The sequence below is a fragment of the Carcharodon carcharias genome, chromosome 2 (assembly GCF_017639515.1).
Source record: "Carcharodon carcharias isolate sCarCar2 chromosome 2, sCarCar2.pri, whole genome shotgun sequence".
NCBI classification, from domain to species: domain Eukaryota; kingdom Metazoa; phylum Chordata; class Chondrichthyes; order Lamniformes; family Lamnidae; genus Carcharodon; species Carcharodon carcharias.
This window is the reverse complement of record NC_054468.1, coordinates 121,385,087-121,446,067: the sequence shown is the minus strand read 5'-3', so window position 1 is coordinate 121,446,067 and position 60,981 is coordinate 121,385,087. Positions and strand designations below refer to the sequence as shown.

Genomic DNA, 60,981 nt, shown 5'->3' with positions numbered 1-60,981 from the left:
CAACAGCAGGAGAAAGAACAGCAGCAGCCACCAGCAGCAGCAGCACCAGCACTGGCAGCAAAAGTAGCAGCAGCAAAAGCACCAGCAGCAGCAACAGCAGCAGCAACAGCAGCAGCAGTACCAACAGCAGCAGCAGCTGCAGCAGCTAGCAGCAGCAGTACCAACTTCACCAGCACCATCAACAACAGGAACAGCAGCAGTAGCAGCAACAGCAGCATCAGCAATAGCAGCAGCAACAGCAACAGCAGTACCAGCAGCAATAACAGCAGCAGCAGCAACTACAGCATCACCAGCAGCAGCAACAGCAGCAACACCAGCAGGAACAGCAAGAGCAGCACCAGCAGCAGCACCACCACCCGTTGCAGCAACAGGATCAGTAGCAGCACCAGCAGCAGCACCACCACTAGTAGCAGCAAAAGGATCAGTTGCAGCAATATCTACAGCAACAGCAGGAGCAACAGCAGCTTAAGCACCGGCAGCAACACCAACACCGGCAGCAACAGTAGCAGCATCCAAAGCACCAGCAACTGCAACAGCAGCAGCAACAGCAGCAGCAGTGCCAACAGCAGCAGCAGCTGCAGCAGCTAGCAGCAGCAGCACCAACAGCAGCAGCACCAACAACAACAGGAACAGCAGCATTTGCAGCAACAGCAGCATCAGCAATAGCAGCAGCAACAGCAACAGCAGTACCAGCAGCAATAAAAGCAGCAGCAGCAACTATAGCATCACCAGCAGCAGCAACAGCAGCAATGGCAGCAGCAGCAACAGCAGGAGTACCAGCAACAGCAGCAGCAATACCAGCAACAGGAAGAGCAGCGCCATCAACAGCGGCAACAGCAGCAGGAACAGCAGCTGCAGTAACAGCTAGAGCAGCACCAGCAAAAGCAGCAGCCACAGCAGCAGCAACAACACCAGCAGCAGCAGTACCAACACAAGCAACAACAGCAAAAGCACCAGCAGGAACACCAGCATCACCAGCTGCAACAGGAACAGCAACAGCACCAGCAGCAGTATCAGTTGCAGCAACAGCAGCAGCAACAGCAGCAGCAGGAGCACCAACACCAGCAGCAACAGCAGCAGCAGCAGGCAAAGAAACAGCAACAGCAACAGCAGCAACAGCAGCAGCCATATCAGATGAAGCAACAGCAGCAGCAACAATATCAGCAGCAGCAGAACCAGCAGCAACATGAGCAGCACTAGAACCAGCAACAGCAGAGGCAACAGCATGAGCAGCAGCGCCAGTACCAGCAACAGCAGCAACTACATCTGCAGCAACAGGAGCAACACCAGCAGCAACAGCAAGAGCAGCACCAGCAGCAGCTCCACGACCAGTAGCAGCAACAGTAACAGCAACAGCACCAGCAGCAGTATCAGTTGCAGCAACAGCAGCAGCACAAGCATCAGCAGCACCAGCAGCAGCAGCAGCACCACTAGTAGCGTCAATAGCATCAGTAGCAGCAAAAGCTGCAGCAACAGCAGCAGCAACAGCAGCAGCAGGAGCACCAACACCAGCAGCAACATCAGCAGCAGCAGCCAAAGCACCAGCAACAGCAACAGCAGCAACAGCAGCAGCCATATCAGTTGCAGCAAAAGCAGCAGCACCAGTATCAGCAGCACCAGAACCAGCAGCAACATTTGCAGCACTAGCACCAGCAACAGCAGAGGCTACAGCATGAGCAGCAGCACCAGTACCAGCAACAGCAGCAACTGCTTCTGCAGCAACAGGAGCAAAACCAGCAGCAACAGCAAGAGCAGCTCAAGCAGCAGCTCCACGAACAGTAGCAGCAACAGTATCAGTAGCAGCAATAGCTACAGCAACAGCAGGAGCTACAAAAGCAGCTGCACCAGCAGCAGCCACCAGCAACAGCAGCACCAGCACTGGCAACAACAGCAGCAGCAGTACCAACAGCAGCAGCAGCTGCAGCAGCTAGCAGCAGCAGCACCAACAGCAGCAGCACCAACAACAGGAACAGCAGCAGTAGCAGCAACAGCAGCATCAGCAATAGCAGCAGCAAGAGCCACAGCGGTACCAGCATCAATAACAGCAGCAGCAGAAACTATAGCATCACCAGCAGCAGCAACAGCAGCAATGGCAGCAGCAGCAGCAGCAACAGCAGCAGTACCAGCAACAGCAGCAGCAACACCAGCAACAGGAAGAGCAGCACCATCAACAGCGGCAACAGCAGCAGGACCACCAGCTGCAGTAACAGCTAGAGCAGCAGCAGCAAAAGCAGCAGCCACAGCAGCACCAACACCGCCAGCAGCAGCAGAACCAACACCAGCTACAACAGCAACAGCACCAGCAGGAACACCAGCATCAACAGCTGCAACAGCAACAGCAACAGCACCAGCAGCAGTATCAGTTGCAGCAACAGCAGCAGCACCATCATCAGCAGAACCAGCAGCAGCAGCACCACCAGTAGCAGCAATTGCATCAATAGCAGCAATAGCTGCAGCAACAGCAGCAGCAACAGCAGCAGCAGGAGCACCAACACCAGCAACAACAGCAGCAGCAGCAGGCAAAGCAACAGCAACAGCAACAGCAGCAACAGCAAAAGCCATATCAGATGCAGCAACAGCAGCAGCAACAGTATCAGCAGCAGCAGAACCAGCAGCAACATCAGCAGCACTAGAACCAGCAACAGCAGAGGCAACAGCATGAGCTGGAGCGCCAGTACCAGCAACAGCAGCAACTACATCTGCAGCAACAGAAGCAACACCAGCAGCAACAGCAAGAGCAGCACCAGCAGCAGCTCCACGACCAGTAGCAGCAACAGTATCAGTAGCAGCAATACCTACAGCAACAGCAGGAGCAACAACAGCAGCTTCACCATCAGCAGCCACGAGCAGCAGCAGCACCAGCACTGGCAACAACAGCAGCAGTACCAACATCAGCAGCAGCTGCAGCAACGACCAGCAGCAGCACCAACAGCAGCAGCGCTGACAGCAACAGGAGCAGCAGCAGTAGCAGCAACAGAAGCAAAAACATGAGCTGCAACAGCAGCAACACCAGCAGCAACAGCAAGAGCAGCACCAGCAGCAGCACCACCACCAGTAGCAGCAGCAGGATCAGTAGCAGCAATAGCTACAGCAACAGCAGGAGCAATAGCAGCCAAAGCACCAGCAGCAGCACAAACACCGGCAGCAACAAGAGCAGCAGCCTAAGAACCAGCAACAGCAACAGCAGCAGCAACAGCAGCAGCAGTACCAACAGCACCTTTAGCTACAGCAGCTAGCAGCAGCAGGAGCAACAGCAGCAGCACGAATAACAATAGGGACAGCAGCAGTAGCAGCAACAGCAGCATCAGCAATAGCAGCAGCAACAGCAACAGCAGTAGCAGCAGCAATAACAGCAGCAGCAGCAACTACAGCATCACCAGCAGCAGCAACAGCAGCAACACCAGCAGCAACAGCAAGAGCAGCACCAGCAGCAGCACCACCACCAGTAGCAGCAACAGGATCAGTAGCAGCAATAGCTACAGCAACAGCAGGAGCAACAGCAGCCAAAGCACCAGCAGCAGCACCAACACCAGCAGCAACAGTAGCAGCAGCCAAAGCACAAGCAACAGCAACAGCAGCAGCAACAGCAGCAGCAGTACCAACAGCAGCAGCAGCTGCAGCAGCTAGCAGCAGCAGTACCAACAGCAGCAGCACCAACAACAACAGGAACAGCAGCAGTAGCAGCAACAGCAGCATCAGCAATAGCAGCAGCAACAGCAACAGCAGTACCAGCAGCAATAACAGCAGCAGCAGCAACTATAGCATCACCAGCAGCAGCAACAGCAGCAATGGCAGCAGCAACTGCAGCAGTACCAGCAACAGCAGCAGCAACACCAGCAACAGGAAGAGCAGCGCCATCAACAGCGGCAAAAGCAGCAGGAACAGCAGCAGCAGTAACAGCTAGAGCAGCACCAGCAAAAGCAGCAGCCACAGCAGCACCAACACCACCAGCTGCAGCAGTACCAACACCAGCAACAACAGCAACAGCACCAGCAGGAACACCAGCATCACCAGCTGCAACAGCAACAGGAACAGCACCAGCAGCAGTATCAGTTTCAGCAACAGCAGCAGCACCAGCATCAGCAGCACCAGCAGCAGCAGCACCACCTTTATCAGCAATAGCATCAGTAGCAGCAATAGCTGCAGCAACAGCAGCAGCAACAGCAGCAGCAGGAGCACCAACACCAGCGGCAACAGCAGCAGCAGCAGGCAAAGCACCAGCTACAGCAACAACAGCAGCAGCAGCAGCCGTATCTGTTGCAGCAACAGCAGCAGCACCAGTATCAGCAGCACCAGAACCAGCAGCAACATCAGCAGTACTAGCACCAGCAACAGCAGCAGCAACAGCATAAGCAGCAGCACCAGTACCAGCAACAGCAGCAACTACATCTGCAGCAACAGGAGCAACACCAGCAGCAACAGCAAGAGCAGCACCAGCAGCAGCACCACGACCAGTAGCAGCCAAAGGATCAGTAGCAACAATAGCTACAGCAACAGCAGGAGCAACAACAGCATCTGCACCAGCAGCAGCCACCAGCAGCAGCAGCACCAGCACTGGCAGCAACAGTAGCAGCAGCCAAAGCACCAGCAGCAGCAACAGCAGCAGCACAAACAACAGCAGGAACAGCAGCAGTAGCAGCAACAGCAGCATCAGCAATTTCAGCAGCAACAGCAACGGCATTACCAGCAGCAATAACAGCAGCAGCAGAAACAACAGCATCACCAGCAGCAGCAACAGCAGTAACACCAGCAGCAACAGCAAGAGCAGCACCAGCAGCAGCGCCACCACCAGTAGCAGCAACAGGATCAGTAGCAGCACCAGCAGCAGCACCACCACCAGTAGCAGCAACAGGATCAGTAGCAGCAATAGCTACAGCAACAGCAGAAGCAACAGCAGCCAAAGCACCTGCAGCAGCACCAACACCGGCAGCAACAGTAGCAGCAGCCAAAGCACCAGCAACAGCAACAGCAGCAGCAACAGCAGCAGCAGTACCAACAGCAGCAGCAGCTGGCAGCAGCAGCACCAAAAGCAGCAGCACGAACAACAATAGGGACAGCAGCAGTAGCAGCAACAGCAGCCTCAGCAATTGCAGCAGCAACAGCAACAGCAGTACCAGAAGCAATAACAGCAGCAGCAGCAACTACAGCATCACCAGCAGCAGCAACAGAAGCAATGGCAGCTGCAGAAGCAGCAACAGCAGCAGTACCAGCAACAGCAGCAGCAACACCTGCCAAAGGAAGAGCAGCGCCATCAACAGCGGCAACAGCAGCAGCAACCACAGCAGCAGTACCAACAGCAACAGCAGCTACAGCAGCTAGCAGCAGCAGCACCTACTGCAGCAGCACGAATAACAATAGGGACAGCAGCAGTAGCAGCAACAGCAGCATCAGCAATAGCATCAGCAACAGCAACAGCATCACCAGCAGCAACAGCAGCAAGACCAGCAGCAACAGCAAGAGCAGCACCAGCAGCAGCACCACCACCAGTAGCAGCAACAGGATCAGTAGCAGCAATAGCTACAGCAACAGCAGGATCAACAGCAGCCAAAGCACTAGCAGCAGCACCAACACCGGCAGCAACAGTCGCAGCAGCCAAAGCACCAGCAACAGCAACAGAAGCAGCAACAGCAGCAGCAGTGCCATCAGCAGCAGCATCTGCAGCAGCTGGCAGCAGCAGTACCAAAAGCAGCAGCACAAACAACAATAGGGACAGCAGCAGTAGCAGCAACAGCAGCAACAGCAATGGCAGCAGCAACAGCAACAGCAGTAGCAGCAGCAATAACAGCAGCAGCAGCAACTACAGCATCACCAGCAGCAGCAACAGCAGCAACACCAGCAGCAGCAGCAGTACCAGCAACAGCAGCAGCAACAGCAACAGCACCAGCAGGAACACCAGCATCACCAGCTGCAACAGCAACAGCAACAGCACCAGCAGCAGTATCAGTTGCAGCAACAGCAGCAGCACCAGTATCAGTAGAACCAGCAGCAGCAGCACCACCAGTAGCAGCAATAGCATCAGTAGCAGCAATAGCTGCAGCAACAGCAGCAGCAACAGCAGCAGCAGGAGTAGCAACACCAGCAGCAACAGCAGCTGCAACAGGCAAAGCACCAGCAACAGCAACAACAGCAGCAGCAGCCGTATCAGTTGCAGCAACAGCAGCAGCACCAGTATCAGCAGCACCAGAACCAGCAGCAACATCAGCAGCACTAGCACCAGCAACAGCCGCAGCAACAGCATAAGCAGCAGCACCAGTACCAGCAACAGCAGCAACTACATCTGCAGCAACAGGAGCAACAACAGCAGCAACGGCAAGAGCAGCACCAGCAGCACCACCACCAGTAGCAGCAACAGGATGAGTAGCAACAATAGCTATAGCAACAGCAGGAGCAACAACAACAGCTGCACCAGCAGCAGCCACCAGCAGCAGCAGCACCAGCACTGGCAGCAACAGTAGCAGCAGCCAAAGCACCAGCAGCAGCAACAGCAGCAGCAACAGCAGCAGCAGTACCAACAGCAGCAGCAGCTGCAGCAGCTAGCAGCAGCACCACCAACAGCCGCAGCACCAACAACAACAGGAACAGCAGCAGTAGCAGCAACAGCAGCATCAGCAATAGCAGCAGCAACAGTAACAGCAGTACCAGCAGCAATAACAGCAGCAGCAACAACTACAGCATCACCAGCAGCAGCAACAACAGCAACACCAGCAGCAACAGCAAGTGTAGCACCAGCAGCAGCACCACCACCAGTTGCAGCAACAGGATCAGTAGCAGCACCAGCAGCAGCACCACCACCGGTAGCAGTAAGAGAATCAGTAGGATCAAGAGCTAAAGCAACAGCATCAGCAACAGCAGCCAAAGCACCAGCAGCAGCACCAGCACCGGCAGCAACAGTAGCAGCAGGTAAAGCAACAGCAATAGCAGCAGCAACAGCAGCAGCAGTACCAACAGCAGCAGCAGCTGCAGCAGCTGGCAGCAGCAGCACCAAAAGCAGCAGCACGAACAACAATAGGGACAGCAGCAGTAGCAGCAACAGCAGCATCAGCAATAGCAGCAGCAACAGCAACAGCAGTACCAGCAGCAATAACAGCAGCAGCAGCAGCAACAGCAGCAGTACCAGCAACAGCAGCAGCAACACCAGCACAGTAAGAGCAGCGCCATCAATAGCGGCACCAGCACCAGCCACCAGCAGCAGCAGCACCAGCACTGGCAACAACAACAGCAGCAGTACGAACAGCAGCAGCAGCTGCAGCAACGACCAGCAGCAGCACCAAAAGCAGCAGCGCCAACAGCAACAGGAACAGAACCAGTAGCAGCAACAGCAGCAACAACATGAGCTGCTACAGCAGCAACACCAGCAGCAACAGCAAGAGCAGCACCAGCAGCAGCACCACCACAAGTAGCAGCAACAGGATCAGTAGCAGCAATAGCTACAGCAACAGCAGGAGCAACAGCAGCCAAAGCACCAGCAGCAGTACCAACACCGGCAGCAACAGTTGCAGCAGCCAAAGAACCAGCAGCAGCAACAGCAGCAGCAACAGCAGCAGCAGTACCAACAGCAACAGCAGCTACAGCAGCTAGCAGCAGCAGCACCAACAGCAGCAGCACGAATAACATTAGGGACAGCAGCAGTAGCAGCAACAGCAGCATCAGCAATAGCAGCAGCAACAGCAAGAGCAGCACCAGCAGCAGCACCACCACCAGTAGCAGCAGCAGGATCAGTAGCAGCAATAGCTACAGCAACAGCAGGAGCAACAGCAACCAAAGCACCAGCAGCAGCACAAACACCGGCAGCAACAAGAGCAGCAGCCAAAGAACCAGCAACAGCAACAGCAGCAGCAACAGCAGCAGCAGTACCAACAGCACCATTAGCTACAGCAGCCAGCAGCAGCAGGAGCAACAGCAGCAGCACGAATAACAATAGGGACAGCAGCAGTAGCAGCAACAGCAGCATCAGCAATAGCAGCAGCAACAGCAACAGCAGTAGCAGCAGCAATAACAGCAGCAGCAGCAACTACAGCATCACCAGCAGCAGCAACAGCAGCAACACCAGCAGCAACAGCAAGAGCAGCACCAGCAGCAGCACCACCACCAGTAGCAGCAACAGGATCAGTAGCAGCAATAGCTACAGCAACAGCAGGAGCAACAGCAGCCAAAGCACCAGCAGCAGCACCAACACCGGCAGCAACAGTAGCAGCAGCCAAAGCACAAGCAACAGCAACAGCAGCAGCAACAGCAGCAGCAGTACCAACAGCAGCAGCAGCTGCAGCAGCTAGCAGCAGCAGTACCAACAGCAGCAGCACCAACAACAACAGGAACAGCAGCAGTAGCAGCAACAGCAGCATCAGCAATAGCAGCAGCAACAGCAACAGCAGTACCAGCAGCAATAACAGCAGCAGCAGCAACTATAGCATCACCAGCTGCAGCAACAGCAGCAATGGCAGCAGCAACTGCAGCAGTACCAGCAACAGAAGCAGCAACACCAGCAACAGGAAGAGCAGCGCCATCAACAGCGGCAAAAGCAGCAGGAACAGCAGCAGCAGTAACAGCTAGAGCAGCACCAGCAAAAGCAGCAGCCACAGCAGCACCAACACCACCAGCTGCAGCAGTACCAACACCAGCAACAACAGCAACAGCACCAGCAGGAACACCAGCATCACCAGCTGCAACAGCAACAGGAACAGCACCAGCAGCAGTATCAGTTTCAGCAACAGCAGCAGCACCAGCATCAGCAGCACCAGCAGCAGCAGCACCACCTTTATCAGCAATAGCATCAGTAGCAGCAATAGCTGCAGCAACAGCAGCAGCAACAGCAGCAGCAGGAGCACCAACACCAGCGGCAACAGCAGCAGCAGCAGGCAAAGCACCAGCTACAGCAACAACAGCAGCAGCAGCCGCCGTATCTGTTGCAGCAACAGCAGCAGCACCAGTATCAGCAGCACCAGAACCAGCAGCAACATCAGCAGTACTAGCACCAGCAACAGCAGCAGCAACAGCATAAGCAGCAGCACCAGTACCAGCAACAGCAGCAACTACATCTGCAGCAACAGGAGCAACACCAGCAGCAACAGCAAGAGCAGCACCAGCAGCAGCACCACGACCAGTAGCAGCCACAGGATCAGTAGCAACAATAGCTACAGCAACAGCAGGAGCAACAACAGCATCTGCACCAGCAGCAGCCACCAGCAGCAGCAGCACCAGCACTGGCAGCAACAGTAGCAGCAGCCAAAGCACCAGCAGCAGCAACAGCAGCAGCACAAACAACAGCAGGAACAGCAGCAGTAGCAGCAACAGCAGCATCAGCAATTTCAGCAGCAACAGCAACGGCATTACCAGCAGCAATAACAGCAGCAGCAGAAACAACAGCATCACCAGCAGCAGCAACAGCAGTAACACCAGCAGCAACAGCAAGAGCAGCACCAGCAGCAGCGCCACCACCAGTAGCAGCAACAGGATCAGTAGCAGCACCAGCAGCAGCACCACCACCAGTAGCAGCAACAGGATCAGTAGCAGCAATAGCTACAGCAACAGCAGAAGCAACAGCAGCCAAAGCACCTGCAGCAGCACCAACACCGGCAGCAACAGTAGCAGCAGCCAAAGCACCAGCAACAGCAACAGCAGCAGCAACAGCAGCAGCAGTACCAACAGCAGCAGCAGCTGGCAGCAGCAGCACCAAAAGCAGCAGCACGAACAACAATAGGGACAGCAGCAGTAGCAGCAACAGCAGCCTCAGCAATAGCAGCAGCAACAGCAACAGCAGTACCAGAAGCAATAACAGCAGCAGCAGCAACTACAGCATCACCAGCAGCAGCAACAGAAGCAATGGCAGCTGCAGAAGCAGCAACAGCAGCAGTACCAGCAACAGCAGCAGCAACACCTGCCAAAGGAAGAGCAGCGCCATCAACAGCGGCAACAGCAGCAGCAACCGCAGCAGCAGTACCAACAGCAACAGCAGCTACAGCAGCTAGCAGCAGCAGCACCTACTGCAGCAGCAGGAATAACAATAAGGACAGCAGCAGTAGCAGCAACAGCAGCATCAGCAATAGCATCAGCAACAGCAACAGCATCACCAGCAGCAACAGCAGCAAGACCAGCAGCAACAGCAAGAGCAGCAACAGCAGCAGCACCACCACCAGTAGCAGCAACAGGATCAGTAGCAGCAATAGCTACAGCAACAGCAGGATCAACAGCATCCAAAGCACTAGCAGCAGCAACAACACCGGCAGCAACAGTCGCAGCAGCCAAAGCACCAGCAACAGCAACAGAAGCAGCAACAGCAGCAGCAGTGCCATCAGCAGCAGCATCTGCAGCAGCTGGCAGCAGCAGTACCAAAAGCAGGAGCACAAACAACAATAGGGACAGCAGCAGTAGCAGCAACAGCAGCAACAGCAATGGCAGCAGCAACAGCAACAGCAGTAGCAGCAGCAATAACAGCAGCAGCAGCAACTACAGCATCACCAGCAGCAGCAACAGCAGCAACACCAGCAGCAGCAGCAGTACCAGCAACAGCAGCAGCAACAGCAACAGCACCAGCAGGAACACCAGCATCACCAGCTGCAACAGCAACAGCAACAGCACCAGCAGCAGTATCAGTTGCAGCAACAGCAGCAGCACCAGTATCAGTAGAACCAGCAGCAGCAGCACCACCAGTAGCAGCAATAGCATCAGTAGCAGCAATAGCTGCAGCAACAGCAGCAGCAACAGCAGCAGCAGGAGTAGCAACACCAGCAGCAACAGCAGCTGCAACAGGCAAAGCACCAGCAACAGCAACAACAGCAGCAGCAGCCGCCGTATCAGTTGCAGCAACAGCAGCAGCACCAGTATCAGCAGCACCAGAACCAGCAGCAACATCAGCAGCACTAGCACCAGCAACAGCCGCAGCAACAGCATAAGCAGCAGCACCAGTACCAGCAACAGCAGCAACTACATCTGCAGCAACAGGAGCAACAACAGCAGCAACGGCAAGAGCAGCACCAGCAGCAGCACCACCACCAGTAGCAGCAACAGGATGAGTAGCAACAATAGCTATAGCAACAGCAGGAGCAACAACAACAGCTGCACCAGCAGCAGCCACCAGCAGCAGCAGCACCAGCACTGGCAGCAACAGTAGCAGCAGCCAAAGCACCAGCAGCAGCAACAGCAGCAGCAACAGCAGCAGCAGTACCAACAGCAGCAGCAGCTGCAGCAGCTAGCAGCAGCACCACCAACAGCCGCAGCACCAACAACAACAGGAACAGCAGCAGTAGCAGCAACAGCAGCATCAGCAATAGCAGCAGCAACAGTAACAGCAGTACCAGCAGCAATAACAGCAGCAGCAACAACTACAGCATCACCAGCAGCAGCAACAACAGCAACACCAGCAGCAACAGCAAGTGTAGCACCAGCAGCAGCACCACCACCAGTTGCAGCAACAGGATCAGTAGCAGCACCAGCAGCAGCACCACCACCGGTAGCAGTAAGAGAATCAGTAGGATCAAGAGCTAAAGCAACAGCATCAGCAACAGCAGCCAAAGCACCAGCAGCAGCACCAGCACCGGCAGCAACAGTAGCAGCAGGTAAAGCAACAGCAATAGCAGCAGCAACAGCAGCAGCAGTACCAACAGCAGCAGCAGCTGCAGCAGCTGGCAGCAGCAGCACCAAAAGCAGCAGCACGAACAACAATAGGGACAGCAGCAGTAGCAGCAACAGCAGCATCAGCAATAGCAGCAGCAACAGCAACAGCAGTACCAGCAGCAATAACAGCAGCAGCAGCAGCAACAGCAGCAGTACCAGCAACAGCAGCAGCAACACCAGCACAGGAAGAGCAGCGCCATCAATAGCGGCACCAGCACCAGCCACCAGCAGCAGCAGCACCAGCACTGGCAACAACAGCAGCAGCAGTACGAACAGCAGCAGCAGCTGCAGCAACGACCAGCAGCAGCACCAAAAGCAGCAGCGCCAACAGCAACAGGAACAGAACCAGTAGCAGCAACAGCAGCAACAACATGAGCTGCTACAGCAGCAACACCAGCAGCAACAGCAAGAGCAGCACCAGCAGCAGCACCACCACAAGTAGCAGCAACAGGATCAGTAGCAGCAATAGCTACAGCAACAGCAGGAGCAACAGCAGCCAAAGCACCAGCAGCAGTACCAACACCGGCAGCAACAGTTGCAGCAGCCAAAGAACCAGCAGCAGCAACAGCAGCAGCAACAGCAGCAGCAGTACCAACAGCACCATTAGCTACAGCAGCCAGCAGCAGCAGGAGAACAGCAGCAGCACGAATAACAATAGGGACAGCAGCAGTAGCAGCAACAGCACCATCAGCAATAGCAGCAGCAACAGCAACAGCAGTAGCAGCAGCAATAACAGCAGCAGCAGCAACTACAGCATCACCAGCAGCAGCAACAGCAGCAACACCAGCAGCATCAGCAAGAGCAGCACCAGCAGCAGCACCACCACCAGTAGCAGCAACAGGATCAGTAGCAGCAATAGCTACAGCAACAGCAGGAGCAACAGCAGCCAAAGCACCAGCAGCAGCACCAACACCGGCAGCAACAGTAGCAGCAGCCAAAGCACAAGCAACAGCAACAGCAGCAGCAACAGCAGCAGCAGTACCAACAGCAGCAGCAGCTGCAGCAGCTAGCAGCAGCAGCACCAACAGCAGCAGCACCAACAACAACAGGAACAGCAGCAGTAGCAGCAACAGCAGCATCAGCAATAGCAGCAGCAACAGCAACAGCAGTACCAGCAGCAATAACAGCAGCAGCAGCAACTATAGCATCACCAGCTGCAGCAACAGCAGCAATGGCAGCAGCAACTGCAGCAGTACCAGCAACAGCAGCAGCAACACCAGCAACAGGAAGAGCAGCGCCATCAACAGCGGCAAAAGGAGCAGGAACAGCAGCAGCAGTAACAGCTAGAGCAGCACCAGCCAAAGCAGCAGCCACAGCAGCACCAACACCACCAGCTGCAGCAGTACCAACACCAGCAACAACAGTAACAGCACCAGCAGGAACACCAGCATCACCAGCTGCAACAGCAACAGGAACAGGACCAGCAGCATATCAGTTTCAGCAACATCAGCAGCACCAGCATCAGCAGCACCACCAGCAGCAGCACCACCTTTATCAGCAATAGCATCAGTAGCAGCAATAGCTGTAGCAACACCAGCAGCAACAGCAGCAGCAGCAGGCAAAGCACCAGCTACAGCAACAACAGCAGCAGCAGCAGCCGTATCTGTTGCAGCAACAGCAGCAGCACCAGTATCAGCAGCACCAGAACCAGCAGCAACATCAGCAGCACTAGCACTAGCAACAGCAGCAGCAACAGCATAAGCAGCAGCACCAGTACCAGCAACAGCAGCAACTACATCAGCAGCAACAGGAGCAACACCAGCAGCAACAGCAAGAGCAGCACCAGCAGCAGCACCACGACCAGTAGCAGCCACAGGATCAGTAGCAACAATAGCTACAGCAACAGCAGGAGCAACAACAGCATCTGCACCAGCAGCAGCCACCAGCAGCAGCAGCACCAGCACTGGCAGCAACAGTAGCAGCAGCCAAAGCACCAGCAGCAGCAACAGCAGCAGCACAAACAACAGCAGGAACAGCAGCAGTAGCAGCAACAGCAGCATCAGCAATTTCAGCAGCAACAGCAACGGCATTACCAGCAGCAATAACAGCAGCAGCAGAAACAACAGCATCACCAGCAGCAGCAACAGCAGTAACACCAGCAGCAACAGCAAGAGCAGCACCAGCAGCAGCGCCACCACCAGTAGCAGCAACAGGATCAGTAGCAGCACCAGCAGCAGCACCACCACCAGTAGCAGCAACAGGATCAGTAGCAGCAATAGCTACAGGAACAGCAGAAGCAACAGCAGCCAAAGCACCTGCAGCAGCACCAACACCGGCAGCAACAGTAGCAGCAGCCAAAGCACCAGCAACAGCAACAGCAGCAGCAACAGCAGCAGCAGTACCAACAGCAGCAGCAGCTGGCAGCAGCAGCACCAAAAGCAGCAGCACGAACAACAATAGGGACAGCAGCAGTAGCAGCAACAGCAGCCTCAGCAATAGCAGCAGCAACAGCAACAGCAGTACCAGCAGCAATAACAGAAGCAATGGCAGCTGCAGAAGCAGCAACAGCAGCAGTACCAGCAACAGCAGCAGCAACACCTGCCAAAGGAAGAGCAGCGCCATCACCAGCGGCAACAGCAGCAGCCACCGCAGCAGCAGTACCAACAGCAACAGCAGCTACAGCAGCTAGCAGCAGCAGCACCTACAGCAGCAGCACGAATAACAATAGGGACTGCAGCAGTAGCAGCAACAGCAGCATCAGCAATAGCAGCAGCAACAGCAACAGCATCACCAGCAGCAACAGCAGCAAGACCAGCAGCAACAGCAAGAGCAGCACCAGCAGCAGCACCACCACCAGTAGCAGCAACAGGATCAGTAGCAGCAATAGATACAGCAACAGCAGGATCAACAGCAGCCAAAGCACTAGCAGCAGCACCAACACCGGCAGCAACAGTCGCAGCAGCCAAAGCACCAGCAACAGCAACAGAAGCAGCAACAGCAGCAGCAGTGCCATCAGCAGCAGCATCTGCAGCAGCTGGCAGCAGCAGTACCAAAAGCAGCAGCACAAACAACAATAGGGACAGCAGCAGTAGCAGCAACAGCAGCAACAGCAATGGCAGCAGCAACAGCAACAGCAGTAGCAGCAGCAATAACAGCAGCAGCAGCAACTACAGCATCACCAGCAGCAGCAACAGCAGCAACACCAGCAGCAGCAGCAGCACCAGCAACAGCAGCAGCAACAGCAACAGCACCAGCAGGAACACCAGCATCACCAGCTGCAACAGCAACAGCAACAGCACCAGCAGCAGTATCAGTTGCAGCAACAGCAGCAGCACCAGTATCAGTAGAACCAGCAGCAGCAGCACCACCAGTAGCAGCAATAGCATCAGTAGCAGCAATAGCTGCAGCAACAGCAGCAGCAACAGCAGCAGCAGGAGTAGCAACACCAGCAGCAACAGCAGCTGCAACAGGCAAAGCACCAGCAACAGCAACAACAGCAGCAGCAGCAGCCGTATCAGTTGCAGCAACAGCAGCAGCACCAGTATCAGCAGCACCAGAACCAGCAGCAACATCAGCAGCACTAGCACCAGCAACAGCCGCAGCAACAGCATAAGCAGCAGCACCAGTACCAGCAACAGCAGCAACTACATCTGCAGCAACAGGAGCAACAACAGCAGCAACGGCAAGAGCAGCACCAGCAGCAGCACCACCACCAGTAGCAGCAACAGGATGAGTAGCAACAATAGCTATAGCAACAGCAGGAGCAACAACAACAGCTGCACCAGCAGCAGCCACCAGCAGCAGCAGCACCAGCACTGGCAGCAACAGTAGCAGCAGCCAAAGCACCAGCAGTAGCAACAGCAGCAGCAGCAGCAGCAGCAGTACCAACAGCAGCAGCAGCTGCAGCAGCTAGCAGCAGCACCACCAACAGCCGCAGCACCAACAACAACAGGAACAGCAGCAGTAGCAGCAACAGCAGCATCAGCAATAGCAGCAGCAACAGTAACAGCAGTACCAGCAGCAATAACAGCAGCAGCAACAACTACAGCATCACCAGCAGCAGCAACAACAGCAACACCAGCAGCAACAGCAAGTGTAGCACCAGCAGCAGCACCACCACCAGTTGCAGCAACAGGATCAGTAGCAGCACCAGCAGCAGCACCACCACCGGTAGCAGTAAGAGAATCAGTAAGATCAAGAGCTACAGCAACAGCATCAGCAACAGCAGCCAAAGCACCAGCAGCAGCACCAGCACCGGCAGCAACAGTAGCAGCAGGTAAAGCAACAGCAATAGCAGCAGCAACAGCAGCAGCAGTACCAACAGCAGCAGCAGCTGCAGCAGCTGGCAGCAGCAGCACTAAAAGCAGCAGCACGAACAACAATAGGGACAGCAGCAGTAGCAGCAACAGCAGCATCAGCAATAGCAGCAGCAACAGCAACAGCAGTACCAGCAGCAATAACAGCAGCAGCAGCAACAGCTGCAACACCAGCAGCAGCAGCAGCAACAGCAGCAGTACCAGCAACAGCAGCAGCAACACCAGCACAGGAAGAGCAGCACCATCAATAGCGGCACCAGCACCAGCCACCAGCAGCAGCAGCACCAGCACTGGCAACAACAGCAGCAGCACCAAAAGCAGCAGCGCCAACAGCAACAGGAACAGAACCAGTAGCAGCAACAGCAGCAACAACATGAGCTGCTACAGCAGCAACACCAGCAGCAACAGCAAGAGCAGAACAAGCAGCAGCACCACCACAAGTAGCAGCAACAGGATCAGTAGCAGCAATAGCTACAGCAACAGCAGGAGCAACAGCAGCCAAAGAACCAGCAGCAGCAACAGCAGCAGCAACAGCAGCAGCAGTACCAACAGCAACAGCAGCTACAGCAGCTAGCAGCAGCAGCACCAACAGCAGCAGCACGAATAACATTAGGGACAGCAGCAGTAGCAGCAACAGCAGCATCAGCAATAGCAGCAGCAACAGCAAGAGCAGCACCAGCAGCAGCACCACCACCAGTAGCAGCAACAGGATCAGTAGCAGCAATAGCTACAGCAACAGTAGGATCAACAGCAGCCAAAGCACTAGCAGCAGCACCAACACCGGCAGCAACAGTAGCAGCAGACAAAGCACCAGCAACAGCAACAGCAGCAGCAACAGCAGCAGCAGTGCCAACAGCAGCAGCATCTGCAGCAGCTGGCAGCAGCAGTACCAAAAGCAGAAGCACAAACAACAATAGGGACAGCAGCAGTAGCAGAAACAGCAGCATCAGCAATAGCAGCAGCAACAGCAACAGCAGTAGCAGCAGCAATAACAGCAGCAGCAGCAATTACAGCATCACCAGCAGCAGCAACAGCAGCAACACCAGCAGCAGCAGCAGCAGTACCAGCAACAGCAGCAGCAACAGCAACAGCACAAGCAGGAACACCAGCATCACCAGCTGCAGCAGCAACAGCAACAGCAGCAGCAGCAGTATCAGTTGCAGCAACAGTAGCAGCACCAGCATCAGTAGAACCAGCAGCAGCAGCACCACTAGTAGCAGCAATAGCATCAGTAGCAGCAATAGCTGCAGCAACAGCAGCAGCAACAGCAGCAGCAGGAGCACCAACACCAGCAGCAACAGCAGCAGCAGCAGGCAAAGCACCAGCAACAGCAACAACAGCAGCAGCAGCAGCCGTATCAGTTGCAGCAACAGCAGCAGCACCAGTATCAGCAGCACCAGAACCAGCAGCAACATCAGCAGCACTAGCACCAGCAACAGCATAAGCAGCAGCACCAGTACCAGCAACAGCAGCAACTACATCTGCAGCAACAGGAGCAACAACAAGAGCAACGGCAAGAGTAGCACCAGCAGCAGCACCACCACCAGTAGCAGCAACAGGATGAGTAGCAACAATAGCTATAGCAACAGCAGGAGCAACAACAGCAGCTGCAGCAGCAGCAGCCACCAGCAGCAGCAGCACCAGCACTGGCAGCAACAGTAGCAGCAGCCAAAGCACCAGCAGCAGCAACAGCAGCAGCAACAGCAGCAGCAGTACCAACAGCAGCAGCAGCTGCAGCAGCTAGCAGCAGCACCACCAACAGCCGCAGCACCAACAACAACAGGATCAGCAGCAGTAGTAGTAACAGCAGCATCAGCATTAACAGCAGCAACAGCAACAGCAGTACCAGCAGCAATAACAGCAGCAGCAACAACTACAGCAGAACCAGCAGCAGCACCAACACCAGTTGCAGCAACAGGATCATTAGCAGCACCAGCAGCAGCACCAACACCGGCAGCAACAGTAGCAGCAGGCAAAGCAGCAGCAACAGCAGCAGCAACAGCAGCAGCAGTACCAACAGCAGCAGCAGCTGCAGCAGATGGTAGCAGCAGCACCAAAAGCAGCAGCACGAACAACAATAGGGACAGCAGCAGTAGCAGCAACAGCAGCATCAGCAATAGCAGCAGCAACAGCAACAGCAGTACCAGCAGCAATAACAGCAGCAGCAGCAACTACAGCATCACCAGCAGCAGCAACAACTGCAAAACCAGCAGCAGCAGCAGCAACAGCAGCAGTAACAGCAACAGAAGCAGCAACACCAGCAACAGGAAGAGCAGCGCCATCAATAGCGGCACCAGCACCAGCCACCAGCAGCAGCAGCACCAGCACTGGCAACAACAGCAGCAGCAGTACCAAAAGCAGCAGCAGCTGCAGCAACGACCAGCAGCAGCACCAAAAGCAGCAGCGCCAACAGCAACAGGAACAGCAGCAGTAGCAGCAACAGCAGCAACAACATGAGCTGCTACAGCAGCAACACCAGCAGCAACAGCAGGAGCAACACCACCAGCAGCAGCAGTACCAGCAACAGCAGCAGCAACAGCATCAGTAGAACCAGCAGCAGCAGCACCACCAGTAGCAGCAATAGCATCAGTAGCAGCAATAGCTGCAGCAACAGCAGCAGCAACAGCAGCAGCAGGAGCAGCAACACCAGCTGCAACAGCAGCAGCAGCAGGCAAAGCATGAGCAACAGCAACAGCAGCAGCCATATCAGATGCAGCAACAGCAGCAGCAGCAGTATCAGCAGCAGCAGAACCAGCAGCAACATCAGCAGCACTGGAAGCAGCAACAGCAGAGGCAACAGCATGAGCAGCAGCGCCAGTACCAGCAACAGCAGCAACAGCAGCAGCACCAACAACAACAGGAACAGCAGCAGTAGCAGCAACAGCAGCATCAGCAACACCAGCAGCATCAGCAAGAGCACCACCAGCAGCAGCTCCACGACCAGTAGCAGCAACAGTATCAGTAGCAGCAATACCTACAGCAACAGCAGGAGCAACAACAGCAGCTTCACCAGCAGCAGCCACCAGCAGCAGCAGCACCAGCACCAGCACTGGCAACAACAGCAGCAGCAGTACCAACGGCAGCAGCAGCTGCAGCAACGACCAGCAGCAGCACCAAAAGCAGCAGCGCCGACAGCAACAGGAACAGCAGCAGTAGCAGCAACAGAAGCAAAAACATGAGCTGCAACAGCAGCAACAGCATCAGCAACAGTATGAGCAGCACCAGCAGCAGCACCACCACCAGTAGCAGCAACAGGATCAGTAGCAGCAATAGCTACAGCAACAGCAGGATCAACAGCAGCCAAAGCACCAGCAGCAGCACAAACACCGGCAGCAACAAGAGCAGCAGCCAAAGAACCAGCAACAGCAACAGCAGCAGCAACAGCAGCAGCAGTACCAACAGCACCAGTAGCTAATGCAGCAATAACAGCAGCAGCAGCAACTACAGCATCACCAGCAGCAGCAACAGCAGCAACACCAGCAGCAACAGCAAGAGCAGCACCAGCAGCAGCACCACCACCAGTAGCAGCAACAGGATCAGTAGCAGCAATAGCTACAGCAACAGCAGTAGCAACAGCAGCCAAATCACCGGCAGCAGCCCCAACACCGGCAGCAACAGTAGCAGCAGCCAAAGCACAAGCAACAGCAACAGCAGCAGCAACAGCAGCAGCAGTACCAACAGCAGCAGCAGCTGCAGCCGCTAGCAGCAGCAGCACCAACAGCAGCAGCACCAACAACAACAGGAACAGCAGCAGTAGCAGCAACAGCAGCATCAGCAATAGCAGCAGCAACATCCACAGCAGTACCAGCAGCAATAACAGCAGCAGCGGCAACTATAGCATCACCAGCAGCAGCAACAGCAGCAATGGCAGCAGCGACACCAGCAACAGGAACAGCAGCGCCATCAACAGCGGCAACAGCAGCAGCAACAGCAGCAGCAGTAACAGCTAGAGCAGCTCCAGCAAAAGCAGCAGCCACAGCAGCAGCAACAACACCAGCAGCAGCAGTACCAACACCAGCAACAACAGCAACAGCACCAGCAGGAACACCAGCATCACCAGCTGCAACAGCAACAGCAACAGCACCAGCAGCAGTATCAGTTGCAGCAACAGCAGCAGCACCAGCATCAGCAGCACCAGCAGCAGCAGCACCACCAGTAGCAGCAATAGCATCAGTAGCAGCAATAGCTGCAGCAACAGCAGCAGCAACAGCAGCAGCAGGAGCACCAACACCAGCAGCAACAGCAGCAACAGCAGCAGCAGCAGGCAAAGCACCAGCAACAGCAACAGCAGCAACAGCAACAGCAGTACCAGCAGCAATAGCACCAGCAGCAGCAACTAAAGCGTCACCAGCAGCAGCAACAGCAGCAAGACCAGCAGCAACAGCAAGAGCAGCACCAGCAGCAGCACCACCACCAGTAGCAGCAACAGGATCAGTAGCAGCAATAGCTACAGCAACAGCAGGAGCAACAGCAGCCAAAGCACCAGCAGCAGCACAAATACTGGCAGCAACAAGAGCAGCAGACAAAGAACCTGCAACAGCAACAGCTGCAGCAACAGCAGCAGCAGTAACAACAGCACCAGTAGCTACAGCAGCTAGCAGCAGCAGCACCAACAGCAGCAGCACGAACAACAATAGGGACAGCAGCAGTAGCAGCAATAGCAGCATCAGCAATAGCAGCAGCAACAGCAACAGCAGTACCAGCAGCAATAACAGCAGCAGCAGCAACTACAGCATCACCAGCAGCAGCAACAGCAGCAATGGCAGCAGCAGCAGCAGCAGCAACAGCAGCAGCAGGAGCACCAACACCAGCAGCAACAGCAGCAGCAGCAGGCAAAGCACCAGCAACAGCAACAACAGCAGCAGCAGCAGCCGTATCAGTTGCAGCAACAGCAGCAGCACCAGTATCAGCAGCACCAGAACCAGCAGCAACATCAGCAGCACTAGCACCAGCAACAGCATAAGCAGCAGCACCAGTACCAGCAACAGCAGCAACTACATCTGCAGCAACAGGAGCAACAACAAGAGCAACGGCAAGAGTAGCACCAGCAGCAGCACCACCACCAGTAGCAGCAACAGGATGAGTAGCAACAATAGCTATAGCAACAGCAGGAGCAACAACAGCAGCTGCAGCAGCAGCAGCCACCAGCAGCAGCAGCACCAGCACTGGCAGCAACAGTAGCAGCAGCCAAAGCACCAGCAGCAGCAACAGCAGCAGCAACAGCAGCAGCAGTACCAACAGCAGCAGCAGCTGCAGCAGCTAGCAGCAGCACCACCAACAGCCGCAGCACCAACAACAACAGGATCAGCAGCAGTAGTAGTAACAGCAGCATCAGCATTAACAGCAGCAACAGCAACAGCAGTACCAGCAGCAATAACAGCAGCAGCAACAACTACAGCAGAACCAGCAGCAGCACCAACACCAGTTGCAGCAACAGGATCATTAGCAGCACCAGCAGCAGCACCAACACCGGCAGCAACAGTAGCAGCAGGCAAAGCAACAGCAACAGCAGCAGCAACAGCAGCAGCAGTACCAACAGCAGCAGCAGCTGCAGCAGATGGTAGCAGCAGCACCAAAAGCAGCAGCACGAACAACAATAGGGACAGCAGCAGTAGCAGCAACAGCAGCATCAGCAATAGCAGCAGCAACAGCAACAGCAGTACCAGCAGCAATAACAGCAGCAGCAGCAACTACAGCATCACCAGCAGCAGCAACAACTGCAAAACCAGCAGCAGCAGCAGCAACAGCAGCAGTAACAGCAACAGAAGCAGCAACACCAGCAACAGGAAGAGCAGCGCCATCAATAGCGGCACCAGCACCAGCCACCAGCAGCAGCAGCACCAGCACTGGCAACAACAGCAGCAGCAGTACCAAAAGCAGCAGCAGCTGCAGCAACGACCAGCAGCAGCACCAAAAGCAGCAGCGCCAACAGCAACAGGAACAGCAGCAGTAGCAGCAACAGCAGCAACAACATGAGCTGCTACAGCAGCAACACCAGCAGCAACAGCAGGAGCAACACCACCAGCAGCAGCAGTACCAGCAACAGCAGCAGCAACAGCAACAGCACCGGCAGGAACACCAGCATCACCAGCTGCAACAGCAACAGCAACAGCACCAGCAGCAGTATCAGTTGCAGCAACAGCAGCAGCACCAGCATCAGTAGAACCAGCAGCAGCAGCACCACCAGTAGCAGCAATAGCATCAGTAGCAGCAATAGCTGCAGCAACAGCAGCAGCAACAGCAGCAGCAGGAGCAGCAACACCAGCTGCAACAGCAGCAGCAGCAGGCAAAGCATGAGCAACAGCAACAGCAGCAGCCATATCAGATGCAGCAACAGCAGCAGCAGCAGTATCAGCAGCAGCAGAACCAGCAGCAACATCAGCAGCACTGGAAGCAGCAACAGCAGAGGCAACAGCATGAGCAGCAGCGCCAGTACCAGCAACAGCAGCAACAGCAGCAGCACCAACAACAACAGGAACAGCAGCAGTAGCAGCAACAGCAGCATCAGCAACACCAGCAGCAACAGCAAGAGCACCACCAGCAGCAGCTCCACGACCAGTAGCAGCAACAGTATCAGTAGCAGCAATACCTACAGCAACAGCAGGAGCAACAACAGCAGCTTCACCAGCAGCAGCCACCAGCAGCAGCAGCACCAGCACCAGCACTGGCAACAACAGCAGCAGCAGTACCAACGGCAGCAGCAGCTGCAGCAACGACCAGCAGCAGCACCAAAAGCAGCAGCGCCGACAGCAACAGGAACAGCAGCAGTAACAGCAACAGAAGCAAAAACATGAGCTGCAACAGCAGCAACAGCATCAGCAACAGTATGAGCAGCACCAGCAGCAGCACCACCACCAGTAGCAGCAACAGGATCAGTAGCAGCAATAGCTACAGCAACAGCAGGATCAACAGCAGCCAAAGCACCAGCAGCAGCACAAACACCGGCAGCAACAAGAGCAGCAGCCAAAGAACCAGCAACAGCAACAGCAGCAGCAACAGCAGCAGCAGTACCAACAGCACCAGTAGCTAATGCAGCAATACCAGCAGCAGCAGCAACTACAGCATCACCAGCAGCAGCAACAGCAGCAACACCAGCAGCAACAGCAAGAGCAGCACCAGCAGCAGCACCACCACCAGTAGCAGCAACAGGATCAGTAGCAGCAATAGCTACAGCAACAGCAGTAGCAACAGCAGCCAAATCACCGGCAGCAGCCCCAACACCGGCAGCAACAGTAGCAGCAGCCAAAGCACAAGCAACAGCAACAGCAGCAGCAACAGCAGCAGCAGTACCAACAGCAGCAGCAGCTGCAGCCGCTAGCAGCAGCAGCACCAACAGCAGCAGCACCAACAACAACAGGAACAGCAGCAGTAGCAGCAACAGCAGCATCAGCAATAGCAGCAGCAACATCCACAGCAGTACCAGCAGCAATAACAGCAGCAGCGGCAACTATAGCATCACCAGCAGCAGCAACAGCAGCAATGGCAGCAGCGACACCAGCAACAGGAACAGCAGCGCCATCAACAGCGGCAACAGCAGCAGCAACAGCAGCAGCAGTAACAGCTAGAGCAGCTCCAGCAAAAGCAGCAGCCACAGCAGCAGCAACAACACCAGCAGCAGCAGTACCAACACCAGCAACAACAGCAACAGCACCAGCAGGAACACCAGCATCACCAGCTGCAACAGCAACAGCAACAGCACCAGCAGCAGTATCAGTTGCAGCAACAGCAGCAGCACCAGCATCAGCAGCACCAGCAGCAGCAGCACCACCAGTAGCAGCAATAGCATCAGTAGCAGCAATAGCTGCAGCAACAGCAGCAGCAACAGCAGCAGCAGGAGCACCAACACCAGCAGCAACAGCAGCAACAGCAGCAGCAGCAGGCAAAGCACCAGCAACAGCAACAGCAGCAACAGCAACAGCAGTACCAGCAGCAATAGCACCAGCAGCAGCAACTAAAGCTTCACCAGCAGCAGCAACAGCAGCAAGACCAGCAGCAACAGCAAGAGCAGCACCAGCAGCAGCACCACCACCAGTAGCAGCAACAGGATCAGTAGCAGCAATAGCTACAGCAACAGCAGGAGCAACAGCAGCCAAAGCACCAGCAGCAGCACAAATACTGGCAGCAACAAGAGCAGCAGACAAAGAACCTGCAACAGCAACAGCTGCAGCAACAGCAGCAGCAGTAACAACAGCACCAGTAGCTACAGCAGCTAGCAGCAGCAGCACCAACAGCAGCAGCACGAACAACAATAGGGACAGCAGCAGTAGCAGCAATAGCAGCATCAGCAATAGCAGCAGCAACAGCAACAGCAGTACCAGCAGCAATAACAGCAGCAGCAGCAACTACAGCATCACCAGCAGCAGCAACAGCAGCAATGGCAGCAGCAGCAGTACCAGCAACTGCAGCAGCAACACCAGCAACAGGAACAGCAGCGCCATCAACAGCGGCAACAGCAGCAGCAACAGCAGCAGCAGTAACAGCCAGAGCAGCACCAGCAAAAGCAGCAGCCACAACAGCACCAACACCACCAGCAGCAGCAGTACCAACACCAGCAACAACAGCAACAGCACCAGCAGGAACACCAGCATCACCAGCTGCAACAGCAACAGGAACAGCACCAGCAGCAGTATTATTTTCAGCAACAGCAGCAGTACCAGCATCAGCAGCACCAGCAGCAGCAGCACCACCTTTATCAGCAATAGCTTCAGTAGCAGCAATAGCTGCAGCAACAGCAGCAGCAACAGCAGCAGCAGGAGCACCAACACCAGCAGCAACAGCAGCAGCAGCAGCCAAAGCACCAGCTACAGCAACAACAGCAGCAGCAGCAGCTGTATCTGTTGCAGCAACAGCAGCAGCACCAGTATCAGCAGCACCAGAACCAGCAGCAACATCAGCAGCACTAGCGCCAGCAACAGCAGCAGCAACAGCATAAGCAGCAGCACCAGTACCAGCAACAGCAGCTGCACCAGCAGCAGCCACCAGCAGTAGCGGCACCAGCACTGGCAGCAACAGTAGCAGCAGACAAAGCACCAGCAGCAGCAACAGCAGCAGCACCAACAATAGCAGGAACAGCAGCAGTAGCAGCAACAGCAGCATCAGCAATTTCAGCAGCAACAGCAACAGCATTACCAGCAGCAATAACAGCAGCAGCAGAAGCAACAGCATCACCTGCAGCAGCAACAGCAGCAACACCAGCAGCATCAGCAAGAGCAGCACCAGCAGCTGCGCCACCACCAGCAGCAGCAACAGGATCAGTAGCGGCACCAGCAGCAGCACCACCACCAGTAGCAGCAACAGGATCAGTAGCAGCAATAGCTACAGCAACAGCAGAAGCAACAGCAGCCAAAGCACCTGCAGCAGCACCAACACCGGCAGCAACAGTAGCAGCAGCCAAAGCACCAGCAACAGCAACAGCAGCAGCAACAGCAGCAGCAGTACCAACAGCAGAAGCAGCTGCAGCAGCTGGCAGCAGCAGCACCAAAAGCAGCAGCACGAACAACAATAGGGACAGCAGCATTAGCAGCAACAGAAGCCTCAGCAATAGCAGCAGCAACAGCAACAGCAGTACCAGCAGCAATAACAGCAGCAGCAGCAACTACAGCATCACCAGCAGCAGCAACAGCAGCAATGACAGCGGCAGAAGCAGCAACAGCAGCAGTACCAGCAACAGCAGCAGCATCACAAGCAACAGGAAGAGCAGCGCCATCAACAGCGGCAACAGCAGCAGCAACAGCAGCAGCAGTACCAACAGCAACAGCAGCTACAGCTGCTAGCAGCAGCAGGAATAACAATAGGGACAGCAGCAGTAGCAGCAACAGCAGCATCAGCAATAGCAGCAGCAACAGCTACAGCAGTACCAGCAGCAATAACAGCAGCAGCAGCAACTACAGCATCACCAGCAGCAGCAACAGCAGCAATGGCAGCAGCAGCAGCAGCAACAGCAGCAGTACCAGCAACAGCAGCATCAACACCAGCAACAGGAAGAGCAGCACCATCAACAGCGGCAACAGCAGCAGGAACAGCAGCAGCAGTAACAGCTAGAGCAGCACCAGCAAAAGCAGCAGCCACAGCAGCACCAACACCTCCAGCAGCAGCAGTACCAACACCAGCAACAACAGCAACTGGACCAGCAGGAACACCAGCATCACCAGCTGCAACAGCAACAGCAGCAGCAGCATTATCAGTTGCAGCAGCAGCAGCAGCACCAGCATCTGCAGCACCAGCAGCAGCAGCACCACCAGTAGCAGCAATAGCATCAGTAGCAGCAATAGCTGCAGCAACAGCAGCAGCAACAGTAACAGCAGGCAAGGCACCAGCAACAGCAACAGCAGCAGCAACAGCAGCAGCAGTACCAACATCAGCAGCAGCTGCAGCAGCTGGCAGCAGCAGCACCAAAAGCAGCAGCACGAACAACAATAGGGACAGCAGCAGTAGCAGCAACAGCAGCATCAGCAATAGCAGCAGCAACAGCAACAGCAGTAGCAGCAGCAATAACAGCAGCAGCAGCAACTACAGCATCACCAGCAGCAGCAACAGCAGCAATGGCAGCAGCAGCACCAGCAACAGCAGCAACAGAAAGAGCAGCGCCATCAACAGCGTCAACCGCAGCAGCAACAGCAGCAGCAGTAACAGCCAGTGCAGCACCAGCAAAAGCAGCAGCCACAGCAGCACCAACACCACCAGCAGCAGCAGTATCAAGACCAGTAGCAGCAACAGGATCAGTAGCAACAATAGCTACAGCAACAGCAGGAGAACCAACAGCAGCTGCACCAGCAGCAGCCACCAGCAGCAGCACCACCACCAGTAGCAGCAAAAGGATCAGTAGCAGCAATAGCTACAGCAACAGCAGGAGCAACAGCAGCAGCTGCACCAGCAGCAGCACCAACACCGGCAGCAACAGTAGCAGCAGCCAAAGCACCAGCAACAGAAACACCAGCAGCAACAGCAGCAGCAGTACCAAGAGCACCAGCAGCTACAGCAGCTAGCAGCAGCAGCACCAACAGCAGCAGCACGAAAAACAATAGGGACGGCAGCAGTAGCAGCAACAGCAGCATCAGCAATAGCAGCAGCAACAGCAACAGCAGTACCAACAGCAATAACAGCAGCAGCAGCAACTACAGCATCACCAGCAGCAGCAACAGCAGCAACACCAGCAGCAACAGCAAGAGCAGCACCAGTAGCAGCACCACCACCAGTAGCAGCAACAGGATCAGTAGCAGCAATAGCTACAGCAACAGCAGGAGCAACAGCAGCCAAAGCACCAGCAGCAGCACCAACACCAGCAGCAAATGTAGCAGCAGCCAAAGCACCAGCAACAGCAACAGCAGCAGCAACAGCAGCAGCAGTACCAACAGCAGCAGCAGCTGAAGCAGCTGGCAGCAGCAGCACAAAAAGCAGCAGCACGAACAACAATAGGGACAGCATCAGTAGCAGCAACAGCAGCATCAGCAATAGCAGCAGCAACAGCAACAGCAGGACCAGCAGCAATAACAGCAGCAGCAGCAACTACAGCATCACCAGCAGCAGCAACAGCAGCAATAGCAGCAGCAGCAGCAACAGCAGCAACAGGAAGAGCAGCGCCATCAACAGTGGCAACAGCAGCAGCAACAGCAGCAGCACTAACAGCCAGAGCAGCACCAGCAAAAGCAGCAGCCACAGCAGCACCAACACCACCAGCAGCAGCAGTACCAAGACTTGTAGCAGAACACAGGATCAATAGCAACAATAGCTACAGCAACAGCAGGAGAAACAACAGCAGCTGCACCAGCAGCAGCCAACAGCAGCAGCAGCACCAGCACTGGCAGCAACAGTAGCAGCAGCCAAAGCACCAGCAGCAGCAACAGCAGCAGCAGTACCAACAGCAGCAGTAGCTGCAGCCGCTAGAGCAGCAGTACCAAAAGCACCAGCACCAACAACAACAGGAACAGCAGCAGTAGCAGCAACAGCAGCATCAGCAATAGCAGGAGCAACAGCAACAGCAGTACCAGCAGCAATAACAGCAGCAGCAGCAACTACAGCATCTCCAGCAGCAGCAACAGCAGCAACACCAGCAGCAATAGCAAGAGCAGCACCAGCAGCAGCACCACCACCAGTAGCAGCAACTGGATCAGTTGCAGCGATAGCTACAGCAACAGCAGCCAAAGCACCAGCAGCAACACCAACACCGGCAGCAACAGTAGCAGCAGCCAAAGCACCAGCAACAGCAACAGCAGCAGCAACAGCAGCAGCAGTACCAACAGCAGCAGCAGCTGCAGCAGCTGGCAGCAGCAGCACCAACAGCAGCAGCACCAACAAAAACAGGAACAGCAGCATTAGCAGCAACAGCAGCAAAAGCAATAGCAGCATCAACAGCAACAGCAACAGCAGTACCAGCAGCAATAACAGCAGCGGCCGCAACTACAGCATCACCAGTAGCAGCAACAGCAGCAATGGCAGCAGCAGCAGCAGCAACAGCAGCAGTCCCAGCAACAGCAGCAGCAACACCAGCACCAGGGAGAGCAGCGCCATCAACAGCGGAACAGCAGCAGCAACAGCAGCAGCAGTAACAGCTAGAGCAGCACCAGCAAAAGCTTCAGCCAAAGCAGCACCAACACCTCCAGCAGCAGCAGTACGAACAACAGCAACAACAGCAACAGCACCAGCAACAGCACCAGCAGCAGTATCAGTTGCAGCAACAGCAGCAGCAGCACCACCAGTAGCAGCAATAGCATCAGTAGCAGCAATATAAGCAGCAACAGCAGCAGCAACAGCAGCAGCAAGAGCACCAACACCAGCAGCAACAGTAGCAGCAGCAGGCAAAGCACCAGCAACAGCAACAACAGCAGCCATATCAGTTGCAGCAACAGCAACAGCAACAGTATCATCAGCACCAGAACCAGCAGCGACATCAGCAGCACGAGCACCAGCAACAGCAGAGGCAACAGCATGAGCAGCAGTACCAGTACCAGCAACAGCAGCAACTACATCTGAAGCAACAGGAGCAACACCAACAGCAACAGCAAGAGAAGCACCAGCAGCAGCTCCACGACCAGTAGCAGCAACAGTATCAGTAGCAGCAATACCTACAGCAACAGCAGGAGCAACAACAGCAGCTTCACCAGCAGCAGCCACCAGCAGCAGCAGCACCAGCACTGGCAACAACAGCAGCAGCAGTACCAACAGCAGCAGCAGCTGTAGCAACGACCAGCAGCAGCACCAAAAGCAGCAGCGCTGACAGCAACAGGAACAGCAGCAGTAGCAGCAACAGCAGCAACAACATGAGCTGCAACAGCAGCAACACCAGCAGCAACAGCAAGAGCAGCAGCAGCAGCAGCACCACCACCAGTAGCAGCAACAGGATCAGTAGCAGCAATAGCTATAGCAACAGCAGGATCAACAGCAGCCAAAGCACCAGCAGCAGCACAAACACCGGCAGCAACAAGAGCAGCAGCCAAAAAACCAGCAAAAGCAACAGCAGCAGCCACAGCAGCAGCAGTACCAACAGCACCAGTAGCTACAGCATCTAGCAGCAGCAGCACCAACAGCAACAGCACGAACAACAATAGGGACAGCAGCAGTAGCAGCAACAGCAGCATCAGCAATAGCAGCAGCAACAGCAACAGCAGTACCAGCAGCAATAACAGCAGCAGCAGCAACTACAGCATCACCAGCAGCAGCCAAAGCAGCAACACCAGCAGCAACAGCAAGAGCAGCACCAGCAGCAGCACCACCACCAGTAGCAGCAACAGGATCAGTAGCAGCAATAGCTACAGCAACAGCAGGAGCAACAGCAGCCAAAGCACCAGCAGCAGCACCAATACCGGCAGGAACAGTAGCAGCAACAGTATCAGCAGCCAAAGCACCAGCAACAGCAACAGCAGCAGCAACAGCAGCAGCAGTACCAACAGCAGCAGCAGCTGCAGCAGCTGGAAGCAGCAGCACCAAAAGCAGCAGCACGAACAACAATAGGGACAGCAGCAGTAGCAGCAACAGCAGCATCAGCAATAGCAGCAGCAACAGCAACAGGAGTACCAGCAGCAATAACAGCAGCAGCAGCAACTACAACATCAGCAGCACCAGCAACAGCAGCAATGGCAGCAGCAGCAGTAGCAACAGCAGCAACAGGAAGAGCAGCGCCATCAACAGCGGCAACAGCAGCAGCAACAGCAGCAGCAGTAACAGCCAGAGCAGCACCAGCAAAAGCAGCAGCCACAGCAGCAGCAACACCACCAGCAGCAGCATTACCAACACCAGCAACAACAGCAACAGCACCAGCAGGAACACCAGCATCACCAGCTGCAACAGCAACAGCAACAGCACCAGCAGCAGTATCATTTGCAGCAACAGCAGCAGCACCAGCATCAGCAGCACCAGCAGCAGCAGCACCACCAGTAGCAGCAATAGCATCAGTAGCAGCAATAGCTGCAGCAACAGCAGCAGCAACAGCAGCAGCAGGAGCACCAACACCAGTAGCAACAGCAGCAATAGCAGCAGGCAAAGCACCAGCTACAGCAACAACAGCAGCAGCAGCAGCTGTATCAGTTGCAGCAACAGAAGCAGCACCAGTATCAGCAGCACCAGAACCAGCAGCAACATCAGCAGCACTAGCACCAGCAACAGCAGCAGCAACAGCATAAGCAGCAGCACCAGTACCAGCAACAGCAGCAACTACATCTGCAGCAACAGGAGCAACACCAGCAGCAACAGCAAGAACAGCACCAGCAGCAGCACCACGACCAGTAGCAGCAACAGGATCAGTAGCAACAATAGCTACAGCAACAACAGGAGCAACAACAGCAGCTGCACCAGCAGCAGCCACCAGCAGCAGCAGCACCAGCACTGTCAGCAACAGTAGCAGCAGCCAAAGCACCAGCAGCAGCAACAGCAGAAGCAGTACCAACAGCAGCAGCAGTTGCAGCAACTAGAAGCAGCAGCACCAACAGCAGTAGCACCAACAACAACAGGAGCAGCAGCATCAGCAATAGCAGCAGCATCAGCAACAGCAGTACCAGCAGCAATAACAGCAGCAGCAGCAACTACAGCATCACCAGCAGCAGCACCACCTCCAGTAGCAGCAACAGGATCAGTAGCAGCACCAGCAGCAGCACCACCACCAGCAGCAGCAACATGATCAGTAGCAGCAATAGCTACAGCAGCAGCAGGAGCAACAGCAGCCAAAGCACCAGCAGCAGCACCAATACCGGCAGCAAAAGTAGCAGCAGGCAAAGCACCAGCAACAGCAACAGCAGCAGCAACAGCAGCAGCAGTACCAACAGCAGCAGCAGCTGCAGCAGCTGGCAGCAGCAGCACCAAAAGCAGCAGCACGAACAACAATAGGGTCAGCAGCAGTAGCAGCAACAGAAGCATCAGCAATAGCAGCAGCAACAGCAACAGCAGTACCAGCAGCAATAACAGCAGCAGCAGCAACTACATGATCACCAGCAGCAGCAACAGCAGCAATGGCAGCAGCAGCAGTAGCAACAGCAGCAGCAACATCAGCAGCAGTACCAACAGCAGCAGCAGCTGCAGCAGCTGGCAGTAGCAGCACCAAAAGCAGGAGGTCGAACAACAATAGGGACAGCAGAAGTAGCAGCAACAGCAGCATCAGTAATAGCAGCAGCAACAGCAACAGCAGTACCAGCAGCAATAACAGCAGCAGCAGCAACTACAGCAATCCAGCAGCAGCAACATCAGCAATGGCAGCAGCAGGAGCAGCAACAGCAGCAGTACCAGCAACAGCAGCAGCAACACCAGCAACAGGAAGTGCAGCGCCATCAATAGCGGCACCAGCACCAGCCACCAGCAGCAGCAGCACCAGCACTGGCAACAACAGCAGCAGCAGTACCAACAGCAGCAGCAGCTGCAGCAACGACCAGCAGCAGCACCAAAAATGCAGCGCCAACAGCAACAGGAACAGCAGCAGTAGCAGCAACAGCAGCAACAACATGGGCTGCTACAGCAGCAACACCAGCAGCAACAGGAAGAGCAGCACCAGCAGCAGCACCACCACAGGTAGCAGCAACAGGATCAGTAGCTGCAATAGCTACAGCAACAGCAGGAGCAACAGCAGCCAAAGCACCAGCAGCAGCACCAACACCGGCAGCAACAGTAGCAGCAGGCAAAGAACCAGCAGCAGCAGCAGCAGCAGCAACAGTGACAGCAGTACCAACTGCAACAGCAGCTACAGCAGCCAGCAGCAGCAGCACCAACAGCAGCAGCACGAATAACATTAGGGACAGCAGCAGTAGCAGCAACAGCAGCATCAGCAATAGCAGCAGCAACAGCAAGAGCAGCACCAGCAGCAGCACCACCACCAGTAGCAGCAACAGGATCAGTAGCAGCAATAGCTACAGCAACAGCAGGATCAACAGCAGCCAAAGCACTAGCAGCAGCACCAACACCGGCAGCAACAGTAGCCCCAGCCAAAGCACCAGCAACAGCAACAGCAGCAGCAACAGCAGCAGCAGTGCCAACAGCAGCAGCATCTGCAGCAGCTGGCAGCAGCAGTGCCAAAAGCAGCAGCACAAACAACAATAGGGCCAGCAGCAGTAGCAGAAACAGCAGCATCAGCAATAGCAGCAGCAACAGCAACAGCAGTACCAGCAGCAATAACAGCAGCAGCAGCAACCACAGCATCACCAGCAGCAGCAACAGCAGCAACACCAGCAGCAGCAGTACCAGCAACAGCAGCAGCAACAGCAACAGCACCAGCAGGAACACCAGCATCAACAGCTGCAACAGCAACAGCAACAGCACCAGCAGCAGTATCAGTTGCAGCAACAGCAGCAGCACCAGCATCAGTAGAACCAGCAGCAGCAGCACCACTAGTAGCAGCAATAGCATCAGTAGCAGCAATAGCAGCAGTAACAGCAGCAGCAACAGCAGCAGCAGGAGCACCAACACCAGCAGCAACAGCAGCAGCAGCAGGCAAAGCACCAGCAACAGCAACAACAGCAGCAGCAGCAGCCGTATCAGTTGCAGCAACAGCAGCAGCACCAGTATCAGCAGCACCAGAAGCAGCAGCAACATCAGCAGCACTAGCACCAGCAACAGCCGCAGCAACAGCATAAGCAGCAGCACCAGTACCAGCAACAGCAGCAACTACATCTGCAGCAACTGGAGCAACAACAGCAGCAACGGCAAGAGCAGCACCGGCAGCAATAACAGCAGCAGCTGCAACTACAGCATCACCAGCAGCAGCAACAGCAGCAAGACCAGCAGCAACAGCAACAGAAGCACCAGCAGCAGCACCACCACCAGTAGCAGCAACAGGATCATTAGCAGCAATAGCTACTGCAACAGCAGGATCAACAGAAGCCAAAGCACCAGCAGCAGCACCAACACCGGCAGCAACAGTAGCAGAAGCCAAAGCACCAGCAACAGCAACAGCAGCAGCAACAGCAGCAGCAGTGCCAACTGCAGCAGCATCTGCAGCAGCTGGCAGCAGCAGTACCAAAAGCAGCAGCACGAACAACAATAGGGACAGCAGCAGTAGCAGCAACAGCAGCATCAGCAATAGCAGCAGCAACAGCAACAGCAGTACCAGCAGCAATAAGAGCAGCAGCAGCAACTACAGCATCACCAGCAGCAGCAACTACAGCAACACCAGCAGCAGCAGCAGTACCAGCAACAGCAGCAGCAACACCAGCAACAGGAAGGGCAGCGCCATCAACAGTGGCAACAGCAGCAGCAACAGCAGAGCAGTAACAGCCAGAGCAGCACCAGCAAAAGCAGCAGCCACAGCAGCACCAACACCACCAGCAGCAGCAGTAGCAACAAGAGCAACAACAGCAACAGCACCAGCAGCAGTATCAGTTGCAGCAACAGCAGCAGCACCAGCATCAGCAGCACCAGCTGCAGCAGCACCACCAGTAGCAGCAATAGCATCAGTAGCAGCAATAGCTGCAGCAACAGCAGCAGCAGGAGCACCAACACCAGCAACAACAGCAGCAGCAGCAGCCGTATCAGTTGCAGCAACAGCAGCAGCACCAGTATCAGCAGCACCAGAACCAGCAGCAACATCAGCAGCACTAGCACCAGCAACGGCAGCAGCAACAGCATAAGCAGCAGCACTTGTACCAGCAACAGCAGCAACTATATCTGCAGCAACAGGAGCAACACCAGCAGCAAGAGCAAGAGCAACACCAGCAGCAGCACCACCACCAGTAGCAGCAACAGGATCAGTAGCAACAATAGCTACAGCAACAGCAGGTGTAACAACAGCAGCTGCACCAGCAGCAGCCACCAGCAGCAGCAGCACCAGCACTGGCAGCAACAGTAGCAGCAGCCAAAGCACCAGCAGCAGCAACAGCAGCAGCAACAGCAGCAGCAGTACCAACAGCACCAGCAGCTGCAGCAGCTGGCAGCAGCAGCACCAACAGCAGCAGCACCAACAACAACAGGAACAGCAGCAGTAGCAGCAACAGCAGCATCAGCAATAGCAGCAGCAACAGCAACAGCAGTACCAGCAGCAATAACAGCAGCAGCAGCAACTACAGCATCACCAGCAGCAGCAACAGCAGCAATGGCAGCAGCAGCAGCAGCAACAGCAGCAGTACCAGCAACAGCAGCAGCAACACCAGCAACAGGAAGAGCAGCACCATCAACAGTGGCAACAGCAGCAGCAACAGCAGCAGCAGTAACAGCCAGAGCAGCACCAGCAAAAGCAGCAGCCACAGCAGCACCAACACCACCAGCAGCAGCAGTACCAACACCAGCAACAGCAGCAACAGCACCAGCAGGAACACCAGCATCACCAGCTGCAACAGCAAATGCAAAAGCACCAGCAGCAGTATCAGTTGCAGCAACAGCAGCAGCACCAGCATCGGCAGCACCAGCAGCAGCAGCACCACCAGTAGCAGCAATAGCATCAGTAGCAGCATTAGCTGCAGCAACAGCAGCAGCAAAAGCAGCAGCAGGAGCACCAACACCAGCAGCAACAGCAGCAGCAGCAGCCAAAGCACCAGCAACAGCAGCAGCAGCAGCAGCAGTAACAGCCAGAGCAGCACCAGCAAAAGCAGCAGCCACAACAGCACCAACACCACCAGCAGCAGCAGTACCAACACCAGCATCACCAGCTGCAACAGCAACAGGAACAGCACCAGCAGCAGTATTAGTTTCAGCAACAGCAGCAGTACCAGCATCAGCAGCACCAGCAGCAGCAGCACCACCTTTATCAGCAATAGCTTCAGTGGCAGCAATAGCTGCAGCAACAGCAGCAGCAACAGCAGCAGCAGGAGCACCAACACCAGCAGCAACAGCAGCAGCAGCAGCCAAAGCACCAGCTACAGCAACAACAGCAGCAGCAGCAGCTGTATCTGTTGCAGCAACATCAGCAGCACCAGTATCAGCAGCACCAGAACCAGCAGCAACATCAGCAGCACTAGCACCTGCAACAGCAGAGGCAACAGCATGAGCAGCAGCACCAGTACCAGCAACAGCAGCAACTACATCTGCAGCAACAGGAGCAACACCAGCAGCAACAACAAGAGCAGTACCAGCAGCAGCACCACGATCAGTAGCAGCAACAGGATCAGTAGCAGCAATAGCTACAGCAACAGCAGGAGTAACAACAGCAGCTGCACCAGCAGCAGCCACCAGCACTGGACGCAACAGCAGCAGCGTACCAAGAGCAGCAGCAGCTGCAGCAACGACCAGCAGCAGCACCAAAGGCAGCAGCACCAACAGCAACAGGAACAGCAGCAGGAGCAGCAACAGCAGCAACAACATGAGCTGCAACAGCAGCAAAACGAACAGCAAGAGCAAGAGCAGCACCAGCAGCAGCACCACCACCAGTAGCAGCAACAGGAGCAGTATCAGCAATAGCTAGAGCAACAGCAGGAGCAACAGCAGCCAAAGCACCAGCAGCAGCACCAACACCCGCAGCAAATGTAGCAGCAGAGAAAGCACCAGCAACAGCAACAGCAGCAGCAACAGCAGCAGCAGTACCAACAGCAGCAGCAGCTGCAGCAGCTGGCAGCAGCGGCACCAAAAGCAGCAGCACGAACAACAATAGGGACAGCAGCAGTAGCAGCAACAGCAGCATCAGCAATAGCATCAGCAACAGCAACAGCAGTACCAGCAGCAATAACAGCAGCAGCAGCAACTACAGCATCACCAGCAGCAGCAACATCAGCAATGGCATCAGCAACAGCAGCAACAGGAAGTGCAGCACCATCAACAGCGGCAACAGCAGCAGCAACAGCAGCATCAGTAACAGCCAGAGCTGCACCAGCAAAAGCAGCAGCCACAGCAGCACCAACACCACCAGCAGCAGCAGTAACAACACCAGCAACAACAGCACCAGCAGGAACACCAGCATCACCTGCTGCAACAGCAACAGCAACAGCACCAGCAGCAGTATCAGTTGCAGCAACAGCAGCAGCAACAGCATCAGCAGAACCAGCAGCAGCAACACCTCCAGTAGCAGCAATAGCATCAGTAGCAGCAATAGCTGCAGCAACAGCAGCAACAACAGCAGCAGCAGGAGCACCAACACCAGCAGCAACAGCAGCAGCAGCAGCAGCCAAAGCACCAGCAACAGCGACAGCAGCAGCAGCATCAGCCATATCATTTGCAGCAACAGCAGCAGCACCAGTATCAGCAGCACCAGAACCAGCAGCAACATCAGCAGCACTAGCACCAGCAACAGCAGAGGCAACAGCATGAGCAGCAGCACCAGTACCAGCAACAGCAGCAACCACATCTGCAGCAACAGGAGCAACAACAGCAGCAACAAAAAGAGCAGTACCAGCAGCAGCACCACGACCAGTAGCAGCAACAGGATCAGTAGCAGCAATAGCTACAGCAACAGCAGGTGTAACAACAGCAGCTGCACCAGCAGCAGCCACCAGCACTGGACGCAACTGCAGCAGCAGTACCAACAGCAGCAGCAGCTGCAGCAGCTGGCAGCAGCAGCACCAAAAGCAGCAGCACGAACAACAATAGGGACAGCCGCAGTAGCAGCAACAGCAGCCTCAGCAATAGCAGCAGCAACAGCAACAGCAGTACCAGCAGCAATAACAGCAGCAGCAGCAACTACAGCATCACCAGCAGCAGCAAGAGCAGCAATGGCAGCACCAGCAGCAGCAACAGCAGCAACAGGAAGAGCAGTGCCATCAACAGCGGCAACAGCAGCAGCAACAGCAGCAGCAACAGCAGCAGCAGTAAGAGCCAGAGCAGCACCAGCAAAAGCAGCAGCATCAGCAGCACCAACACCACCAGCAGCAGCAGTACCAAGACCAGTCGCAGCAACAGGATCAGTAGCAACAATAGCTACAGCAACAGCAGGAGAAACAACAGCAGCTGCACCAGCAGCAGCCACCAGCAGCAGCAGCACCAGCACTGGCAGCAAAAGTAGCAGCACCAACAACACCAGCAGCAGCAGAACCAACACCAGCTACAACAGCAACAGCACCAGCAGGAACACCAGCATCACCAGCTGCAACAGCAACAGCAACAGCACCAGCAGCAGTATCAGTTTCAGCAACAGCAGCAGCAACAGCAGCAGCAGGAGCACCAACACCAGCAGCAACAGCAGCAGCAGCAGGCAAAGCACCAGCAACAGCAGCAACAGTAACAGCCATATCAGATGCAGCAACAGCAGCAGCAACAGTATCAGCAGCACCAGAACCAGCAGCAACATCAGCAGCACTAGAACCAGCAACAGCTAGGCAACAGCATGAGCATCAGCGCCAGTACCAGCAACAGCAGCAACTACATCTGCAGCAACAGGAGCAACACCAGCAGCAACAGCTAGAGCAGCACCAGCAGCAGCTCCACGACCAGTAGCAGAAACAGTATCAGTAGCAGCAATACCTACAGCAACAGCAGGAGCAACAACAGCAGCTTCACCAGCAGCAGCCACCAGCAGCAGCAGCACCAGCACTGGCAACAACAGCAGCAGCAGTACCAACAGCAGCAGCAGCTGCAGCAACGACCAGCAGCAGCACCAAAAGCAGCAGCGCCGTCAGCAACAGGAACAGCAGCAGTAGCAGCAACAGCAGCAAAAACATGAGCTGCAACAGCAGCAACAGCAGCATCAACAGCAAGAGCAGCACCAGCAGCAGCACCACCACCAGTAGCAGCAACAGGATCAGTAGCAGCAATAGCTACAGCAACAGCAGGAGCAACAGCAGCCAAAGCACGAGCTATAGCAACAGCAGGAGCAACAACAGCAGCTGCACCAGCAGCAGCCATCAGCAGCAGCAGCACCAGCACTGGCAGCAACAGTAGCAGCAGCCAAAGCACCAGCAGCAGCAACAGCAGCAGCAACAGCAGCAGCAGTACCAACAGCAGCAGCAGCTGCAGCAGCTAGCAGCAGCACCACCAACAGCCGCAGCTCCAACAACAACAGGAAGAGCAGCAGTAGCAGCAACAGCAGCATCAGCAAAAGCAGCAGCAACAGCAACAGAAGTACCAGCAGCAATAACAGCAGCAGCAACAACTACAGCATCACCAGCAGCAGCAACAACAGCAACACCAGCAGCAACAGCAAGTGTAGCACCAGCAGCAGCACCACCACCAGTTGCAGCAACAGGATCAGTAGCAGCACCAGCAGCAGCACCACCACCGGTAGCAGTAAGAGAATCAGTAGGATCAAGAGCTACAGCAACAGCATCAGCAACAGCAGCCAAAGCTGCAGCAGCAGCACCAGCACCGGCAGCAACAGTAGCAGCAGGCAAAGAAACAGCAACAGCATCAGCAACAGCAGCAGCAGTACCAACAGCAGCAGCTGCAGCAGCTGGCAGCAGCAGCACCAAAAGCAGCAGCACGAACAATAGGGACAGCAGCAGTAGCAGCAACAGCAGCATCAGCAATAGCAGCAGCAACAGCAACAGCAGTACCAGCAGCAATAACAGCAGCAGCAGCAACTACAGCATCACCATCGGCAGCAACAGCTGCAACACCAGCAGCAGCAGCAGCAACAGCAGCAGTACCAGCAACAGCAGCAGCAACACCAGCAGCAGCAGCAGTACCAGCAACAGCAGCAGCAACACCAGCAACAGAAAGGGCAGCGCCATCAACAGTGGCAACAGCAGCAGCAACAGCAGAGCAGTAACAGCCAGAGCAGCACCAGCAAAAGCAGCAGCCACAGCAGCACCAACACCACCAGCAGCAGCAGTACCAACACGAGCAACAACAGCAACAGCACCAGCACCAATATCAGTTGCAGCAACAGCAGCAGCACCAGCAACAGCAGCACCAGCAGCAGCAGCACCACCAGTAGCAGCAATAGCATCAGTAGCAGCAATAGCTGCAGCAACAGCAGCAGCAACAGCAGCAGCAGGAGCACCAACAACAGCAACAACAGCAGCAGCAGCAGCCGTATCAGTTGCAGCAACAGCAGCAGCACCAGTACCAGCAGCACCAGAACCAGCAGCAACATCAGCAGCACTAGCACCAGCAACAGCCGCAGCAACAGCATAAGCAGCAGCACCAGTACCAGCAACAGCAGCAACTACATCTGCAGCACCAGGAGCAACAGCAGCAGCAACGGCAAGAGCAGCACCAGCAGCAGCACCACCACCAGTAGCAGCAACAGGATGACTAGCAACAATAGCTATAGCAACAGCAGGAGCAACAACAGCAGCTGCACCAGCAGCAGCCACCAGCAGCAGCAACAGCAGCAGCAGTACCAACAGCAGCAGCAGCTGCAGCAGCTAGCAGCAGCACCACCAACAGCCGCAGCACCAACAACAACAGGAACAGCAGCAGTAGTAGCAACAGCAGCATCAGCAATAACAGCAGCAACAGCAACAGCAGTACCAGCAGCAATAACAGCAGCAGCAACAACTACAGCATCACCAGCAGCAGCAACAACAGCAACTGCAGCAGCAACAGCAAGAGCAGAACCAGCAGCAGCACCACCACCAGTTGCAGCAACAGGATCATTAGCAGCACCAGCAGCGGCACCACCACCGGTAGCAGCAACAGAATCAGTAGGATCAAGAGCTACAGTAACAGCATCAGCAACAGTAGCCAAAGCACCAGCAGCAGCACCAACACCGGCAGCAACAGTAGCAGCAGGCAAAGCAACAGCAACAGCAGCAGCAACAGCAGCAGCAGTACCAACAGCAGCAGCAGCTGCAGCAGATGGTAGCAGCAGCACCAAAAGCAGCAGCACGAACAACAATAGGGACAGCAGCAGTAGCAGCAACAGCAGCATCAGCAATAGCAGCAGCAACAGCAACAGCCGTACCAGCAGCAATAACAGCAGCAGCAGCAACTACAGCATCACCAGCAGCAGCAACAGCTGCAACACCAGCAGCAGCAGCAGCAACAGCAGCAGTAACAGCAACAGACGCAGCAACACCAGCAACAGGAAGAGCAGCGCCATCAATAGCGGCACCAGCACCAGCCACCAGCAGCAGCAGCACCAGCACTGGCAACAACAGCAGCAGCAGTACCAACAGCAGCAGCAGCTGCAGCAACGACCTGCAGCAGCACCAAAAGCAGCAGCGCCAACACCAACAGGAGCAGCAGCAGTAGCAGCAACAGCAGCATCACCAGCAGCAGCAACAACAGCAACACCAGCAGCAACAGCAAGAGCAGCACCAGCAGCAGCACCACCACCAGTTGCAGCAACAGGAACAGTAGCAGCACCAGCAGCAGCACCACCACCGGTAGCAGCAAAAGAATCAGTAGCATCAAGAGCTACAGCAACAGCATCAGCAACAGCAGCCAAAGCACCAGCAGCAGCACCAACACCGGCAGCAACAGAAGCAGCAGGCAAAGCAACCAAAAGCAGCAGCGCCAACAGCAACAGGAACAGCAGCAGTAGCAGCAACAGCAGCAACAACATGAGCTGCTACAGCAGCAACACCAGCAGCAACTGCAAGAGCAGCACCAGCAGCAGCACCACCACAAGTAGCAGCAACAGGATCAGTAGCTGCAATAGCTACAGCAACAGCAGGAGCAACAGCAGCCAAAGCACCAGCAGCAGCACCAACACTGGCAGCAACAGTAGCAGCAGCCAAAGAACCAGCAGCAGCAACAGCAGCAGCAACAGCAGCAGCAGTACCAACAGCAACAGCAGCTACAGCAGCTAGCATCAGCAGCAACAACAGCAGAAGCACGAATAACATTAGGGACAGCAGCAGTAGCAGCAACAGCAGCATCAGCAATAGCAGCAGCAACAGCAACAGCAGTACCAGCAGCAATAAAAGCAGCAGCAGCAACTACAGCATCACCAGCAGCAGCAACAGCAGCAAGACCAGCAGCAACAGCAAGAGCAGCACCAGCAGCAGCACCACCACCAGTAGCAGCAACAGGATCAGTAGCAGCAATAGCTACTGCAACAGCAGGATCAACAGAAGCCAAAGCACCAGCAGCAGCACCAACACCAGCAGCAACAGTAGCAGAAGCCAAAGCACCAGCAACAGCAACAGCAGCAGCAACAGCAGCAGCAGTGCCAACAGCAGCAGCATCTGCAGCAGCCGGCAGCAGCATTACCAAAAGCAGCAGCACGAACAACAATAGGGACAGCAGCAGTAGCAGCAACAGCAGCATCAGCAATATCAGCAGCAACAGCAACAGCAGTACCAGCAGCAATAACAGCAGCAGCAGCAACTACAGCATCACCAGCAGCAACAGCAGCAACACCAGCAGCAGCAGCAGTACCAGCAACAGCAGCAGCAACACCAGCAACAGGAAGGGCAGCGCCATCAACAGTGGCCACAGCAGCAGCAACAGCAGAGCAGTAACAGCCAGAGCAGCACCAGCAAAAGCAGCAGCCACAGCAGCACCAACACCACCAGCAGCAGCAGTACCAACACGAGCAACAACAGCAACAGCACCAGCAGCAGTATCAGTTGCAGCAACAGCAGCAGCACCAGCATCAGCAGCACCAGCAGCAGCAGCACCACCAGTAGCAGCAATAGCATCAGTAGCAGCAATAGCTGCAGCAACAGCAGCAGCAACAGCATCAGCAGGAGCACCAACAACAGCAACAACAGCAGCAGCAGCAGCCGTATCAGTTGCAGCAACAGCAGCAGCACCAGTATCAGCAGCACCAGAACCAGCAGCAACATCAGCAGCACTAGCACCAGCAACGGCAGCAGCAACAGCATAAGCAGCAGTACCAGTACCAGCAACAGCAGCAACTATATCTGCAGCAACAGGAGCAACACCAGCAGCAAGAGCAAGAGCAACACCAGCAGCAGCACCACCACCAGTAGCAGCATCAGGATCAGTAGCAACAATAGCTACAGCAACAGCAGGAGCAACAACAGCAGCTGCACCAGCAGCAGCCACCAGCAGCAGCAGCACCAGCACTGGCAGCAACAGTAGCAGCAGCCAAAGCACCAGCAGCAGCAACAGCAGCAGCAACAGCAGCAGCAGTGCCAACAGCAGCAGCATCTGCAGCAGCTGGCAGCAGCAGTACCAAAAGCAGCAGCACGAACAACAATAGGGACAGCAGCAGTAGCAGCAACAGCAGCATCAGCAATAGCAGCAGCAACAGCAACAGCAGTACCAGCAGCAATAACAGCAGCAGCAGCAACTACAGCATCACCAGCAGCAACAGCAGCAACACCAGCAGCAGCAGCAGTACCAGCAACAGCAGCAGCAACACCAGCAACAGGAAGGGCAGCGCCATCAACAGTGGCAACAGCAGCAGCAACAGCAGAGCAGTAACAGCCAGAGCAGCACCAGCAAAAGCAGCAGCCACAGCAGCACCAACACCACCAGCAGCAGCAGTACCAACACGAGCAACAACAGCAACAGCACCAGCAGCAGTATCAGTTGCAGCAACAGCAGCAGCACCAGCATCAGCAGCACCAGCAGCAGCAGCACAACCAGTAGCAGCAATAGCATCAGTAGCAGCAATAGCTGCAGCAACAGCAGCAGCAACAGCAGCAGCAGGAGCTCCAACAACAGCAACAACAGCAGCAGAAGCAGCCGTATCAGTTGCAGCAACAGCAGCAGCACCAGTATCAGCAGCACCAGAACCAGCAGCAACATCAGCAGCACTAGCACCAGCAACGGCAGCAGCAACAGCATAAGCAGCAGTACCAGTACCAGCAACAGCAGCAAATATATCTGAAGCAACAGGAGCAACACCAGCAGCAAGAGCAAGAGCAACACCAGCAGCACCACCACCACCAGTAGCAGCAACAGGATCAGTAGCAACAATAGCTACAGCAACAGCAGGAGCAACAACAGCAGCTGCACCAGCAGCAGCCACCAGCAGCAGCAGCACCAGCACTGGCAGCAACAGTAGCAGCAGCCAAAGCACCAGCAGCAGCAACAGCATCAGCAACAGCAGCAGCAGTACCAACAGCAGCAGCAGCTGCAGCTGCTGGCATCAGCAGCACCAACAGCAGCAGCACCAACAACAACAGGAACAGCAGCAGTAGCAGCAACAGCTGCATCAGCAATAGCAGCAGCAACAGCAACAGCAGTACCAGCAGCAATAACAGCAGCAGCAGCAACTACAGCATCACCAGCAGCAGCAACTACAGCAACACCAGCAGCAGCAGCAGTACCAGCAACAGCAGCAGCAACACCAGCAACAGGAAGGGCAGCGCCATCAACAGTGGCAACAGCAGCAGCAACAGCAGAGCTGTAACAGCCAGAGCAGCACCAGCAAAAGCAGCAGCCACAGCAGCACCAACACCACCAGCAGCAGCAGTACCAACACGAGCAACAACAGCAACAGAATGAGCAGCAGTATCAGTTGCAGCAACAGCAGGAGCACCAGCATCAACAGCACCAGCAGCAGCAGCACCACCAGTAGCAGCAATAGCATCAGTAGCAGCAATAGCTGCAGCAACAGCAGCAACAATAGCAGCAGCAGGAGCACCAACACCAGCAGCAACAGCAGCAGCAGCAGGCAAAGCACCAGCTACAGAAACAACAGCAGCAACAGCAGCAGCCATATCAGTTGCAGCAACAGCAGCAGCAACAGTATCAGCAGCACCAGACCCAGCAGCAACATCAGCAGCACTAGCAACAGCAACAGCAGAGGCAACAGCATGAGCAGCAGCACCAGTACCAGCAACAGCAGCAAAAGCTTCTGCAGCAACAGGAGCAACACCAGCAGCAACAGCAAGAGCAGCACAAACAGCAGCTCCATGAACAGTAGCAGCAACAGTATCAGTAGCAGCAATAGCTACAGCAACAGCAGGAGCAACAAAAGCAGCTGCACCAGCAGCAGCCACCAGCAACAGCAGCACCAGCACTGGCAGCAACATCAGCAGCACTAGCAACAGCAACAGCAGAGGCAACAGCATGAGCAGCAGCACCAGTACCAGCAACAGCAGCAACCACATCTGCAGCAACAGGAGCAACAACAGCAGCAACAAAAAGAGCAGTACCAGCAGCAGCACCACGACCAGTAGCAGCAACAGGATCAGTAGCAGCAATAGCTACAGCAACAGCAGGTGTAACAACAGCAGCTGCACCAGCAGCAGCCACCAGCACTGGACGCAACTGCAGCAGCAGTACCAACAGCAGCAGCAGCTGCAGCAGCTGGCAGCAGCAGCACCAACAGCAGCAGCACGAACAACAATAGGGACAGCCGCAGTAGCAGCAACAGCAGCATCAGCAATAGCAGCAGCAACAGCAACAGCAGTACCAGCAGCAATAACAGCAGCAGCAGCATCTACAGCATCACCAGCAGCAGCAAGAGCAGCAATGGCAGCACCAGCAGCAGCAACAGCAGCAACAGGAAGAGCAGTGCCATCAACAGCGGCAACAGCAGCAGCAACAGCAGCAGCAGTAAGAGCCAGAGCAGCACCAGCAAAAGCAGCAGCATCAGCAGCACCAACACCACCAGCAGCAGCAGTACCAAGACCAGTCGCAGCAACAGGATCAGTAGCAACAATAGCTACAGCAACAGCAGGAGAAACAACAGCAGCTGCACCAGCAGCAGCCACCAGCAGCAGCAGCACCAGCACTGGCAGCAAAAGTAGCAGCACCAACACCACCAGCAGCAGCAGAACCAACACCAGCTACAACAGCAACAGCACCAGCAGGAACACCAGCATCACCAGCTGCAACAGCAACAGCAACAGCACCAGCAGCAGTATCAGTTTCAGCAACAGCAGCAGCAACAGCAGCAGCAGGAGCACCAACACCAGCAGCAACAGCAGCAGCAGCAGGCAAAGCACCAGCAACAGCAGCAACAGTAACAGCCATATCAGATGCAGCAACAGCAGCAGCAACAGTATCAGCAGCACCAGAACCAGCAGCAACATCAGCAGCACTAGAACCAGCAACAGCTAGGCAACAGCATGAGCATCAGCGCCAGTACCAGCAACAGCAGCAACTACATCTGCAGCAACAGGAGCAACACCAGCAGCAACAGCTAGAGCAGCACCAGCAGCAGCTCCACGACCAGTAGCAGAAACAGTATCAGTAGCAGCAATACCTACAGCAACAGCAGGAGCAACAACAGCAGCTTCACCAGCAGCAGCCACCAGCAGCAGCAGCACCAGCACTGGCAACAACAGCAGCAGCAGTACCAACAGCAGCAGCAGCTGCAGCAACGACCAGCAGCAGCACCAAAAGCAGCAGCGCCGACAGCAACAGGAACAGCAGCAGTAGCAGCAACAGCAGCAAAAACATGAGCTGCAACAGCAGCAACAGCAGCATCAACAGCAAGAGCAGCACCAGCAGCAGCACCACCACCAGTAGCAGCAACAGGATCAGTAGCAGCAATAGCTACAGCAACAGCAGGAGCAACAGCAGCCAAAGCACCAGCTATAGCAACAGCAGGAGCAACAACAGCAGCTGCACCAGCAGCAGCCATCAGCAGCAGCAGCACCAGCACTGGCAGCAACAGTAGCAGCAGCCAAAGCACCAGCAGCAGCAACAGCAGCAGCAACAGCAGCAGCAGTACCAACAGCAGCAGCAGCTGCAGCAGCTAGCAGCAGCACCACCAACAGCCGCAGCTCCAACAACAACAGGAAGAGCAGCAGTAGCAGCAACAGCAGCATCAGCAAAAGCAGCAGCAACAGCAACAGAAGTACCAGCAGCAATAACAGCAGCAGCAACAACTACAGCATCACCAGCAGCAGCAACAACAGCAACACCAGCAGCAACAGCAAGTGTAGCACCAGCAGCAGCACCACCACCAGTTGCAGCAACAGGATCAGTAGCAGCACCAGCAGCAGCACCACCACCGGTAGCAGTAAGAGAATCAGTAGGATCAATAGCTACAGCAACAGCATCAGCAACAGCAGCCAAAGCTGCAGCAGCAGCACCAGCACTGGCAGCAACAGTAGCAGCAGGCAAAGAAACAGCAACAGCATCAGCAACAGCAGCAGCAGTACCAACAGCAGCAGCTGCAGCAGCTGGCAGCAGCAGCACCAAAAGCAGCAGCACGAACAATAGGGACAGCAGCAGTAGCAGCAACAGCAGCATCAGCAATAGCAGCAGCAACAGCAACAGCAGTACCAGCAGCAATAACAGCAGCAGCAGCAACTACAGCATCACCATCGGCAGCAACAGCTGCAACACCAGCAGCAGCAGCAGCAACAGCAGCAGTACCAGCAACAGCAGCAGCAACACCAGCAGCAGCAGCAGTACCAGCAACAGCAGCAGCAACACCAGCAACAGAAAGGGCAGCGCCATCAACAGTGGCAACAGCAGCAGCAACAGCAGAGCAGTGACAGCCAGAGCAGCACCAGCAAAAGCAGCAGCCACAGCAGCACCAACACCACCAGCAGCAGCAGTACCAACACGAGCAACAACAGCAACAGCACCAGCACCAATATCAGTTGCAGCAACAGCAGCAGCACCAGCATCAGCAGCACCAGCAGCAGCAGCACCACCAGTAGCAGCAATAGCATCAGTAGCAGCAATAGCTGCAGCAACAGCAGCAGCAACAGCAGCAGCAGGAGCACCAACAACAGCAACAACAGCAGCAGCAGCAGCCGTATCAGTTGCAGCAACAGCAGCAGCACCAGTATCAGCAGCACCAGAACCAGCAGCAACATCAGCAGCACTAGCACCAGCAACAGCCGCAGCAACAGCATAAGCAGCAGCACCAGTACCAGCAACAGCAGCAACTACATCTGCAGCACCAGGAGCAACAACAGCAGCAACGGCAAGAGCAGCACCAGCAGCAGCACCACCACCAGTAGCAGCAACAGGATGACTAGCAACAATAGCTATAGCAACAGCAGGAGCAACAACAGCAGCTGCACCAGCAGCAGCCACCAGCAGCAGCACTGGCAGCAGCAGTACCAACAGCAGCAGCAGCTGCAGCAGCTAGCAGCAGCACCACCAACAGCCGCAGCACCAACAACAACAGGAACAGCAGCAGTAGTAGCAACAACAGCATCAGCAATAACAGCAGCAACAGCAACAGCAGTACCAGCAGCAATAACAGCAGCAGCAACAACTACAGCATCACCAGCAGCAGCAACAACAGCAACTGCAGCAGCAGCAGTAGTAGCAACAACAGCATCAGCAATAACAGCAGCAACAGCAACAGCAGTACCAGCAGCAATAACAGCAAAAGCAACAACTACAGCAGCACCAGCAGCAGCACCACCACCGGTAGCAGCAACAGAATCAGTAGGATCAAGAGCTACAGTAACAGCATCAGCAACAGTAGCCAAAGCACCAGCAGCAGCACCAACACCGGCAGCAACAGTAGCAGCAGGCAAAGCAACAGCAACAGCAGCAGCAAGAGCAGCAGCAGTACCAACAGCAGCAGCAGCTGCAGCAGATGGTAGCAGCAGCACCAAAAGCAGCAGCACGAACAACAATAGGGACAGCAGCAGTAGCAGCAACAGCAGCATCAGCAATAGCAGAAGCAACAGCAACAGCAGTACCAGCAGCAATAACAGCAGCAGCAGCAACTACAGCATCACCAGCAGCAGCAACAGCTGCAACACCAGCAGCAGCAACAGCAGCAGTAACAGCAACAGAAGCAGCAACACCAGCAACAGGAAGAGCAGCGCCATCAATAGCGGCACCAGCACCAGCCACCAGCAGCAGCAGCACCAGCACTGGCAACAACAGCAGCAGCAGTACCAACAGCAGCAGCAGCTGCAGCAACGACCTGCAGCAGCACCAAAAGCAGCAGCGCCAACACCAACAGGAACAGCAGCAGTAGCAGCAGCAGCAGCATCACCAGCAGCAGCAACAACAGCAACACCAGCAGCAACAGCAAGAGCAGCACCAGCAGCAGCACCACCACCAGTTGCAGCAACAGGAACAGTAGCAGCACCAGCAGCATCACCACCACCGGTAGCAGCAACAGAATCAGTAGGATCAAGAGCTACAGCAACAGCATCAGCAACAGCAGCCAAAGCACCAGCAGCAGCACCAACACCGGCAGCAACAGAAGCAGCAGGCAAAGCAACCAAAAGCAGCAGCGCCAACAACAACAGGAACAGCAGCAGTAGCAGCAACAGCAGCAACAACATGAGCTGCTACAGCAGCAACACCAGCAGCAACAGCAAGAGCAGCACCAGCAGCAGCACCACCACAAGTAGCAGCAACAGGATCAGTAGCTGCAATAGCTACAGCAACAGCAGGAGCAACAGCAGCCAAAGCACCAGCAGCAGCACCAACACTGGCAGCAACAGTAGCAGCAGCCAAAGAACCAGCAGCAGCAACAGCAGCAGCAACAGCAGCAGCAGTACCAACAGCAACAGCAGCTACAGCAGCTAGCATCAGCAGCAACAACAGCAGAAGCACGAATAACATTAGGGACAGCAGCAGTAGCAGCAACAGCAGCATCAGCAATAGCAGCAGCAACAGCAACAGCAGTACCAGCAGCAATAATAGCAGCAGCAGCAACTACAGCATCACCAGCAGCAGCAACAGCAGCAAGACCAGCAGCAACAGCAAGAGCAGCACCAGCAGCAGCACCACCACCAGTAGCAGCAACAGGATCAGTAGCAGCAATAGCTACTGCAACAGCAGGATCAACAGAAGCCAAAGCACCAGCAGCAGCACCAACACCAGCAGCAACAGTAGCAGAAGCCAAAGCACCAGCAACAGCAACAGCAGCAGCAACAGCAGCAGCAGTGCCAACAGGAGCAGCATTTGCAGCAGCCGGCAGCAGCATTACCAAAAGCAGCAGCACGAACAACAATAGGGACAGCAGCAGTAGCAGCAACAGCAGCATCAGCAATAGCAGCAGCAACAGCAACAGCAGTATCAGCAGCAATAACAGCAGCAGCAGCAACTACAGCATCACCAGCAGCAACAGCAGCAACACCAGCAGCAGCAGCAGTACCAGCAACAGCAGCAGCAACACCAGCAACAGGAAGGGCAGCGCCATCAACAGTGGCAACAGCAGCAGCAACAGCAGAGCAGTAACAGCCAGAGCAGCACCAGCAAAAGCAGCAGCCACAGCAGCACCAACACCACCAGCAGCAGCAGTACCAACACGAGCAACAACAGCAACAGCACCAGCAGCAGTATCAGTTGCAGCAACAGCAGCAGCACCAGCATCAGCAGCACCAGCAGCAGCAGCACCACCAGTAGCAGCAATAGCATCAGTAGCAGCAATAGCTGCAGCAACAGCAGCAGCAACAGCAGCAGCAGGAGCACCAACAACAGCAACAACAGCAGCAGCAGCAGCCGTATCAGTTGCAGCAACAGCAGCAGCACCAGTATCAGCAGCACCAGAACCAGCAGCAACATCAGCAGCACTAGCACCAGCAACGGCAGCAGCAACAGCATAAGCAGCAGTACCAGTACCAGCAACAGCAGCAACTATATCTGCAGCAACAGGAGCAACACCAGCAGCAAGAGCAAGAGCAACACCAGCAGCAGCACCACCACCAGTAGCAGCAACAGGATCAGTAGCAACAATAGCTACAGCAACAGCAGGAGCAACAACAGCAGCTGCACCAGCAGCAGCCACCAGCAGCAGCAGCACCAGCACTGGCAGCAACAGTAGCAGCAGCCAAAGCACCAGCAGCAGCAACAGCAGCAGCAACAGCAGCAGCAGTGCCAACAGCAGCAGCATCTGCAGCAGCTGGCAGCAGCAGTACCAAAAGCAGCAGCACGAACAACAATAGGGACAGCAGCAGTAGCAGCAACAGCAGCATCAGCAATAGCAGCAGCAACAGCAACAGCAGTACCAGCAGCAATAACAGCAGCAGCAGCAACTACAGCATCACCAGCAGCAACAGCAGCAACACCAGCAGCAGCAGCAGTACCAGCAACAGCAGCAGCAACACCATCAACAGGAAGGGCAGCACCATCAACAGTGGCAACAGCAGCAGCAACAGCAGAGCAGTAACACCAGAGCAGCACCAGCAAAAGCAGCAGCCACAGCAGCACCAACACCACCAGCAGCAGCAGTACCAACACGAGCAACAACAGCAACAGAATCAGCAGCAGTATCAGTTGCAGCAACAGCAGCAGCACCAGCATCAGCAGCACCAGCAGCAGCAGCACCACCAGTAGCAGCAATAGCATCAGTAGCAGCAATAGCTGCAGCAACAGCAGCAGCAACCGCAGCAGCAGGAGCACCAACAACAGCAACAACAGCAGCAGCAGCAGCCGTATCAGTTGCAGCAACAGCAGCAGCACCAGTATCAGCAGCACCAGAACCAGCAGCAACATCAGCAGCACTAGCACCAGCAACGGCAGCAGCAACAGCATAAGCAGCAGTACCAGTACCAGCAACAGCAGCAAATATATCTGCAGCAGCAGGAGCAACACCAGCAGCAAGAGCAAGAGCAACACCAGCAGCAGCACCACCACCAGTAGCAGCAACAGGATCAGTAGCAACAATAGCTACAGCAACAGCAGGAGCAACAACAGCAGCTGCACCAGCAGCAGCCACCAGCAGCAGCAGCACCAGCACTGGCAGCAACAGTAGCAGCAGCCAATGCACCAGCAGCAGCAACAGCATCAGCAACAGCAGCAGCAGTACCAACAGCAGCAGCAGCTGCAGCTGCTGGCAGCAGCAGCACCAACAGCAGCAGCACCAACAACAACAGGAACAGCAGCAGTAGCAGCAACAGCAGCATCAGCAATAGCAGCAGCAACAGCAACAGCAGTACCAGCAGCAATAACAGCAGCAGCAGCAACTACAGCATCACCAGCAGCAGCAACTACAGCAACACCAGCAGCAGCAGCAGTACCAGCAACAGCAGCAGCAACACCAGCAACAGGAAGGGCAGCGCCATCAACAGTGGCAACAGCAGCAGCAACAGCAGAGCTGTAACAGCCAGAGCAGCACCAGCAAAAGCAGCACCAACAGCAGCACCAACACCACCAGCAGCAGCAGTACCAACACGAGCAACAACAGCAACAGCACCAGCAGCAGTATCAGTTGCAGCAACAGCAGCAGCACCAGCATCAGCAGCACCAGCAGCAGCAGCACCACCAGTAGCAGCAATAGCATCAGTAGCAGCAATAGCTGCAGCAACAGCAGCAGCAATAGCACCAGCAGGAGCACCAACACCAGCAGCAACAGCAGCAGCAGCAGGCAAAGCACCAGCAACAGCAACAGCAGCAACAGCAGCAGCCATATCAGTTGCAGCAACAGCAGCAGCAACAGTATCAGCAGCACCAGACCCAGCAGCAACATCAGCAGCACTAGCAACAGCAACAGCAGAGGCAACAGCATGAGCAGCAGCACCAGTACCAGCAACAGCAGCAAAAGCTTCTGCAGCAACAGGAGCAACACCAGCAGCAACAGCAAGAGCAGCACAAACAGCAGCTCCATGAACAGTAGCAGCAACAGTATCAGTAGCAGCAATAGCTACAGCAACAGCAGGAGCAACAAAAGCAGCTGCACCAGCAGCAGCCACCAGCAACAGCAGCACCAGCAGCAGCAACAACAGCAGCAGCAGTACCAACAGCAGCAGCAGCTGCAGCAGCTAGCAGCAGCAGCACCAACAGCAGCTGCACCAACAACAACAGGAACAGCAGCAGTAGCAGCAACAGCAGCATCAGCAATAGCAGCAGCAACAGCAACAGCAGTACCAGCAGCAATAACAGCAGCAGCAGCAACTATAGCATCACCAGCAGCAGCAACAGCAGCAATGGCAGCAGCAGCAGCAGCAACAGCAGCAGTACCAGCAACAGCAGCAGCAACACCAGCAACAGGAAGAGCAGCGCCATCAACAGCGGCAACAGCAGCAGGAACAGCAGCTGCAGTAACAGCTAGAGCAGCACAAGCAAAAGCAGCAGCCTCAGCAGCACCAACACCACCAGCAGCAGAAGAACCAACACCAGCTACAACAGCAACAGCACCAGCAGGAACACCAGCATCACCAGCTGCAACAGCAACAGCAACAGCACCAGAAGCAGTATCAGTTGCAGCAACAACAGCAGCACCATCATCAGCAGCACCAGCAGCAGCAGCACCACCAGTAGCAGCAATAGCATCAGTAGCAGCAATAGCTGCAGCAACAGCAGCAACAGCAGCAGCAGGAGCACCAACACCAGCAGCAACAGCAGCAGCAGCAGGCAAAGCATGAGCAACAGCAACAGCAGCAGCCATATCAGAAGCAGCAACAGCAGCAGCAACAGCATCAGCAACAGCAGCCAAAGCACCAGCAGCAGCACCAACACCGGCAGCAACAGTAGCAGCAGGCAAAGCAACAGAAACAGCAGCAGCAACAGCAGAAGCAGTACCAACAGCAGCAGCAGCTGCAGCATCTGGCAGCAGCAGCACCATAAGCAGCAGCACTAACAACAATAGGGACAGCAGCAGTAGCAGCAACAGCAGCATCAGCAATAGCAGCAGCAACAGCAACAGCCGTACCAGCAGCAATAACAGCAGCAGCAGCAACTACAGCATCACCAGCAGCAGCAACAACTGCAACACCAGCAGCAGCAGCAGCAACAGCAGCAGTACCAGCAACAGCAGCAGCAACACCAGCAACAGGAAGAGCAGCGCCATCAATAGCGGCACCAGCACCAGCCACCAGCAGCAGCAGCACCAGCACTGGCAACAACAGCAGCAGCAGTACCAACAGCAGCAGCAGCTGCAGCAACGACCAGCAGCAGCACCAAACACAGCAGCGCCAACAGCAACAGGAACAGCAGCAGTAGCAGCAACAGCAGCAACAACATGAGCTGCTACAGCAGCAACACCAGCAGCAACAGCAAGAGCAGCACCAGCAGCAGCACCACCACAAGTAGCAGCAACAGGATCAGTAGCTGCAATAGCTACAGCAACAGCAGCTGCACCAGCAGCAGCCATCAGCAGCAGCAGCACCAGCACTGGCAGCAACAGTAGCAGCAGCCAAAGCACCAGCAGCAGCAACAGCAGCAGCAACAGCGGCAGCAGTACCAACAGCAACAGCAGCTACAGCAGCTAGCAGCAGCAGCACCAACAGCAGCAGCACGAATAACATTAGGGACAGCAGCAGTAGCAGCAACAGCAGCATCAGCAATAGCAGCAGCAACAGCAACAGCAGTACCAGCAGCAATAACAGCAGCAGCAGCATCTACAGCATCACCAGCAGCAGCAACAGCAGCAAGACCAGCAGCAACAGCAAGAGAAGCACCAGCATCAGCACCACCACCTGTAGCAGCAAGAGGATCAGTAACAGCAATAGCTACTGCAAATGCAGGATCAACAGAAGCCAAAGGACCAGCAGCAGCACCAACACCGGCAGCAACAGTAGCAGCAGCCAAAGCACCAGCAACAGCAACAGCAGCAGCAACAGCAGCAGCAGTGCCAACAGCAGCAGCATCTGCAGCAGCTGGCAGCAGCAGTACCAAAAGCAGCAGCACGAACAACATTAGGGACAGCAGCAGTAGCAGCAACAGCAGCATCAGCAATAGCAGCAGAAACAGCAACAGCAGTACCAGCAGCAATAACAGCAGCAGCAGCAACTACAGCATCACCAGCAGCAGCAACTACAGCAACACGAGCAGCAGCAGCAGTACCAGCAACAGCAGCAGCAACACCAGCAACAGGAAGGGCAGCGCCATCAACAGTGGCAACAGCAGCAGCAACAGCAGAGCAGTAACAGCCAGAGCAGCACCAGCAAAAGCAGCAGCCACAGCAGCACCAACACCAGCAGCAGCAGTACCAACACGAGCAACAACAGCAACAGCACCAGCAGCAGTATCAGTTGCAGCAACAGCAGCAGCAATAGCATCAGTAGCAGCAATAGCTGCAGCAACAGCAGCAGCAACAGCAGCAGCAGGAGCACCAACACCAGCAACAACAGCAGCAGCAGCAGCCGTATCAGTTGCAGCAACAGCAGCAGCACCAGTATCAGCAGCACCAGAGCCAGCAGCAACATCAGCAGCACTAGCACCAGCAACGGCAGCAGCAATAGCAGAAGCAGCAGCACCAGTACCAGCAACAGCAGCAAATATATCTGCAGCAACAGGAGCAACACCAGCAGCAAGAGCAAGAGCAACACCAGCAGCAGCACCACCACCAGTAGCAGCAACAGGATCAGTAGCAACAATAGCTACAGCAACAGCAGGAGCAACAACAGCAGCTGCACCAGCAGCAGCCAACAGCAGCAGCAGCACCAGCACTGGCAGCAATAGTAGCAGCAGCCAAAGCACCAGCAGCAGCAACAGCAGCAGCAACAGCAGCAGCAGTACCAACAGCAGCAGCAGCTGCAGCAGCTGGCAGCAGCAGCACCAACAGCAGCAGCACCAACAACAGGAAGAGCAGCAGTAGCAGCAACAGCAGCATCAGCATTAGCAGCAGCAACAGCAACAGCAGTACCAGCAGCAATAACAGCAGCAGCAGCAACTACAGCATCACCAGCAGCAGCAACAGCAGCAATGGCAGCAGCAGCAGCAACAGCAGCAGTACCAGCAACAGCAGCAGCAACACCAGCAACAGGAAGAGCAGCACCATCAACAGCGGCAACAGCAGCAGCAACGGCAGCATCAGTAACAGCCAGAGCAGCACCAGCAAAAGCAGCAGCCACAGCAGCACCAACACCACCAGCAGCAGCAGTACCAACACGAGCAACAACAGCAACAGCACCAGCAGCAGTATCAGTTGCAGCAACAGCAGCAGCACCAGCATCAGCAGCACCAGCAGCAGCAGCACCACCAGTAGCAGCAATAGCATCAGTAGCAGCAATAGCTGCAGCAACAGCAGCAGCAACAGCAGCAGCAGGAGCACCAACAACAGCAACAACAGCAGCAGCAGCAGCCGTATCAGTTGCAGCAACAGCAGCAGCACCAGTATCAGCAGCACCAGAACCAGCAGCAACATCAGCAGCACTAGCACCAGCAACGGCAGCAGCAACAGCATAAGCAGCAGTACCAGTACCAGCAACAGCAGCAACTATATCTGCAGCAACAGGAGCAACACCAGCAGCAAGAGCAAGAGCAACACCAGCAGCAGCACCACCACCAGTAGCAGCAACAGGATCAGTAGCAACAATAGCTACAGCAACAGCAGGAGCAACAACAGCAGCTGCACCAGCAGCAGCCACCAGCAGCAGCAGCACCAGCACTGGCAGCAACAGTAGCAGCAGCCAAAGCACCAGCAGCAGCAACAGCAGCAGCAACAGCAGCAGCAGTGCCAACAGCAGCAGCATCTGCAGCAGCTGGCAGCAGCAGTACCAAAAGCAGCAGCACGAACAATAGGGACAGCAGCAGTAGCAGCAACAGCAGCATCAGCAATAGCAGCAGCAACAGCAACAGCAGAACCAGCAGCAATAACAGCAGCAGCAGCAACTACAGCATCACCAGCAGCAACAGCAGCAACACCAGCAGCAGCAGCAGTACCAGCAACAGCAGCAGCAACACCATCAACAGGAAGGGCAGCGCCATCAACAGTGGCAACAGCTGCAGCAACAGCAGAGCAGTAACAGCCAGAGCAGCACCAGCAAAAGCAGCAGCCACAGCAGCACCAACACCACCAGCAGCAGCAGTACCAACACGAGCAACAACAGCAACAGCACCAGCAGCAGTATCAGTTGCAGCAACAGCAGCAGCACCAGCCTCAGCAGCACCAGCAGCAGCAGCACCACCAGTAGCAGCAATAGCATCAGTAGCAGCAATAGCTGCAGCAACAGCAGCAGCAACAGCAGCAGCAGGAGCACCAACAACAGCAACAACAGCAGCAGCAGCAGCCGTATCAGTTGCAGCAACAGCAGCAGCACCAGTATCAGCAGCACCAGAACCAGCAGCAACATCAGCAGCACTAGCACCAGCAACGGCAGCAGCAACAGCATAAGCAGCAGTACCAGTACCAGCAACAGCAGCAAATATATCTGCAGCAGCAGGAGCAACACCAGCAGCAAGAGCAAGAGCAACACCAGCAGCAGCACCACCACCAGTAGCAGCAACAGGATCAGTAGCAACAATAGCTACAGCAACAGCAGGAGCAACAACAGCAGCTGCACCAGCAGCAGCCACCACCAGCAGCAGCACCAGCACTGGCAGCAACAGTAGCAGCAGCCAATGCACCAGCAGCAGCAACAGCATCAGCAACAGCAGCAGCAGTACCAACAGCAGCAGCAGCTGCAGCTGCTGGCAGCAGCAGCACCAACAGCAGCAGCACCAACAACAACAGGAACAGCAGCAATAGCAGAAACAGCAGCATCAGCAATAGCAGCAGCAACAGCAACAGCAGTACCAGCAGCAATAACAGCAGCAGCAGCAACTACAGCATCACCAGCAGCAGCAACTACAGCAACACCAGCAGCAGCAGCAGTACCAGCAACAGCAGCAGCAACACCAGCAACAGGAAGGGCAGCGCCATCAACAGTGGCAACAGCAGCAGCAACAGCAGAGCTGTAACAGCCAGAGCAGCACCAGCAAAAGCAGCACCAACAGCAGCACCAACACCACCAGCAGCAGCAGTACCAACACGAGCAACAACAGCAACAGCACCAGCAGCAGTATCAGTTGCAGCAACAGCAGCAGCACCAGCATCAGCAGCACCAGCAGCAGCAGCACCACCAGTAGCAGCAATAGCATCAGTAGCAGCAATAGCTGCAGCAACAGCAGCAGCAATAGCACCAGCAGGAGCACCAACACCAGCAGCAACAGCAGCAGCAGCAGGCAAAGCACCAGCAACAGCAACAGCAGCAACAGCAGCAGCCATATCAGTTGCAGCAACAGCAGCAGCAACAGTATCAGCAGCACCAGACCCAGCAGCAACATCAGCAGCACTAGCAACAGCAACAGCAGAGGCAACAGCATGAGCAGCAGCACCAGTACCAGCAACAGCAGCAAAAGCTTCTGCAGCAACAGGAGCAACACCAGCAGCAACAGCAAGAGCAGCACAAACAGCAGCTCCATGAACAGTAGCAGCAACAGTATCAGTAGCAGCAATAGCTACAGCAACAGCAGGAGCAACAAAAGCAGCTGCACCAGCAGCAGCCACCAGCAACAGCAGCACCAGCACTGGCAACAACAGCAGCAGCAGTACCAACAGCAGCAGCAGCTGCAGCAGCTAGCAGCAGCAGCACCAACAGCAGCTGCACAAACAACAACAGGAACAGCAGCAGTAGCAGCAACAGCAGCATCAGCAATAGCAGCAGCAACAGCAACAGCAGTACCAGCAGCAATAACAGCAGCAGCAGCAACTATAGCATCACCAGCATCAGCAACAGCAGCAATGGCAGCAGCAGCAGCAGCAACAGCAGCAGTACCAGCAACAGCAGCAGCAACACCAGCAACAGGAAGAGCAGCGCCATCAACAGCGGCAACAGCAGCAGGAACAGCAGCTGCAGTAACAGCTAGAGCAGCACTAGCAAAAGCAGCAGCCTCAGCAGCACCAACACCACCAGCAGCAGAAGCACCAACACCAGCTACAACAGCAACAGCACCAGCAGGAACACCAGCATCACCAGCTGCAACAGCAACAGCAACAGCACCAGAAGCAGTATCAGTTGCAGCAACAACAGCAGCACCATCATCAGCAGCACCAGCAGCAGCAGCACCACCAGTAGCAGCAATAGCATCAGTAGCAGCAATAGCTGCAGCAACAGCAGCAACAGCAGCAGCAGGAGCACCAACACCAGCAGCAACAGCAGCAGCAGCAGGCAAAGCATGAGCAACAGCAACAGCAGCAGCCATATCAGAAGCAGCAACAGCAGCAGCAACAGCATCAGCAACAGCAGCCAAAGCACCAGCAGCAGCACCAACACCGGCAGCAACAGTAGCAGCAGGCAAAGCAACAGAAACAGCAGCAGCAACAGCAGAAGCAGTACCAACAGCAGCAGCAGCTGCAGCATCTGGCAGCAGCAGCACCATAAGCAGCAGCACTAACAACAATAGGGACAGCAGCAGTAGCAGCAACAGCAGCATCAGCAATAGCAGCAGCAACAGCAACAGCCGTACCAGCAGCAATAACAGCAGCAGCAGCAACTACAGCATCACCAGCAGCAGCAACAACTGCAACACCAGCAGCAGCAGCAGCAACAGCAGCAGTACCAGCAACAGCAGCAGCAACACCAGCAACAGGAAGAGCAGCGCCATCAATAGCGGCACCAGCACCAGCCACCAGCAGCAGCAGCACCAGCACTGGCAACAACAGCAGCAGCAGTACCAACAGCAGCAGCAGCTGCAGCAACGACCAGCAGCAGCACCAAACACAGCAGCGCCAACAGCAACAGGAACAGCAGCAGTAGCAGCAACAGCAGCAACAACATGAGCTGCTACAGCAGCAACACCAGCAGCAACAGCAAGAGCAGCACCAGCAGCAGCACCACCACAAGTAGCAGCAACAGGATCAGTAGCTGCAATAGCTACAGCAACAGCAGCTGCACCAGCAGCAGCCATCAGCAGCAGCAGCACCAGCACTGGCAGCAACAGTAGCAGCAGCCAAAGCACCAGCAGCAGCAACAGCAGCAGCAACAGCGGCAGCAGTACCAACAGCAACAGCAGCTACAGCAGCTAGCAGCAGCAGTACCAAAAGCAGCAGCACGAACAACATTAGGGACAGCAGCAGTAGCAGCAACAGCAGCATCAGCAATAGCAGCAGCAACAGCAACAGCAGTACCAGCAGCAATAACAGCAGCAGCAGCATCTACAGCATCACCAGCAGCAGCAACAGCAGCAAGACCAGCAGCAACAGCAAGAGAAGCACCAGCATCAGCACCACCACCTGTAGCAGCAAGAGGATCAGTAACAGCAATAGCTACTGCAAATGCAGGATCAACAGAAGCCAAAGGACCAGCAGCAGCACCAACACCGGCAGCAACAGTAGCAGCAGCCAAAGCACCAGCAACAGCAACAGCAGCAGCAACAGCAGCAGCAGTGCCAACAGCAGCAGCATCTGCAGCAGCTGGCAGCAGCAGTACCAAAAGCAGCAGCACGAACAACATTAGGGACAGCAGCAGTAGCAGCAACAGCAGCATCAGCAATAGCAGCAGCAACAGCAACAGCAGTACCAGCAGCAATAACAGCAGCAGCAGCAACTACAGCATCACCAGCAGCAGCAACTACAGCAACACGAGCAGCAGCAGCAGTACCAGCAACAGCAGCAGCAACACCAGCAACAGGAAGGGCAGCGCCATCAACAGTGGCAACAGCAGCAGCAACAGCAGAGCAGTAACAGCCAGAGCAGCACCAGCAAAAGCAGCAGCCACAGCAGCACCAACACCAGCAGCAGCAGTACCAACACGAGCAACAACAGCAACAGCACCAGCAGCAGTATCAGTTGCAGCAACAGCAGCAGCACCAGCATCAGCAGCACCAGCAGCAGCAGCACCACCAGTAGCAGCAATAGCATCAGTAGCAGCAATAGCTGCAGCAACAGCAGCAGCAACAGCAGCAGCAGGAGCACCAACACCAGCAACAACAGCAGCAGCAGCAGCCGTATCAGTTGCAGCAACAGCAGCAGCACCAGTATCAGCAGCACCAGAGCCAGCAGCAACATCAGCAGCACTAGCACCAGCAACGGCAGCAGCAATAGCATAAGCAGCAGCACCAGTACCAGCAACAGCAGCAAATATATCTGCAGCAACAGGAGCAACACCAGCAGCAAGAGCAAGAGCAACACCAGCAGCAGCACCACCACCAGTAGCAGCAACAGGATCAGTAGCAACAATAGCTACAGCAACAGCAGGAGCAACAACAGCAGCTGCACCAGCAGCAGCCAACAGCAGCAGCAGCACCAGCACTGGCAGCAATAGTAGCAGCAGCCAAAGCACCAGCAGCAGCAACAGCAGCAGCAACATCGGCAGCAGTACCAACAGCAGCAGCAGCTGCAGCAGCTGGCAGCAGCAGCACCAACAGCAGCAGCACCAACAACAGGAAGAGCAGCAGTAGCAGCAACAGCAGCATCAGCATTAGCAGCAGCAACAGCAACAGCAGTACCAGCAGCAATAACAGCAGCAGCAGCAACTACAGCATCACCAGCAGCAGCAACAGCAGCAATGGCAGCAGCAGCAGCAACAGCAGCAGTACCAGCAACAGCAGCAGCAACACCAGCAACAGGAAGAGCAGCACCATCAACAGCGGCAACAGCAGCAGCAACGGCAGCATCAGTAACAGCCAGAGCAGCACCAGCAAAAGCAGCAGCCACAGCAGCACCAACACCACCAGCAGCAGGAGTACCAACACCAGCAACAACAGCAACAGCACCAGCAGGAACACCAGCATCACCAGCTGCAACAGCAACAGCAACAGCATCAGCAGCAGTATCAGTTGCAGCAACAGCAGCAGCACCAGCTTCAGCAGCACCAGCAGCTGCAGCACCACCAGTAGCAGCAATACCATCAGTAGCAGCATTAGCTGCAGCAACAGCAGCAGAAAAAGCAGCAGCAGGAGCACCAATACCAGCAGCAATAGCAGCAGCAGCAGGCAAACCACCAGTAACAGCAACAACAGCAGCATCAGCAGCCGTATCAGTTGCATGCAACAGCAGCAGCACCAGTATCAGCAGCACCAGAACCAGCAGCAACATCAGCAGCACTAGCACCAGCAACAGCAGCAGCAACAGCATAAGCAGCAGCACTAGTACCAGCAACAGCAGCAACTACATCTGCAGCAACAGGAGCAACACCAGCAGCAACAGCAAGAGCAGCACCAGCAGCAGCACCACGACCAGTAGCAGCAACAGGATCAGTAGCAACAATAGCTACATCAACAGCAGAAGCAACAACAGCAGCTGCACCAGCAGCAGCCACCACCAGCAGCAGCACCAGCACTGGCAGCAACAGTAGCAGCAGCCAAAGCACCAGCAGCAGTAACAGCAGCAGCAACAGCAGCAGCAGCATCTGCAGCAGCAGCAGCTGCAGCAGCTAGCAGCAGCAACACC

At 55.4% G+C, this 60,981-nt stretch overlaps 1 protein-coding gene and 3 pseudogenes across 1 annotated transcript; all 4 read left to right on the top strand.

The window, feature by feature from the left end:
• Nucleotides 1-735: 735 nt before the first annotated feature.
• Nucleotides 736-9,418, top strand: LOC121288174 (annotated as a pseudogene).
• Nucleotides 9,419-17,143: 7,725 nt separating this feature from the next.
• On the top strand, nucleotides 17,144-32,603 carry LOC121291943 (UPF0746 protein DDB_G0281095-like; the record flags this gene model as incomplete). The annotated part of the gene is made up of 5 exons (XM_041213628.1): nucleotides 17,144-17,179; nucleotides 20,068-20,130; nucleotides 20,615-20,698; nucleotides 25,588-25,851; nucleotides 32,463-32,603. Coding segments are annotated over 5 exons (588 nt in total), but the record flags the coding sequence as incomplete, so codon positions are not given.
• A 1,544-nt stretch (nucleotides 32,604-34,147) lies between these two features.
• On the top strand, nucleotides 34,148-46,799 carry LOC121288168 (annotated as a pseudogene).
• Nucleotides 46,800-46,943: 144 nt separating this feature from the next.
• On the top strand, nucleotides 46,944-49,434 carry LOC121288161 (annotated as a pseudogene).
• The last annotated feature ends 11,547 nt before the right edge of the window (nucleotides 49,435-60,981 follow it).